Below are 72,089 nucleotides of genomic sequence, written 5' to 3'. Positions count from 1 at the left end.
AAACAATGAGGAATTTCGAAAAGAGAAAAAAAAAAAAATATTGTTTCGGCTGAAAAAAAAATTTTGCCGTGAGGTAAATTTTTTTTACCGTCTGTTTTTCTCGTTTTTTTTCTCTTATTGTTGATGATTTATTTCCATTTGATTCATACAAATTATTGTTTTAATCAGTTAAGATTATAATAAAATGAATTTGTAAATACCTTGATTTAATTCGGATTAAATTAAATTGTTAATGGAATAGTCATGTCGATGATACAAGAATTTGTTTTTGCTATATAATTTTAGCATATAAGATTAATCATGTTCATTAATTCATTTGCTAAATCATGTTCTAAATAGCAACTGTAAACATTTAATTCATTGTTTTTATTTTAGGGCAATTTTTGCCGCAAGAATTTTTGTGACGGCTGTTTTAATATTTTTTTTGCCGTTGAGTTTTTTTTTCCTGTTCGGTTACTGTTCACCGTGAACAGTGTTCATAAAAATAAAATCTAAAAAAAAAAGGTTTCGGTTTTTACAAGAAAAAACCCGAATTTAAAAGAAAACAAAACGGGTGGTTTTGTTTTGTTGTTTTGCCGAAAAAGAAAAAAAGGATGGGCTGTTTTTTTTTATTTCGGCCGTGAGCTGAAAAATTAAAAAAAAAAAAATTCTGTTTTTTTTTTGCCGAGACAAAATATAAAATTTGATTTTGTTTTTTTTGTTTTAGCTTATTAGTCATTGTGAAACGGTTCACAATTTAAAGATACCGAATTATTTTAAAGCAGTTTAAAATTTTGACGGATAGAATTCATATTACAAGTTTAATATGGATTAAGAATGAAATTAATGTGATTAATTGAGGAACTGTCACTTAATTTAATTTAAATAGGTGGTTTGGATAAATTAATCAACATAATTAAGGAATTGCGTCATGTATGTTTAATTTATTTTTAGTTGATGCTTTTTAATTTTGTTGAATGAATCGAATGAATGAATTTTATTTACGTATTTAATTTTGCAATCGGTTGTAAATTGTAATACTTAGTGTGGCCTTAGTCAAATTATGTTTTCGTAATGAAGGAAACATGATTTTTTTGTAATTATGAGATCTCGAATCTCCTTTATATTTAGTTTTGGGTTTTGAAATTAGATTATAATAAATAGGTTTATTATGTAATTTTAATTATTGTAATTTCAAAGAAGACTAAAGATGGAGATTGGAGCTCACTCCCGCTACATGGATCAAGATGGAACATCAAGACAAGCTTCTCGGGTCCAAGGATGGATTCCAAACTTGTATATATTGTTCATTTTGATAGAATAGGCCACACTAGGACTTTTACTGTTTTTTTTTACGTTTTCTTTCTTATTGCTTTTCATTCACATGTTAGTTTATGCATCATATTCCGCCTAAAACCAAACCACCTACTACTAAAATGCATGAAAATTGACTCATATAGGTTGTATGATAGTTTTCATGGACATACAGATGTCACAGACTTATTAAGCCATCACCTTAGTTTATTCATTCTCGCATGCTAGATATTAGTTCACTTAAAATGAATTAAAATAAAGATGATGGTATCTTCCTCTAAAACGGAAATTGAGATTAGTCTTTATAAGGGCAAACAACTATGAATCCCTTCTTTGTCGGTAGGCATAATATGACCCCTTCTACGTTGGGTAAGTAGTTGTGTTGACTTAGTTTACCTCAACATCATAGTCCGAAGATTTTCTCGTGATTATGATGGACTTAAGATAGAATTTACAGAAATTTATCGACCAAGAATTCTAACGGTAGAATTAGCTAAGAGGTTAGCTTATCAATTTATAGAGAATTGAGTCTTGGGGTCATTTATATAATTCTTGAGGGAGGTCAATTGTTTAAATGTTTTTAGTCTTCGCGTTATGACATTAATTCATTAGACTTAAAATAAAAACGATGCACATGCTTATTATTTTTATTCTTCTTTCGCAGTGTAGAACACGATTATTTTCGATAATACTGTTACAACAAATGGCTGGAAATAACGCAATCTCAATGCCTAGTGCCACACTAGATCGCTCGTCCTGGCTGAAAATATTCATGGACCAAATGAATCAGTCCACTCGATTGAAGAATGATGGGTCCAACTTTTCGGACTGGGAGGCGGCACTACGGAATGCTGCCATTGCTGACGGTAAGCTCAGGTACTTAACTGAGCCAATACCGGTCAACCCAGGCCCCAATGCAAGAGCCAACGAGTCACTCGCTTATAGTGATTTCGTTATGGAAGCGGGTGCGATAAAGAACGTACTCATCTTTGCAATGGAAACCAATTTGCAGAGACGCTTCATTGCCCAAGGTGCAAACAAGATTTTCACCACGCTCACTAACGAGTTCTCAAAGGCACCGAGAATCGTTACATATGAGCATACCTGTCGCTTCTTTTGATGCGAAACTCGAATGGGCCAACCGGTTAGCCCACACATTCTTCACATGATTGAGAATGTCGAGAAGCTGGAGGCACTGAATTGTAAAATCAGTGAGAGCATTGTCATTGACCGAATACTTCATTCTCTTCACGATGGTTTTGCCCTTTTCAGGGCGAACTACTACATGAATGACTTGAAAAAGAGTCCTCATGAGCTACACTCCCTTCTCGTACAGACCGAGAAGGATATGAAATTGATTGGGGGCATGAAGTAGGATGTTCTCACGATTTACAACAAAGGTAAAGGTAAGGGCAAGGCTCATGGCGACCTAGCTGTAGGTAAGTCAAAGTTTAAGAAGCCAGGAAACAGTAAGAGTGGGCCTGGTGAGACTAGTGGCTCACAGGGCAAGGCAAAGAGCAAGGGCGGTGACATAGAGTGCCACCATTGTCACAAGACTGGACATTGGAGGAGGAACTGTCCCGTCTACCGTGAGGACATCAAAGATGGCCGCGTCGCTCCTGTTGGTATGTCATCTTATATTCATATGATTGAGATTAACCATGCAAGTTTCGGAACTTGGGTACTTGATACTGGTTGTGGTTCTCATCTGTGTAATCATTTGCAGGGCCTAAAGAACATCATACCTCTCGAAAAAGGTGATGTGGACCTGCGAGTCGGGAATGGAGCAAGAGTTGCTGCTACCTCGAAGGGAACATATGTAATCCAACTACCTAGTGGTTTTGAGTTATTTTTAAATAATTGTTACTATGTACCCAGTTTGTCAAAGAACATTATTTCTTTTTCCGTACTTGCTAAAGACGGTTTTGCATTTTCAATAAAGGATAATAGCTGTATTTTCTCTTTTAATGAAATGATTTATGGCAAAGCAGTTTCCATGAATGGAATTTATATCTTAGACCAAACCACGGAAGTATTACACGTGAATAATAAGAAATTAAAGGTTGGTGACAAAGATCAAACCTATCTATGGCATTGTCGAATGGGACACATAAATGAGAAACGCGTGAAGAAACTCGTCGATAATGGGATTATTCCCGCATTCGATTTTTCTACATATGGCACGTGTGAATCATGTCTCATTGGCAAGATGACTCGAATTTCCTTCAAAGGTGTTGGAATGCGCGGTAGTGACCTATTAGGACTCATACATACGGACGTATGTGGACCTATGTCAATTACCGCTAGAGATGGCTATAGATATTTTATCACTTTCACGGACGATTTGAGTAGATACGGATATGTCTACTTAATGAATTATAAAAGTGAATCCTTTGAGAAATTCAAGGAATACCAGAACAGGGTACAGAACAAACTGGGTAGAAAGGTTAAAGCACTCCGTTCAGATCGGGGTGGCGAATATCTTTCAAATGAGTTTGATCAACACCTTAAAGACTGTGGAATCGCTCTACAATTAACTCCACCTGGAACACCTCAATTAAATGGTGTGTTCGAACGGAGAAATCGAACCTTACTTGATATGGTTCGATCCATGATGAGTCACACAGTAGTGCCTGATTCATTATGGGGTTATGCGCTTTTGTCAGCCACTCTTATACTTAACCGAAGTCCGACTAAAGCTGTCGACAAGACTCCATATGAAATGTGGAAGGGAACGGTCCCTAACTTGTCCTTTATTCGAGTTTGGGGCTGCGAGGCTTATGTCAAGTGGAGACACGAGGATAAGCTCGGCCCGCGATCGGTCAAGACATACTTTATAGGTTATCCAAAAGGAACATTTGGTCATTACTTCTATTCGCCTACCGAACATCGAGTTTTTGTTACGGCTAGTGCGACGTTCTTAGAGAAAGAATTTCTCGAGAACAAGACGAGTAATAGAACCTTCGAGCTATCGGAGATTCTAGAACCAACAACCGAGGAATGGAGAGGAAGTTGTTCCTCCAACTGATGATACGGTTAATATTCCTGAGGAACCTACGAGGTCGGGTAGAGTCTCTCATCCTCCGGACAGATACATTGGTAAGGTCGAGGAGAATGACGTTTTACTCCTAGAGAGTAATGAACCCGCTACCTATAAAGGTGCCATGACCTGTTCCGACTCAAAGCTATGGCTCGAAGCCATGCAATCCGAGATGGACTCCATGTATGAGAATAACGTATGGGATCTAGTTGATTTACCTAATAAGGTAAAACCTCTACAGTGCAAATGGCTTTACAAAATAAAGCATTCTGTAGACGCGCAACCAGATACCTTTAAGGCACGACTTGTGGCAAAAGGTTTCACTCAAGTGCAAGGATTGCATTATGGTGAGATTTTTGCACCTGTAGTCATGCTACGTTCCATTCGGATAATCTTAGCGATTATCGCATTTCATGATTATGAAATTTGGCAAATGGATGTGAAAACCGCCTTCTTAAACGGTTATTTGGAGGAAGAGTTGTACATGGTTCAACCCGAAGGTTTCATAGATCCTGAGCATCCTAAGAAAGTATGCAAGATTAAGCGTTCCATCTATGGACTTAAGCAAGCTTCTCGGAGTTAGAATCATCGTTTCGAGCAAGTGATAAAAGATTATGGTTTCACTCGATCGGTCGAAGAACCATGCTTATATATCAAGTCGAGTGGGAGCAAAATTTTATTCTTGATATTGTATGTCGATGACATACTCTTGATTGGGAATGACATTCTTCTCCTATCTTCGGTTAAAGAATGGTTGAAGAACCATTTCCAGATGAAAGACCTGGGTGAGGCACAGCGTATTTTGGGAATCTGCATCTACCGAGATAGATCACGACGGACGTTATCACTTAGTCAGGAGTCTTATTTGGATAAGGTTCTTGAGAGGTTCAGCATGACCAACTCCAAGAAGAGGAACCTTCCTATGACGACTGGGATGCAGCTGAGCAAGTCTCAGTCACCCACGACGCCTGAACGGATTGATCGCATGAGTCGTGTTCCTTATGCATCTGCAATAGGATCGATCATGTACGCCATGATATGCACACGTCCAGACGTGGCATATGCATTGAGTATGACGAGTCGGTACCAAAAGACTCCAGGTGAAACACACTGGATGGTTCTTAAAAACATCCTCAAGTACCTACGGAGGACTAAGGATTGGGTATTGACTTATGGAGGCGATACTAAGCTATGCGCAAACGGTTACGCAGATGCTAGCTTCCAAACGGATCGAGATGATTCAAAATCTCAGTCCGGGTTCGTCTTCACTCTTAATGGTGCTGCGGTCAGCTGGAAGAGTTCCAAACAGAGTGTTGTAGCAGATTCTACTACTGAATCCGAGTACTATGCCGCTTCGGAGGCAGAAAAGGAAGCGATATGGATGCGTCAATTCTTACAAGGACTTTCGGTAGTTCCTAGTTCGAATGACCCGATCACCATCTATTGTGACAATAGAGGTGCCATCTTCCAGGCTAAGGAGCCAAAGTCTAGCAACAAATCTAGACATGTACATCGGAAAGCTCACCTGATCCGTGATTACATGGAGCAAGAAGAGATAGTGATTGACAAGCTTGCGACGGATGATAACATCGCGGATCCTCTCACTAAACCGTTAAATTATTATAAGCATGTAGGGCACGTTATTTCCATGGGAATTAAACGTGTTCCTGAGTTGTAGTACTTGATTATGGATTTGATACATTATCTTTTTCATATACTATTTATAACTTCATCGTTTTATATATAATATTTTGTTTTTCATGTGGTTTGTACTGACAACATTGTACGCCACAAAGTGAACTGAATTACATTATATTTGTTTTGGTCCGTAATCGCCAATGTGAGCTGATAACTCCGGCTATTATATTGTGCAGTCGATTGATGGTGGGTTCAACGAGCCATAAGTCAAAACAGTTGACTGATCGATCACAGATGCGAGATTATGACGATACCTCGTAGGACAACTTTTTGTGACAACGTAATGGAGTCCTAAATGTTTAATAACATTCGGTGTCAGGTCGTGGATAGGACATCCATTGTGTTCCTAGAGTCGATTCTTTTGACTATCAACTGTCTCTTCAGATTAAGGCAGTTTTTGGGTGACTTTGGTTTCTTTCGCACGGTCTGCCGTAAATGGAGGCTAAGTAGATTTTTTCTGGGTCATTTCATATTGTGCTTACATCTGAAGGATTCGAGTTGAGGAAAATATCCAACCCTTATCAGGTATAGTTATTTCTCAGGGCCACTCGAGGAGTTGTAACTAAAATGCATGGCCATGCTCGAATGTTGATTCGTTTATCAGTTAAGTTACTCTCTAGTCGGGGAAACCACTCTTGATATTGATCGCTTGTAAAATACGACCTTTGTGAATACGGATTTGCAAATTGTTTTACATTGAGTGGGAGAATATTTAGGATATGAGAATCGGTTATCGCACATACACTTGTGAGGACAAGTGGGAGTTTGTTGGAGCTTGTGTCCTCCACAAATTAGTGTGATAACATTTGTAAATCTCTTACAGGTTCACAAGGGTATACTTCGTATATTTAATCAGTTGATTAACGTTTACCTAATAACGGTTGGCTTGCTAGAAAGTTTGACGTTATTATCATACGAGATGGCGGTGATGTTGGTCCCTAAAGGTCACACCTATAGGATGTGTTTGAGAAATGTGGTTATAGAAATATAATCACATTGATGCCTAATATGACTAAACAGTTAGTCAATGTGTTGATGAGACTATTATTTAATGAAGATTAAATAATATTAGTTGAGACGAATTAATTGTAAATTCGTAAATTGAATATAATAAGTTATATTTAATTAAATGTATGTAATGTTAGCTTTGACGAATTAATCTGTTAATTCGTAATTAAATGTAATCAGTTATATTTAATATCAACAAGATGAATGTGTCATAGTGGTAATAGTGAGGGTACACAAACCAAGAGGTCATGGGTTCGATCCTCACTAGATGACAATTTAACACATTTTATACATTTTTGGAATAACCAAAAATAAGGAGATTACACTCCTTATTTCGGTTATATGGGCCGAAATTAGGAAAGATTATATCTTCCTAATTGACTCCCATATTTCGGTCAGTATAAGAAGGAAAGGGAGATGATTATTCTACCCTAATTCTTTTTAACCTGGCCTCCTCTCTCATCAAGAAAAAACACAAAACAAATAAATTTTACAGAAAATTTTAGATCGATTCTAGCATAATCAATAGGGCATATCTCATATCGTCTTGGGTGCAACTGATAGGCGAATATCTATTTTGATATTGTTCTTAGGCCGTTTTTGCTAGGACCGAAGGTTATTTCTGAATACTTTTCTTTTGTTTATGTATTTTATTTTATGACTAGTGATCGTCATCATTAAATTCGTTTTAATCCTTTAATATTAAGGGAAGTATACAGATTATTTCTCACACAAAATTCACGGACTGGGACCGGACCGGATAAAAAAAATTCTTGTCTGGGACCGGACCGGAAAAATTCCGTTCCAAGACCGGACCAGACCGGTTGGACCGGAATTACCCACTTTTTTCAAATTCCGGTCGAACAATTCCGGTCCATTGGACCGGATCGGACCGGTTGGACTGGATTGGACCGGAATAAAAATACAATTTTAAGAAAAAAATTAATATAACCATAATTTCGGGCATTCCGGTCCAAACCGTCCCGGACCGAACGAGACCAGAAATCGGAATCTTGAAAAATGGTGGACCGGAGACCGGACGGGAATTTTTAATTTCGGTTATGGTCCACTCGATTCCGGTCCGGACCGGATTATGCCCACCCCTAACTGTAAGTGGCCTTAGAGATAGGTCATGTACCAGGCTTCAACTCCACACTAAAATTAAGATCCCTTTTTGGTGGCAAACCCTGAATCTCCTCAAGCAACACATCTGTGAACTCATTCACCACTGCTATATCGGTTGCACTTGGTGTCTCGACACTTGTGTCCGATACATGACATATAATCATTGGACAACCCTTCCTCAAACAGGATTTCTAGGTGGTCGTTGAGATAAGCTTCACTTTTGGCTTAACTAAGAAACCCTTATAAGATACTCTGACTCCCTTAGGTCCATTTAAAGACACTTTCTTTTGATAAAAATTGATGTGGGCTCTATATCTACTCAACCAAGCCATCCAAGTATTATTTCAAATCCCCTCAAAAGAAAATCTACAAGGTTCGCAGAAAACATAACCTCCCCAATTCAAATTGAAATATCTTTCTACATTTTATGACAATTAACTGACTCTCCTGATGGTATTATAACATCATCCTTGATCACCTCATATTCAGTCTATAATACCCGTCATTTCAAGGTTATAAGACCCTTTATTCGTCTAAGTAGTAAGTCTTCTAAGTAGTAAGTTGGAAAGATGCTCGGTCGCATAAGAGTAAACTTCAAACTACTATATCTAGAGTTGTAGAGCTCCGATGGATGTGATTCGAATTGGAGGTGAAAGCTTATTGTCTTAGCTTTCCAACGCTTGGTCACAAACTTCTTTCGATAAGTAATAAAGAAATGGCGGCCGTTTGAAATTAAGCGCACGAAGCTGAGTTCCGCTGGGTGTTTAAGTCGATCGACTACTAAGCCCTGTCGATCGACCAAATCTCAATCAAGGGTTTTTCCACGTGTTTAAGTTCCTAATCACATAATTCTAGCCTAGACCTATATATACTACCCATCCCACATCATTATACACTTTTACAAACATAATTCTAAACCTAAAAAATAGAGGAGAGAGGGGAGAACACGAGAGGAACAAGGGGCACGAGATTCGAGAGTTTAGGACGGGATCTGGCATTCAATTCTTCTTGTCCATTTTAAGTTGCTAATCCTATCATTAATTGAATTCATCAATTAGTGTTGTCGCTTAATAGTAGTTATGCCTTAGATTTTATTTGACCAAACCCTAGACCAAATTGACGAGATTTGGGGATTTGTTAAATTATATCGGAATTGTTAATTGTGAATGTTGTGAATCCTTGCTTTGTGACGGAATAGATTATCTGTAATTGGGATATTGTAATATATAGGTGGTGAATTCGTAGAGGAGCAGTTCTAATCCGCCTTATTGCTAGTGGCGGAATCGCTACAGGTAGAAACATCCTACTCAAATGTATTTGTATGTTTATTATCGATCAATGTCATTGAACAACATGTATTAAACTCGTTATGCAGGGCTGTTATAGCTGATGGTCGATCGACCTTTTTTTCATGTCGACCGACTTGGGCAGAGCGTGCGCAAGCTTGGTGTTGCTACTGTGTTGTTGTTGTTAATAGCTGTCATCATTGTTTTATTTATATTGCTAATGAGCTATGGTTAGTATTATTATGAGTGTTATGTAAGTTTAATTATATTGTTATTGAGGCACGTTGTTTAGGGAGTTATGTTAGTGTATGATGAAATGGTACGGTGTTAAGGGAGTTGTATCTTATTCTGATTTGCACGGTATTAAGAGAGTTGTGCTATGTTTTGGTATGTGCACGGTGTTAAGGGAGTTGTGTCATACTTGTTGATAGGAGTGGCGGTTGGCTTGTGAGACTCAGGAGACCGGCGACTCAGTTTTGATTGAATTAAGGTTATTACAGTATTATATTTGTAATCCCATTATCGTAGTTATTCTTTGTATATTTTTTTTAACCCTAATCAATTAGTGGTTGACGTGTTTATGTCTTGTGTCAAATTGTCACCTATTTTCAGGGTGGCCTATGTTGATCCATTCAATGATTTTTGCTTGAATGGGAAGCAATCAATTTAGATGGTACAAGTTAGTAGCTGATGTGATGCGTGGCTGGGATGCTTGGGACGAGTGACACGGAGCTTATGGAGTGTAGCTACACGAGTCATAATTAGTAGTCGGACATGACCGTTTCATTATGTCAGTTGTAAACTCAGTTTTTGTTAGTTGGTTTTAATAATTTAATTTATACAGTTGAGCCCATTTCAGTAATGATGTAATATTTTAATAAAGTACCTTTGCATTATTTTAATTTGATTATCATTGCCTCGGATACCGATATGGTAACATCTCTATTTAATCGGGAATATCTTGCTAAGGGCTCCTGCTTAAATGAGGGTGTTACAAGTGGTATCAGAGGGAACAATCCTAAGGCCTGAACGAATGAATCAAATAAACTTAGGAAGAGTCTAAATAAAATGAACCCCGAGAAGGAATTGGTTAGGAGCCTCCTAAAAGATAAAGGAGACGTCCTTGGTCTGGCCCTTCTAATTTTGAACCGGTCACTGCGATAAAGGGGTTAAAGGATGGGTAGATAGCATGTATGCTTACGTGATGTTTTGCCATAGATGATGCATGATTTATAAAGTATGTTACATGGATGCTAGAATTTCGTATTTTCTATGAAACCAATTGTGCTAAAAGCTAGATATGATAAGTATAAAATGTAATGGTGGAAGATTTATGAGAATGAGTTCGTACGAGTAAGGATGTGAAACAGAAGTGAATTTTATGAATCGTGGTTATGTTAGTATATACATATATAAAATGACTAATATGATCTGGTCGCTCCTATTGGGGTATGATAGCGTTATATTGAGTTAATAACCTTGAGTATAAGGGATAACTGCATTAACACATAGCTTCGTATGAGTATACATTGAATACGTGGCTGATTCCTCATATTTTGCTCTTAATTGTTTTGCCTTCCATTTTTCACGTGCTTAATATATAGGAACAAATTTTTAGCATATGATAACCCTAAGAGTAAGCATTCATTTGCCGTTGGTTTCATATTTAAACGATTTACGGTTTAAGAGAACTACATATTTTAGTGAGCAGTGGTCAGGATGTCACTCTGCAGTAACGGATTCGACCTATCTTCCAGTAAAATTTGCTATTAAATGTGTATTTATGATTTATAATTTATTCCAACTCCATTTTCCAGTAGACTCATAGACGTTTCCATGTTGATAAGTGTAGATACCCAGTATCTGCTGAGACTCCAACAAACACCCGATGATTATCGGACTACAACATGCTTTGGAATCGCGGCGTTTGATCGACAGTTTGTGTACAACTTTACGTCGGAAAACTTAAAACGATTTCGAAAATAAAATATTTCAAAACTTTTCAAAAGTACCTGCAATGTTTAATGCATGACGATGGGGTCGCAATGACACTAACTAGAGTCAAAACCGACTCAAAATTAAAATCCCGACTCCAACAACGAGTCAAACCGAGTTAAACACAAAAAAACAAACCATTCAAATGCTTCGATGTTAAGATTTCCCGGGATCATGAATGGTCAAGTACCAAACATGTGCATACAAATCCTAGGATAGAACAAATCATGATTGCATTTGTGTGAAAGCGACAAGACACCTCGAAGACGTGCGACGTGGCTCGCGCCTCTTTGAGCAGCCCAGGTGGCCACGTCGTTCAAAACTCACACAACTACTCATTCTCCTATAAATACCCCTCAAATGCCACCATTTGAGAACTTACGCGAGTGTCTGCCCCCTCTTTTGTCCCTTAAAATTCTCGACTCGACTTCCTAAGTCACAATCCGACACGTGTTTACGACCTACCGATCGTAAACACGAGCCTTACACATTGTTTGGTACCGTCATCGTGCATTAAATCACTTGACCGACCATTTCGACCACTACACCATCACTAAACTTAACAAAACACTCTTTTTACTTACTAAAACGGTTTTAAACCGAGTCTTTTCCGACCAAACGAGTTGATACACTTACATCGGTTTCTCGTCATAAGCCAAGCATGTAAGTATGAGGGTGTAAAAATCTTCTTTATCATGTTTTCACTTGTTTCATGACTATAACATGCTAAATTATGCATAACATGGTCCAAAACGTGGGAAGAATGAGCCAAAACCAGACTTTTTGGTTGAGGCAGAGGCTACTTATGTAGCACATAGGCTCGCGCCTAAAGTACCCTGCCCAGCATTAAGTCCAATCCGTGTTTGCTCTCTTCTTTTCCTCTATTTTTCATTTTTATATTTGTAAACGGTTTTTACCATTTCAAATATTTTCAAATCCTTTTTATTTTTACAAGTTTTTAACCATAAAACATTTTTCACCTTTGGTTCTTAATACCATGATGGTTTAATCCGTGTTTCGGTGATAATATTTGGTTAATTACATTTAAAAGGTATTTTAAAGCCTTTTATTTCATTTCTTTACATTTTGGAAGGTATTTTAAAGCCTTTCATCATTTCTTTACATTTTAAAAATAAATGTATTAGTCACCAACATAAAGTCATCCTTGGTTCTACATACCATGTCGGATTTTAATCCGAGTACGATGATAAGTATCGACTAATTATATTCAAATGAACTTAAAACAATTAGTTCATAATCATTTTCAAAATTATTCATGTCAAGTTTGCAACGTCGAACCCGACATCGAATATCGTCAAAACAATGACGATTACTCAAGTCTCGTTCTTCAAATCAACACAAAAACGGCCTAAACGGCTTTTTCAAACCAAAACGGGTCAAATACCCATTTTTTAACACGTTTTATAAACGTTTTTCAATAGTCACAACACGTCATATACCGTTGACTGACCCGCGCCTAAACAGGCCATTTCTTTTTCTATTTTCAAACCAGGGGAAACCCCCTTACATCGCCAATAGGCTCGCGCCTACTCTGGCTGTCTGGTGTAGGGTCTGTTCCCCTTCCAGCATTGGTCTAGGACGATCCCAACTCCGGCTAACCCAAATATAGGACGGATCAGACGACTAATTTGCTCATTCAAAAACCGTGTTTTCAAAATGCCTTACTAAGACAAATGGATCATGTTATGCATCATAAACCTAATTTGGTAAATGGATGTTTAATTTCCGTGTTGCATGCAAATCAACCATAAATCCAACTCGACATCTTATACTTGATATTTGGATTAAATCAACCGACTTAGAAAGCTCTCACATATTAGGATTAAACTATTGGATGCGCATTCATGCATTTAAACCGTTTTATAAACTTTTGCATTCATCCAACCAAGATCGATCAGTAGAGGCCGCTACCGCGGGCGGGATTGAGTGTCTGATTAAAGGGCTTCCCAATACGTACCTTCACCTCTTACTCAGAACCTTTGGATAGTGGATGGCCTTATCCATGGCGTACGACAGTCATTCTAGAGATAGGATGCTAAAGAGGGACGATTCCTTATCTTTAGTACCTATGTCAAACACTGCTTTGTGCTTCGTTTGACCAAGGTATAAAGTGGATTCGAACGGGTTCCAAGCATCCCACAAATGCTTGGTGGCGACTCCGAACATCTCTAATCGTTTCGAGACCCTTGCCGAAACAAAACCGACCGATCTAAAATGATCCGGTCGAAAGCATTTTTACGCCGCCGAGCGTGGCTTTCAAAAGACCGCTATACGTCCACATATTGGCTTGGCGTATAGGTGGCCATGTCCACAGATTGGCGACTCCACTGGGGAAAACTAGGACACTTACTTCTTTGTGATCCCTAGATGGTGAGACTCGAACGAGGTCTTGGTTGGAATGCATTAATTGATATTACGGTCACGGTCGGGTTCCTTGTCCGGGCCCACAACCTAACCCTTTTCGACCAATTGGCTCGTCTCGTCGGCGTGAGTTTTCTCATCCCCGCGTTTCGAATCTCGATTGAGTCAAGCATACCATTGACGATACACATTTCTGTTTCGTCAAAGAGCTTTCATTACCTTCGAGCACGGGGCTAGGGTACCCTCCTTACACATTTTGTTTGGTTTGGTATCCCTCTCGCAAATCGGGGTTGGATTGCTTGGTGTGTAACCCACCCTCTAAGCCAAAACCCGTGTCAGCATTATGCATAAAATAATGAATCTGTGAGTGCTTATATACTATATGATCATAAGTCCTTCCGTGTCACTTCGAACTTTCAAAAACAACTTTTTGCGCCATTATAATGGCCATTTCAAACCTGGGTCTATCGCCGACCGTTGCTTTTCAACACGCCTTTCTAGGCCGTCGTAATGATGATTTTCAAACCTGGTTTTTACAACCATTTCAACACGCCTTTCTAGGCCGTCGTAATGACAATTTTCAAACCCGGTTTTTTCAACCATTTCAACACGACTTTCTAGGCCGTCATAATGACGATTTTCAAAACCCAGTTTTTATAACTATTTCGACACGCCTTCCTAGGCCGTCATAATGACGATTTTCAAACTCGGTTTTCTATAAACATTTCAAAACACCTTTTTACACCGTTATAATCGCCGCGTCTAGACGCGGATTTTAACCCGTTTCGCGCCGACAATGGCTCATTCAAAACCCGAGAAAAGCACACACCCTTTTATCAAGACACTTTCGATATCCCGAGGACCATACACCGTCCCCGAGAACCTTTCAAACATTTCAAACCTGATTTTCAAAACATACATTTGAATTTCAAAAACCGTATTGAGAAACAATACATTGTTTTCCGAACCAACTCAAACTCAAAACCGTCTTTTGCAAACAAACTTAAGACAACCTTTCCAACTAACCGACTTACGGAGATCCCTATCTTCGGAAGCCGTCCAAAAGTGACAAACGAATCTTTTTGAAAATTTCTATTTTCGAAAACTTCAGTCCACCATTCCAATTCCGCCTCTTGTCTATCGAGTCGAAGCAAACGTACTTATGGGTCTTTACTTATGAGTCGTCTCACCACAAGACTCGTCTAATGGCGTCACGCCGCTACGTTGGACGCGTGCCTAAAGTTCGGTCAACACCGTCACGTCATAAATCGAGTCAGCACTGAGGTACCACACACAATCATCCTCGTCTTGTTGAGTTTGATCTTTGTTCCGTCCTTTGCGTTGTCTGCATTCAGTCTTTAAACCGTGTCAGATTGAGTAGTAATGTGAGCCGTTTTTCTGCCTCAGAACCATGGCCCCGTCTTCAGCTTCGTCTAACAACAACAACGACAACAGAGATGTCACAACTGCTCAGCTAGCCAGCCTACTCACTGCTCTTATGGTCACTCTGGACCGTGTCGAGACCCCTATCGACACCCTAGAATATAAGGAAACTGGAGAGCACAACACTCCGCCTTTGACTGAAACTGAGAAAAGGCTCAAGCTCTTAGAAGAACAACTCCTAGCCAGGGGTAACAATATCCATCTTGAGAACAACCGAAGGTTTGAACCTGTAGGTTTGAACCTATTGGGGATCAACTACCTGACAACTTTACCTTGACCGATGTGCCCAAATTCAAGGGAGTGGAGGACCCTCTGAATCATATTCGAGCCTTCAAAGACTATATGGCCATTAAAGGGGTTAAACAGGAACTTTTCACCCGGATCTTTCCATCATCCTTGGAGCTGATCCCTCGCCAATGGTACTACTCCCTTGACCCGAAGAACCTCACTACCTAGGATAAGGTTGCAGTTGAATTTGCTAAGCAATATGCCAACAATGTCGGAATCCAAGCCAATACCCGTACTCTTGAGGTCCTAACCCAAAACGACAAGGAGGGATTCACCGAGTTCTTAACCCGTTGGAGGAGGGTAAGCACTCAGTTGGTCAGCAAACCGAGTGAGTCAACCTTGGTGGAAAAGTTTGTTAACAATCTCCGCCCGGTATATGCCAACTTATTGAGGTACCAAAACATCAAGACGTTCCAGGAACTACAAATCCTTGGGACACGCATTGAAGACGACCTCTGCAAGGATGTCCTAGCCAAAACCACCGGTAGAGGCTACCAGGGATCCACATTAACCGAAACTCGCCCCTATGGTCAAACGAACAAGATTGATGAGGTCAACCTCCTTGAACCAACCGCCAAGAGAGCTGAGCGCCCCCAAAGAGTGTTCACCAATATAGGGTCAACTTATGCAAGCGCCTTGAAAAGGCTTATGGACCAAGGGAAGTTACAATCGATCGGACCCACCCCGGATCCGTCTGATGCTAAGAAATCCCGCTTCTGGAACCCTAATGCCTACTGTCAGTACCACCAATGGAAAGGTCATGACACAGAAACCTGCTTCAAGCTCAAACACATCATCCAAGACATGATCGAGAAAGGGGAATTTCCTTTGCCTCCACCGACTAAAGCGAACAACAAAACAAACCCTTTGGGAATCCATGCTATCTCCAATGATGAGCCGACCTTGGACTGCTCACACCTCATCCTGCTAATTGATGACGATGTGAATGCCTTAGAGAGGGATGCCTCGGACGGGGTGTTTGTGTTCAGTGCCGCAACCATGCTTGCCATGTTCCAACAAGTTGAGGAAGCTATAGTCAGTCTCTCCGAAAGGATTACCCGACTTTACGATGCTTACCACCGTTTGATTTTCAATTCTCCAACACCGCACCCAAGAAAAGGTCCCCCAGGCACCCAAAACTACCGTCACCAGTATGGATTGCTTCTACGACTATTCTGGCATGCACCTCACGATAATCACCCTCACAATAATCACCCCCACAATAATCAACCTCACAAAAACTACCCTCACAAAAACTGCCCACCGAGGAATACCCCTCCAAGTTACCCTCGAGATCCTGAAATCAATGGCATCTGAAGAGATGATGTTGAAGATGTCTATATTATCCGAGGGAAAGAGAAACAGGTGAAAGAGATCGGTCATCTTACCCGGTCGGGATGCCCCTATCAAAACCCAACAGTCGTTCTAACAACGAGTGACGAGGTTGTCCCGGACGTGGACACTCAACCCAAGGCTCCCGAGAATTCGATCCTCAAACAGCTGCAGAAGGCAAAAGCCGAAATTTCAATTTGGCAACTGATTGCCACGTCCTTCGAGCATCGACAAGCTCTACTACAAGCCTTGGGAAAACTGACCGTGCCCTCTACCTCCTCCCCGGAAGAAGTGGTAGCACGACAAGGGATGTCCCTGATCTGAGCAACCCGCTCATCTTCTCTGACGAAGATATCCCTCCCTTCGGAGCCAACCACAACCTGGCCCTGTACATCACAGTACAATGCCTCAAAAAGAATGTGCATATGGTCCTTGTGGATGACGGATCCGCGGTGAATGTCTTTCCTCTCAAAACGGCTCACAAACTAGGTATTATGGAAGCTGATTTGCTCCCAACCAATCAAGGAGTGCGCGCTTATGACGGCACTCGTCGTAAGGTCGCAGGGCTTATCACTCTAGCCGTCGCAACCGGACCACTGGAAAGGCAAACTAGTTTTCAGGTAGTCGACATTGATGCCTCCTTCAATATGCTTCTGGGACGTCCCTGGATTCACGCCGTCAAGGCAGTTACTTCTACCCTTCATCAGAAAATCAGGGTCCCTTTCAACGGGAAAACGATCACGATTCCTGCTTCCCCGATCAAAGCCGTCATAAAAAAGGGAATAGCCTCCCAAGCCATTGAGGAGGACGACAACGAGATGTGGGGATTCCAAGCTGTGAATGTCATAACTGACGAATCAGCACCCTTTGATTGTGACCCTTTTGCCAACCTCACAGTCAACCGCATTCTGATGCGCCAGAGTTATTTCCCGGGTTTACCCCTCAATCCGCTGAAGAGCGCCTTACTTCCCTTGAAACAAGATAAGGTCCCCAACATCCCCTTTGGCTATGAACCTACCAGTGAGGATATCCAGGAGATGAACCTCTTAGTTCGGAAGCACAAGAAGCACGGAGTTATCTTCCATCCCTATCGTTTGACCCTCAATGGATACTTTGTCCCCGAGGGAGAGTCTGAGCTTTACCATGGCTTTCCTGAGCCGATCTATGACTCTGTGGCCAAGGTCAGACACCCGGGTGTGGAAGTCTTCCAGGACTGCTACTTCAACCCCAACAGCACTGAAGCTGCATCAACCGAGTCTAAGTCGTCCCCATGCCTCGACGGACAAGCGGTCACTCTTCTCTTTGGAGAGGATAACATCAAGCACCTCGACTATGAGGACATCATAAACATCGCCCTGAAGGACAACCAATTTGACCCGACCGCCTTAATCTCTGATACTGACCCGGAGAAACACTACAAAAAATTGTCACTTGCGCCACGAATTATGCCACGGGAATTTATAATTCGTGGCTAAATTCTGCTTAGCCACGGGAAATATTTATTCATTATTTTGGAAAAAAATTTATGCCACGGGATAACTTTTCCCGTGGTGAAAAGACACTTGCGCCACGAATTAGGCTACACCCGTGGCAAATAATCAATTTAGCCGCGAACTATGTCACACCCGTGGCGAAATTTTATTTAGCCACGAATTGTTCTGTGGCAAAAAGTATTTTAGCCACGAACTAACAAACACCCATGGCGGGTATCTTTTCCGACTTAGATTAATATATTTTCATGTTAAGGCAAACCTAAAAATTGCTTGCTTAAAAAAAATACAAAATTTGAATGAAATTTAATCAAATATAAATAATATGAAAAAACATTTAAATATCAAATTTTACAAACACTTTGATTAATTTAATTAATATTTTTTTTATTGTTGTATTTACTTTAATAAGAAATTTTAAAATTTTATAAACTTATATTCAAGCAAAGAAAAGTTTATCGTCTAATTTTTTTTATTTTTTTTATAAATCACGATTATGTTTTCCAGGTTTTTCAAAACAATGCTAATTTAAGAGATTTGTTTTCATATATAATTTTATTTATTAAAGTCTTGAATCTCTTTTAATTTTTTAAATAAAATATTATAATCTTCAATAATTATTTTAAATTATCGTATCGCATTTAAAGACATAACATATAAAATTAAATAAGTAAGTTATTTATCATCTATCTTAGATAAATCTAAAATTAACATATTGTCAAATTGTTTCATTCAAAATTTGATTTATAACTTTATTTGTAAGATATTTATAGAAAAATTTGAATATGATATAAAATTTAACTTGGGGGAAAAAAGTTTGGGAAATTTTTTTTAGGAGTGGAAATGAAACGACAATTATATTATAAAATTAATTAAATAAAATAAATGCACTGAGAAATGTAAGTAAAAAAAATTGATATCCCACAAATCAATTAAGAAAAAAATATTGGAAAAATTATCAATATAAAAAATTCAAGGGTTAATTGATAAACAATACTAATATAAGGACCCTTTTCATAATCAGTACCAACATAATCAATAATTAGTAATCAATACTAAAATATTAAGTTTTTTCGACTACAAGTACTAAGTAGCCTGAAAATCTAATCTCAACCTACTTGAAAAGTCCAAAAAGCCATCATTTAAGTATAAATCTCCACTCATCCATTTCAAAAATCCCTCTCTTTGGTAAAACCACCTTTAAAGTAGGAAAAATATTAGAATAAGAAGGCAACTTGGTACCTATCGTAGAAAAAAGTTAATATTTTTGTACTGATTACTAATTATTGATTATGTTAGTATTGATTATGAAAAAGATGACTAAAGTTGGTAGTGTTTATCAATTTACCTAAAATTCAATATGGAGAAATTTGTTTAATTGAAAGTGAGCGAATCACAGGGAAAATATAGAAATTATAATAATTTAAAGTCACATATGCAAATAATGTGAAAATTTTGAAAAAAGAAACGATAAATCATAACAAAGAGAAATTACTTTAAGAAAATAAGTGATTCTGTTGTACGACAGTGTTTTTCGTGTTTTTGTATAAAAAATGACTACGTTTTTGTTAATAGTGACCACTTTGGGGAAAAAAAAGACCTTTAGTTATAAAAGTGGTCATTATTTTTACCAAAAAATGGTTACATTTTTCATATCGTAGGTACGACGGTCATATAATAGAATTTGCGTAATAAAACATACGAAAAAAATGTGTACTAGTGAAATGAAAATAAGATTTTCGATAAACTACAGAAATAAAAAAATGTTAGGAAAACACGATTAAATTTTCTTTTTAGAAAAAAATGGTTTTGCTAACTTGGGGAAAAAAACGACGTCAAAATCATTAATCGGGAGGGTAACATAAAAAATTTGATTGTTTTTGCCAATAATGTTTTTCCCACAAAATTCGTAAATCATGTAACATTTTTGTAATTAAATAGTACTAAAGATAATTTTAAAAGGAAAAAAAATAAACTTAATAGGATTCAAAGTGCTGATTATATCAACTAAGTTAACTTTCAAATTCGGTAGCACATCAAAAGAACTCTACAGTTAAGCGTGCTTAGGTGAGAGTAGTGTTGGGATGGGTGACCTTCTGGGAAGCCTCTATAATGTGCGCGAATGCATCGCTGGTGAAACCAAATAACGTTCTGTTCCGGGTGTGATTACGGAGCAGATTTGTTACCACGTAAGCTTGTAGAATGATGACTTTGCTTGACTCTTCCTTTCGGCCTCTCCTGAAACAATGAACAAACTGAGGGCTCGGCTTGGTACCGAGCGAACTCACTCCGACGCTCAAGTCAGTAAACTTAAAGGGATTAAGTTGTGTGTTACTTGGCACAAAGTATATTGTAGAGAGGTAAGGGAGTTTATACCAGATTAGTATGTTTAATTGATTATTTGCGGATCCTTTTCTCGTTGAGAGAAGTGGAGTATTTATAGACTTTCACCTTTTGTCACGTAGTGGCCAAGTGGCCAAGTGGCTAGCGAGGTGGAAAGAGCGTTTCTACCCTCAAATGGGGACCCATGGCAGGCCGGCGGGTCTGTTGACTCCATGCCGAGGGGTCTTGGATGTGAGTACGCGGATGTGTATCCCGGTTGGCTAGTTGCCTAGCCGAGACCCAGTAATGACAGCCGACAGCTGCGTCGGTTGTTAGGGTTTGTCCAAGGTGTTGACTTGCTGTGGATATCTTTGACCTTGCTTAATATGTTGACTCGGTCAGCGGGTGCAGAATATGCCCCATCAATTTGCCCCCAGCGTAGTCTATGCCGTGGTATGGACCTTCGATGAGTGTTGAGCGTATTCTGCGCAAGTTGAAATATCTTCCCCGGCTTCTTCTACCTCGGCTTGGTTCTGCATAGGCCGTACCGTGTCCCCCCTCCACATGGATGTGTAAAGGGCATCAAATGTGGAAAAGAAAATGGCGCTGGCCGAGACCGAGGTTGTGAGTGCCGTGTGTTTTTTATTGCCCCCAGCCGGTGCTGCCAAGCTTGGTTGAGTCAGCGGGCCGTTTGGCAAGTAGATACCAAGGAGCGTGTTTGAAGAAGATAAGTCGATTGGCATTCTGTCAAGGAGCGTGTTGAAGAAGTTTTGTAACTGTTTGTCGATTGACATTCCATGGCTGCATGCTTGACACGTGGCTCGGCGTTGATTGGTTGACACCTCATGGGCTTTGCTCTGATTGGTCGGATTGAGTGGGCTTTGCTCTATAAATAGGGCAGTTATCCCCTCATTTTAGCCTTCCGCATTTTATTTTCAAAAATAAAAAAATTTCTCTTGTTAAGCTTTTCTTTCGCAGAGTTCCTTTCTCTTTCTAATTTCTCGAAGCGTTACTCGGTGTAACATTTCCTTCCAAGGTAATCAAACAAATTCTTCAATCTTTTTTCTTGTAAAATATTCGTTGTCATGTCTTCGCACGATGCCGGACCTAGTAATCTGCGCCGGGGTTCCCCGCGCCCGATGAAAGAGGAGGCACGCCGCCATCCCGATAAGGTCCGGGGCCCTAGGTCTCCTTCTCCTGAGGTTGATGATCAGTATTTGGAGGATTTCTCGGATGATGATGATGGTGATGATGACGGTGATGATGTTTATGATGATGGTGATGATGAGGAAAGGACTCATTCCGATGAGGAGAGGCCGCATCTCCTGGATCACGGCGACGCCTGTAAGATCGGCCCTGATCGTGCTTGGACCAACAAGTTCGCCAGTTGTTCTGGTGCTGAACTTTTCGAACATCATTTCTTCTTCGGCAGGGAGTATAGGATTGTTATTCCTAAAGAGGGTCAGGCCGTCTGTTGCCCTCCCCCGGGTTGTATCGGCGTATACATGAGACACCTGGAGTATGGGCTCTGGTTTCCTCTCAATGCATACGTTCTTTGCCATATTTAAAGCAATGAACGTCGGCGGGCACACCGCATCCGTTGGCCATCGGGACGATTGTTGGCTTTGTGTGGCTATGCCGATTCAAGGGGGAGGCCCCAACGGTGAACCTATTCCTCCGGCTTCATCACCTTCGATCGAATGTCCAAGGTGGCAAGGGGTGGTATAGCATGACCGAGCGAGGTTATATCACCGTCTCTAAGCTTACTTCTGCAAGGACCTGGAAGGCACGGTGGGTATATGTTGAGGTTCCAGGGGATTATCCACTGCCCCGGTCCTTCCAAAGCCGCGTCAATTTGCGGTGTGAGAGTCGGGGGGAGCGTGAGAAATATGTCTCCCGGAGTAAACTTAAGATGGATGCCTTTAGGGTCCATCTCAATGAGGACGAAAGGCGGGCGATGAAGCTGTTTGAGGCTGAGAAGGATGGGACGCCGAAGGGATGGATGCCCCCGACGCAGATCATTCTTCAGGATGAGCTGCTCTGCCACGTCGGCCTCATACCGGCCCTCGAACAGGGTGAGTGGGGTCGGTGTGAGGCCCATCTCTGCTTTTAATGTTTCTGTTTTTGAACTTTGATTTATTTCTTTTACTTAACTCTTGCTTCGTTTCCTTTGCAGACCGTTTTGGCCCGGATCTGTCTGAGGAAATCCTCAAGAGGATGGGACTTGACAAGGACAAGAAAGTTGTTGAGTTGCATCCGAAGGCCGATACACGTGATCGTAGACCGGCGCCAAACGACCTCATGGATCAGCAGTTGAAGGCCCTAGATGTGACGGCGGCCTAGGCGAAGGTTGCCGGTAACGTGCCGCGCCGAAAGCGAAAAGCAACGTCTTCGGCGGCGATGGCGTCAACTTCAGTTCCACCTCCAATCCCTGCAGTCCAAAAGGAGACGGTGGTGGTCGTCGATATTACCGATGAGGAGGTCACCGTGGCAGAGGAATCTCCTCTCTTACGTAAGAGAAAAGAGATTGATGCTGCCGCTGCTACTGCTACCGAGGCCAGCAATGAAATGGGTCCTCCGGCCAAGAAGGCGAAGCCTGGTACAGATCTAACCTGTGGTTCAGATTTAGCTGCTTCATTAGGCGTTCCTGATGACAGGCTCTCTGGCATGTCAATGAACGTTGACATGGATGCTTTGTCCGAATTTTTTGTAGATCAACCGCCGCCGTCTACCGGTCCGACTGAACGGCGTATTGAGAAGCGACCTGCGCAGACGGGTGATAAAGATGCCGTAGTCGTCTCCTCCTCCCCGAAGCCTTCCCCCGCCCATATTAGAAAGATGCTTGCGAAGTGGGCTGATATGGCCGGTGCTCATATTATGGAGCAAGAAAAGGTCATGGCCGAGGCTGCCCCTCAGCTTGAGCGGCTCAGGCTTGAGCTCGCTGCTGCGAAGAAGGAGGCTGAGAGGGCCAAGGTTGAGGCTGAAAAGGCGGTCCTTGCTGAGCGAAAACTTAGGGAGGACGCTGAAAAGGCGGTTCTCGCTGAGAGAGCCAAGGTTGAGGCTGCGGAGGCTGATGCCGCTAAGCTGCTGGAGGAGCGTGACAACCTTCAGGCTGCCTTCGACTTCACTGTTAAGAAGAGGGAAGAATGGAAGTCTATGTATCGGCTTCAGTCGAAGTCACACAGGAATACAAAGGCTATCCTCGCCCAGAGGGAGGAAAACATTGAGACGCTCCAAAGCGTCGTCCTCCCTAACATGTGTGCCCAATACCGGGACCTGGCCAAAGAAGCCGCCAGGGAAGTGATCGGAGAGCTCTTTCCTGAAGGCTCCTTCTCGTGGCAAAAATTTGACGAGCTGTTTGATGATAAGCTCGATGCTAAGGCGAAGGCCGCGGAGGCGAAGGCTGCGGAGGAGGCAGACGTGAAGAAGGAGAAAGAGGAGGCTGCGGAGAAGGCGGCCCATGCTGAAAAGGCGAAGGCGGCCAAGGAGGAAGCTGAGAGGGCAAAGGTAGTGGCCGAAGCCGCCAAGTCGCCTACGGGTCGCCCACCAAAGATGATGTTGCTGATGTCACCGGTGGCGAGCAGCAACAGGCATAGGGAGACGGGCGGTCGTCACCAGGTTCACCCGGCATCTCGGATAGCTTCAGCAGTTCGGGGGCCAACTATTAAGCCTTTCCTCCCTGCCATCTTTTGGCACTTCATGTCTTATGTCTGTACCTTTTTGCTTTCTTTTTGTAAACTTTGGTAGGTAGTGTTTAGGCTATCCCTATGGGGACGGCCGTCGACTTCTTCCTTGTATTACCTGTAAACATTTTTTAATAAGAGTTTGCTTATTTTGCCTCTGGCTTGGCCGAGGTCTTTTTCTCATTTTTGTCTGAGTTGTCTTCCTTCGTTATTAATTGAGCGCTTAATCTTTCGTTTCTACCTTCGGCTTTGGCCGAGGCAGTTAGAATGCGTATCTCAACTGTACTTAACGTTTTTTAAACATGTTGGCGTGTCGGTCGCTTCCTCCACCGCCCGAGGCAGTCAGATTTGCGTTTCCCAACCGCCGTTGTGAACATGTTAGCGTATCGGTCGTTGTGTCCCCATCACTCTCGGTGCCGGCCGAGGCAATCGGGTTCTGCGCGGCGGCGTCGTATCAGTAGACGTGTTGATCGCTTCCTCTTTCACTCTCGGTCTAGCCGAGGCGTCCGATTTGCGTTTCTCAACCGTACTTATACGTTCCTTAGCATGTTGGTCGTTGTGGCGAGTAACAACTGCTGTGGGGCAAGTCGCGTTTCCCCCGTCACCCCCGGCTTTGGCAGAGGTGATCGAGTTTACGTTTTGACTGCTGTTGTAAATATCTTGGTCTATGGGAGGGACACTTCACTTTGATATAAAACATGGAACATTCCTCATTAGATATAATCAAGCGTTGGGGTTCCCACAACGGTCTCGGACACCTCTGCCGCTATACGAAGTATTTTCTAAGATTGTCGGTGTTCCAGTGGCTCATCAGAGGCATTCCCTCCATGTCTGTCAGCCGGTATGTACCCGGCCTCATTTCCTCAACCACTTTGTAGGGTCCTTCCCAGTTGGCCGTCATTTTGCCATGGATGTTTCCTTTGTTGGTGGCGGCCGACTTTCTTAGGACTAGATCTCCTACTCTTAGGTCCCTTTTGTGGACCCTTCGGTTGTAGGCTCTTCTCATTCTGTTTTGGTAAACGGCCAAGTTGAGCCGTGCCGTGTCTCGACTTTCTTCGACCAGGTCTAGGGAGGCTTTCAGGCCTTCCTCATTTTCGACTGGGTTAAAGGTTTGCGTTCTGAACGTCGGCACCGATGCTTCAATTGGTAGGACGGCTTCAGACCCATAGACAAGGTGGAATGGACTGTATCCCGTTGCTTCTTTCTCCGTGGTTCTAAGGGACCATAGGACGCCGGGTAGTTCATCAGCCCACCTCCCCTTTAGATCTTCAACCTTCCTTTTTAGCCCGTTTAGGATTGTTTTATTAGCTGCCTCCGCCTGCCCATTGCTCTGAGGGTGGCAGACGGAGGAGTATGCAAACTTGATACCGAGCTCTTCCAGCCAGTTCATTACCGTGTCACTCCAAAACTCTCGGCCGTGGTCGAACACCATGACTTGGGGTAACCCAAATCGAGTTATGACGTTCTCCCAGATTACCTTTATTACGGCCGCCGTGGTTTTGGCAGGTACCGCGACTACCTCGACCCATTTGGTGAAGTAGTCAACGGCGACAATCAGGTACTTTCTTCCTCCGGAGGCCGTTGGAAATGGCCCTAATAAATCCATCCCCCACTGTGCAAAAGGAAGGGGACTAAGCACCGGTTGCAGGTCTCGGGACGGCGCCAAATGTTCCGGGTGTGATTACGGAGCAGATTTATTACCACGTAAGCTTGTAGAATGATGACTTTGCTTGACTCTTCCTTTCGGCCTCTCCTGAAACAATGAACAAACTGAGGGCTCGGCTTGGTACCGAGCGAACTCACTCCGACGCTCAAGTCAGTAAACTTAAAGGGATTAAGTTGTGTGTTACTTGGCACAAAGTATATTGTAGAGAGATAAGGGAGTTTATACCAGATTAGTATGTTTAATTGATTATTTGCGGATCCTTTTCTCGTTGAGAGAAGTGGAGTATTTATAGACTTTCACCTTTTGTCACGTAGTGGCCAAGCGGCCAAGTGGCTAGCAGGTGGAAAGACTGTTCTACCCTCGGCCGGGGGACCCATGGCAGGCCGGCGGGCCCTGTTGACTCCATGCCGAGGGGTCTTGGATGTGAGTACGCGGATGTGTATCCCGGCTGGCTAGTTGCCTAGCCGAGACCCAAGTGACAGGCCGACAGGCTGCGTCGGTTAGGCTGTCCAAGGTGTTGACTTGCTGTGGATATCTTTGACCTTGCTCAATATGTTGACTCGGTCAGCGGGTGCAGAATATGCCCCATCACGTTCAAATGAATCGAGTTAACTAGTGAAACCAGTACCTAGATTGACACGGTTCCATATATGATAAAATATCGATCGTTAAAAAAATATTTTACTTTTTATTTATTTAATTTTCATATATATTGTTTGCCACGGGAATTATTTTTTCCCCACGGGAATTTTTTTTTTGCCACGGGAGTTATTAGCCACGAGAGAATCTGTGGCCAAAAATTTAATAATAGCCACGTTCTTGTTTTTCCCATGGCTATCTCTTTGCCACGACCACTTGCGCCACGAAAGGTATTCCCGTGGCCAAATGATTTAGCCACGGAAATTTAACACTTGCACCACGAATTTAGCCGTGGCCCAAGTGCTCATTTGTAGTAGTGAAAGCTACACAAGGCTGGAGGAAGACCGTCAAGTAGACCGATCACCAAGGCCGCATTCTTCAGATGACAACTGGAGAAGGCCCTATGTTCAAAGAGGGAACTGAAGAACAATCTGAGTCTGAGTCGGAGTCTGAGTCTGTCATAGCTCCTAACACTCTTGATGCCCCAGTCAAGGTCCCATTCCCGTTGTTTTATTACAAGCTTGTGGCTGTTTCAGTGGCTGAGTCTACTAGGGTCATCCCCACTCCCATGGAAGGTGGCAACCTGGAGCCTGTTCCAGGGGCCACCTCCTCTGTTGTGTCGCCTCTGACTGACCATGAGATGTCTGTCCACTCCGAGCTTTTCGCTCGTGTCAACTTAATGAACGCTAAGTTTGCTTATGACTCGTCTCAATTTAACTGCAATGCAATTCTGAATGACTATGAGGAATTTGACTTGAGTGAATACCCACCTCACCTAGCCAAAGAACTTGACAAACGAGAAACCAGGACCTCCATCATTGAGGAGACCGAACCTATTAACGTAGGAACCGACAACACACCTCAAGAATTTAGGATAGGGACAACCCTTGACCCCTCGGAAAGACAACAATTCATTGACCTCCTCCACGAATACAAGGACATATTCGCCTGGTCCTACAAAGATATGCCTGGGATTGACAGGGAAATCGCAGAGCACCGGATACCCATTAAACCAAGAGCTAAACCCGTGAAGCAAAAGCTGCGCCGGATGCGTCCTGAATGAGCCTTGAAAATCAAAGAAAAAGTGGATAAACAGTTCAAGGCCAGGTTCAACAAAGTGTCTGAGTACTCTAACTGGGTGGCCAACATTGTTCCTGTACCCAAAAAAGACGGGAGGATTCGGGTTTGCGTCGACTTCAGGGATCTGAACAAGGCGAGTCCAAAGGACGACTTCTCTTTGCCACATGTTGACATTCTGGTGAATAATACCGCCGAGCATGCTCTCCTATTGTAGATACCCATATCTGTCGATATTGGAATTTATAGAAAACCCGACAAACACCCGATGATGATAGGACACATGTATTCTTTAGTTGTCATTGTCATTATTTGGGCTCGTTTTACGATGTGGAATGAGCGTTGTCGACGGAGTATTTTATTAATTTAAATGATATTTAAATTAAAGCTTTTTTAAAGTGAATTCATTTTATATAAATGCTGTCGATGATGGAGAGGAAAGCGAAGCCGAACCTTGGTATGCATCCATTGTGAGATTCAAAGAAGCAGGAGAATACCCTGCAGACCTCGATACACGTGGAAAGCGTGCATTGCGAATGTTATCCGCCCAATTCGTTAAAACTAACGATGGACAATTGTATAAGAAGACGACACGGGGTGTCCTGTTGCGATGCGTCGACAAGACAACGTTAGAAAAGGTCATGGAAGAAGTCCACGACGGGAATGTGGGCCGCATATGAACTCCCACATGCTAGTTCGGAAGATCATGAGGTTAGGATACTATTGGACAACAATGGAAGCAGTTATTGTCGCAGAGATATGTCCGGCATTGTCACAATTGCCAAATATTTGCGAATATTCAACATGTACCACCTTCTATGCTATACACCATGACGTCACCTTGGCCTTTCTCGACCTGGGGAATCGACATCATCGGAAAAGTAAACCCTTCTGGAATAGGAGGGCATTGTTATATCCTAGTCGCTATTGATTACTTTACCAAGTGGGTAGAGGCCACGTCTTACAAAGTGCTAAATGCGAAGCAAGTAGCCAAGTTTATTCAGAATGACATCATCGCCAGACGGAGTGCCGCACGAGTTCATCGTGATCATGGAACTCACTTTCAAGTCGAGAGACAGTAGTTATACTTGAAAAGTATAGAATCAAGCATCATAAGTCATCCCCATATCGACCTCAGACAAGTGGAGCAGTGGAGGCCGCTAACAAAACGGTGGCTACTATATTGAGAAAGATGTCTAACAATTACAAGGAGTGGCCGGAGAAGATACCCTTCGCGTTGTGGGGATATAGAACATCCATCGAAACGACCTACAGGGCAACCCCGTACTATCTAGTTAACGGGATGGAAGCAGTACAACCAGTCGAACTGGAAGTACCCTCCCTACGCATCTTGCTCGAAAACCAGGTCCCGAAAGCGGATTGGGTCCAAGCCAGATATGATTCGTTGGTGTTGCTTGATGAGCGTCGTTTGAATGCGTTGTATCATGTTCAGCTCTATCAGAAAAGGATAGAGCGGGCTTTTAACAAGAAGGTGAAGCCCAGGGGAATTAATGAAGGCGACTTAGTTCTCAAATCAGTAAGGGCTCTATTACCGGTCAATCCAAGAGGGAAGTTTAAGCCTAATTGGGCCTGTCCTTATCTCGTGAAGAAGATACTCACAGAGGCGCGGACGTTTGATGATTTGGATGGAAATGATTTTCTAATCCAACGAACTGGATCAGTTGAAGAAATACTATCCTTAAGACCTCACTCTCAAAGTTATGAAATAACACTTGAATTGTGATGTATTTGAATAAGTTTTAAGTTTGGCATTTGTTGCCACTGCCTGAAATGTTTTATGAGAGAACTACGACCTCGGTTTGATTCTGTTGAAAAGCAGATACGTAGGCAACCCTTGAAAAGGGTACAACCACAATAAAAATGAAATATTCAATGCAGAAACTGAGGATTTCTAATAACTAATACGTGTCTTTTATTTTGATAAATCCGGGTGACGCCCATTACAAATCAAACTAACAGGAAAGCAAATAAAAGCATAATAGTAATACTAAATAATAGAGCCGTAACTACCGCCTATCTTTAGTTGGGTCGCGTGTCCCGTCACTACGAGACGATGTCTCACCCATCATCATTCTTGCCCGTTTCTTCGGGGGGACCACACTGTCTTCTCGCGGGCCCAATCTCTCTTTTACGCTTGGTCGAGGGCCAAGTCTCTCTGCAAGTATCGGAATGTCACCACTTGTAGTACCCAGTCGGTCCCACACGCTAGGAGCACCAGGTTTAGCCCTAGGGTTCTCGTCAGGCCTAGTCTCGGTCTCAGTCGGGCCCGGAATCGGCCCAGTAAAGAATTGTCGATTTTTTAACCCCCTGTCACGCTTCTCCCGATCAATGGCATCATCTTTCTGTAGTTTCTTCCTGTTCGTGGTCAAAAAGACCTTCCTGCTGTATCCCGTGCTTTAAGGCCCGGTTCTGTAGTCCATTTGAGATATGAAGGGGAAACCCAAGTAGACTCGCGTGGCTCGGGAATGCGCTACACGGTCCTTCGGCGCCACGCATGGAGCCAAGTATGACATCTACCCTGAGAAATAACAAAAGCAGGACCTCGCGAAGCCTCCGTTTCAGGGACAATTTGTTGACGACCGAATTGGCGAAGCACTCGGTCCGGGTAAAAATAGACAGGGTGATCCAAGCCCAACAAAGTGACATACCGTGTATGATCAGTATCTGCGAGCCCGGTAAGTGAGCTCAAATGAAGCCATGGTAAGGACCAGCGAATGTGAGACCCTGTTCCGCTAATCAGCATATTTCGCCAGTAATCGGATCCTTGCTCAGAACTGTAGCGCCGTCGCCGATTAGTGAGACTTCTGACATGATAATCTTCTGGTTTCAACGGCGGATCAATCAAACCAAGACGCTCGCTGAGCCACACCTGTTAGACAGCCAGAAAAAGGCAGGTCAAAAAAAAAACGAAAAAAAGAGACGAAAAAAAAAAAGAAAAAGAGACGAAGAAAAAAAAGAAAAGGACGAAAAAAAAGAAAAAAAGAGACGAAAAAAAAGAAAAAAGAGACGAAGAAAAGAGAAAAGAGGAAAAAAGAGAAGAAAGACAAACTTGCAGTAGACGGGTTGATCCCATGAATACAGCATCCGGATTGGCTTTTTGTGCATCCAAGCTTTTAATAGTCTCAGCTAGTATAATCCATGCAGGATTAGCACCATTCTCCATTTGCTCCACGACTCGGATTAGTCTAGCTTGGCCGCGATAAGATGGAATTTCTATCGCCCCCTCGAAACAATAAAGATGCAATAGAATGAGGCCAAAGGCGCAGCGTCGATAAATGATCGGTATATCTGGGTCATTCGCACGCCGAAATTTATGCACTAGCGCAAGCAGGTCCACCTTTCCACCATCGACGATGGTACGGGCTTCATCACGCGACAAGTTTAGATATTCGCGGTATTTTTGGGTCCAGTTGGACACAAAGTCGGGAACCACAGGCTCTTGCGTGGTCCTCCATCCTCCCAAGACGGTAAATTCTTCAGGAAGGGGACAGATTTCTCCCTCCGGAAAAGCAAAGACATGATGCTCGGGATCTCACACTCTCAGGCACTCTTTAAGAAATGCGGGTTGAATCATGACTTGCCTCAGGAAAATAATTTGTTGAATTCCCGCCGCATTCAGATTTTGGATTTCTAAACCCCGATTCTCGTCGCCCATCCCTTCATGGTCCCAAACAGGAATTCATGACTAGTTTTTTTTTCTCTAAGAAAGATATTCTTTTAAGCGAGAGAGATTTTGTTTGAGAAATTGTGAGAAATCTCAACCCTTAGCCCTTCCTTATATATGAAAAGAGATGAGGAATTTTGGAAGTATAATTCCTTTAGGTTTTGGAAACCTAAATCTTCTAGGAAATTTGGAAACTTGGAAGCCTGCTAGCTTTAGGAAATTTGGTAGTTTTTTGAAATAAGAAGGCAAGTCCCATACCTTCTCTATTTCGGCCGTGTAAGGCCTGTGTGGCGCGCCAGTGGGCCCCATCCGTCCCGGGTTTGGTTCGCTCATTTCTCTTGCGGAATTTGTCATAGTTCGTGCACCGAAGTGACTAATTTACAATTTCACCCCCTGCGCGTCCCGTGTTGAATTAACATCCCGTACACACTTACGGATTTTATTGGGTTACGCCCACATTAGTTACGGGTCAGAAAGTCCGAGTCTTTTCGTCAAAAGATCGTGTCTACCCGTCGCTTTCACTCCGGATATTTGAAATAAACTTCTGCGATTATTTTTTTGAAAATAAAATTGTGTTTTGATTTGAAAAATCATTTAACTCCAGAAATTTGAAATAATTTTTCGCAATTAATTTTATTGAAAATAAAATTATGTGTTGATTCGAAAAATCATTTGGATCCAGAAAACTGAAATAAATTATCGCCTCAAAGAGGCCAATCATTTTCGAGATATTCAAAGTTCGGGTCAATGACCCACCTTTTCTAAGCAATGTTCATGTCTGGGGGTCGATAACCCTTTTTCCTTTTCTTTCAACTGGGGGCTCTGTCGCCGTCGGCTCCAGAGACCCATCAAAATTCGGTCGATGACCATTTCAAGTATCAAAATGTCGCTACGTGAATCGCGTGCTATATATTATGATTAAATTTGCAGAATATGCTCCAACTGGGGGCTCTGTCGCCGTCGGCTCCAGAGACCACCACAAAACAGACAGGATGGCATCCTCATAACAAAGATCAACAGCAGAATGCTACGGAAATGACATTTCCCCAACAGAAACGTCAGTTTCAGTGAATCGTTCTCCCTAGCAGAACAGCGAAATTGATAAGCAAAGCGCAAGTTTTGTCTTTACTCACATGAACAATGGGATATTGGCATCCGAGCCGGAAAACGTAAAGCTACGAGGCCATCGAGCGTAACTACGACGCGGGTTTGATTCCGTCGAAACGGATACGAGGCGCCGAGGATAAGGCTCAACCCACCATATATGCAATTTATGGGTCGATGACTAACGATGATAATTTGACGGAACAGAAGCAAGAGTTAATCCCCGACGAAGTTTCAGGTATGATCTCTTCTTATGGCTTGCGAGCTTGTATACGCAAGTCTAATGGACTATAAACGACCCGCGGAAGCCTCAGGTTGAGAGGGACCTGGGGTATACTTTGACTTTCGCCCTGTCCAAGCCTCAGTCAAAGTGGGGGCTCTGTAGATACCCATATCTGTCGATATTGGAATTTATAGAAAACCCGACAAACACCCGATGATGATAGGACACATGTATTCTTTAGTTGTCATTGTCATTATTTGGGCTCGTTTTACGATGTGGAAAGAGCGTTGTCGACGGAGTATTTTATTAATTTAAATGATATTTAAATTAAAGTTTTTTTTAAGTGAATTCATTTTATTGTTTTAATTTGAATTTATTTCCTTAAATTTATTTTATTGAAAATAAAATATATTTTTTTGATTTGAAAAATCATTCATTTTAAATGTGCTATTTGATTTGAAAAATCGAATTTGAAAATTTAAAACTCGTTTCAACCACGCGTTTTGGAGCTCGATTTTAGCTCGGTTTTGGGCCCGTTTTCTTTACGAGTTGGCACGAATCTCGAGTACACTAACCAACCTAGGCCTCTACCCATTCAACCCCAGTTCGAACCCCCATATCCACACCCAAATCTCGTCCTAAACACTCCCCAACACAGCCCAATTCCTTCCTTTACCCGTGTTTGTATAGCCCATCGAAAGCCCTTCTAAACCGACTCAAACTTGGTCCAAACCTGCAACCCATCACCACCAACCCGTGCTCCACATTACCCACAACAACCCAGCATCTAGAACACCACAAAACTCATCCAATTCCCGTCCCAAATACTCCACAAACAGCCCGCAACACAAGCAGCCCCCCCTGTTTTGCGTGCTCAATCCCGAGCCCAAAACCCGCTCCAAACAGCTACCAAACCCGTGCCCATTAACCCTACACCATACCCTAGTATCCTACCCATATTTCCTTAGCTTAACCACCAAGAAAACCCCCCATGCAAACCCTAAAAACCTCACGAATTAGCTGATGGACAGCAGCTATGCAAAACAGGCCCGACTGCTTGTTGCCCTACTTCTACCCTTCGAAACTCCTTATAAATACCTCCTCTCCACCATACATTCATTCCTCTAAGTTCTCCCCACAACATACTGCAAATAACAACCATCAATCGTCCAAAAAAACCCTAAACTAAAGCCGTGACAGCCGCTTGAAAACAGGGACACAAATCTTGTTTTCGAGTTTCTATCGTGGTCTTTGGCCTTGATTCTCGTGCACAAATCCTATTAAAACTTATGGTTTGTTTCCATATTCACAAAATTCAGTCTTTCTAGTTTCCAAAACATCTTTCGGTTTGAAAAATCGTTGAGAAACGAAGTCGTGGTGAGCGATTGAAAATCGCTGCTCAAGTCTGCCTTTTGAACGTGTTTGTTTCGTGATTTCAAAATTCAATTTCAATTGTCTTCGTCGACGACGGCCCCTCCAGATAAAATCTACGATCGATTACGACCCAAGACGGTGTCAACGATACATGTAGGTTGAGGGTGCATTAAAACTCCCTTCTCTCCTTTTTATTTCGTTTTTTTATTGTTTATTTACTAACCATTGTCTAACATCGTCTAACTAATATCGAAACTAGAATAGTTTGAGTATGAGTTAAAGTACCATTCCGGCACCCGCGTTGACTTGAGATGGGAAAGAAATCTGCCATATCGGTCGGTCGTACACCCCGTCTCATTTACATATCCTCGTGTTGGAATAGGGCAATTTAATAAATCGAGTTTACTTAATTTACGTGTATTTATTTTTAACCATATAAAAATTGATTTTTAATGATTTTCCAGACCTATAATTTGTAATTTTAATTTAGGTAGATTTTCGTAATTTATTGCATTGATTTAGTATTTATTTCGTAATTAGCAATGTATTAATTCAAAACCCGCGCAGTGCACGGGTCAATTCTGACATATTTCGAAAATTCCAGATCCGTGCAGTGCACGGGTTTGTCCAGGTTTTGTGTTTTAATTTGCTTCCTTGTTTGACTTTGTTTGATTAATCCTTAGTTTAATTAGTTTATGTTTTAAATTTTAATTTACTTTATTTATAATTTATATTGTATGTATGAGCTAACCACTAATGTTTGTTAATACATCTTATGCTATGTAACACCCCGGCCCAAACCGGGTCGGGAGCGGTTACTTATGATAGCTCTCCAGGCTGTGTACATGGCCCACAGATCAACACGGGTCCTTTATAGCGCATTTTGTCCTCACTCATACGCATCCCGGGAACCTTCCCAGGAGGTCACCCATCCTAAGACTACTCTCAGTCAAGCACGCTTAACTTTGGAGTTCTTTCGCATGGATGACCATAAAAGAAAGTGCACTTTGTTGATATGAGTAGTACTTCCAATCCCTTTAAGCACTAGTCATTTAAGCCTATCACTGGACCTCTTCAATTACCGTGGGGTGTTACATGCTAAGCGTAAGCCTTCCTATCCCTCTCTTTGGATGTGTTTTCTAGTTTAATCAATGAACCTCACATGCTAAACCACTTCGACGAAGTTAAATGCATTTTAAACGACTTAGAATGAAATTCGCATGATAGGATTTAAATTCAATGGTTGCATACGCATGTGATATCTTTCCGAAATAGCCATCTTTCACCTAGTAGAGACCGTTATTGCAACGGGCGGGGTTGGGTGTTGTTTTAATGAAATTAAATTAACTTCCTAACACGTAAAGTCACACGAATTCAAATCTCTAAAATTGGTTTCTAAATTCCATTTAAAAATTTAGTGGCGACTCTTTTAAAATTAAAAATGTTTTGAAAAAGCATTTGAGTGGAGCGTTTTTCCATGGTCCACACCTTTCATTCATGGACGGGTATGCTGGGTACAACCAGATCGAAATGGCTGAGGAAAACATGCACAAGACTGCATTCACTACACAGTGGGGTACATACTGCTACACGGTCATGCCCTTTGGCCTCATCAATGCCGGGGCAACCTATCAAAGAACCGCTACCACTCTCTTACATGATATGATGCACAAGGAGGTAGAGGTATATGTCGATGACATGATCGTCAAATCAAGAGAACAGGACGACCACATCAGCGCCCTCCGGAAATTCTTCGCTCGTCTGCGGAAGTATAACATGAGACTAAATCCTCAGAAATGTGCATTCGGGGTCACCTCTGGAAAACTCCTGGGACACGTCGTTAGCAAGAGAGGCATTGAGATTGATCCAACCAAAATCAAAGCCCTTCAGCAAATGCCTCGGCCTAAAAACGAGAAGGAGATTTGGGGATTTCTCGGTCAGGTTCAATACATTAGCCGCTTCATAGCCAAGATCACCATGATTTGTGAACCAATCTTCAAGAAGCAGCTTCGCACCTCCGATCACACCGATTGGGACGACGACTGTCAGAAGGCCTTCGACGGGATAAAGGAAATCATATCCAAACCTCCTATCCTCATGCCACCTCAACAAGGGATTCTCTTATCCCTATACCTGACTGTCACAGACACAACCATGGGAGCAATGCTAGCATAAACAATCGACGGTAAAGAATGTGCCATCTACTACATCAGCAAAAAGTTCATCGATTATGAGACGAGGTACACCCAACTGGAAAAAACATGCCTTGCCCTAATATGGTCAACAAAGAAGTTGCGGCATTACATGCTCAGCTATACGGTCCACATCTATTCCAAGATGGACCCGGTTAAATACATCTTCGAGAAACCCGTACTAAACGGAAGGCTGTCTAGGTGGACACTCATGTTGTCCGAATTTGATCTCAAGTTTGTACCCCTCAAGGTTATCAAGGGAAGGGCAGTCGCCGATTTCCTGGCAGAAAATCTCGTCAACGAGGATCAAGCGACCGACACATGGTCACTTCCTGACGAAGACTTCCTTTGTGCCGACTCCGATGCATGGGACCTATATTTCGATGGCGCATCTAATCTGAGAGGCTTCGGGGAAGGAATCCTTCTAATATTGCCAGAAGGAGAACATGTTCCGATCTCGGTCAAGCTAGACTTCGCCGTCACCAACAATGCCGCTGAATATGAAGCATGCCTCATCGGCCTACAAGCAGCCATAACACATGGCATCAAAAGACTGAGGGTCCACGGCGATTCCTTACTCATCATCAATCAGGTGTCCGGATCATGGAAGATCCGAAGTGACAACTTAGCTCCCTACCAAGCAAAAATCAATCAAGAGGCCGAGTTCTTCGACCAAGTCGACTACTTCAACTTGCCACGAGAGGAAAATCAATTTGCTGATGCCCTGGCAAAACTTGTCGCGCTCGTCAACATACCTGACGACATAACATTGATGCCTCTATGTGTCGAGAGAAGGAGCGAGCCAACTCACATCTGTGCCATCAACAGTGACGAGGAGAACCATGATGAACCTTGGTACCAAGCCATCCCCAACTACAAAACATAAAACGAATTCCCTCCTAACTCTGATCCAAGAGGACAAAGAGCCGTCCGTTTACTTGCATCATAATTGATAAACCAAGATCAACTATACAAAAGAACACCCCAGAGGATTCTTCTCCTTTGCATTGACCATCACAAAGCCAAAAAAGTCATGGAAGAGGTCCACGATGGAGAATGTGGCCCTCACATGAGCGCAATGATGCTTACCCGAAAAATCATGCGGTTAGGTTACTATTGGACCACCATGGAAGCCGATTGCCACAACTACGTCAAACATTGCCACAACTGCCAAATCTTCGTCAACATAAAACACATACCACCATCCCTTTTATACACCATGACATCACCCTGACCTTTCTCAACCTGGGGCATCGACATCATCGGGAAAGTCAACCCGATAGGCACTAAGGGGCATTACTTCGTACTCGTCGCCATCGACTATTTCACCAAATGGGTGGAAGCACAGTCATATGCAGTCTTGACCGCTAAACAAATAGCCAAGTTCATCTAAAACAACATCATCTGCCGATATGGGGTACCCCATGAAATCATCAGCTATCAAGGCTCTCACTTCTGGGCAGAAACTCAGGCCTTGCTAGACAAATACAAGATCAAACGACATCGATCATCCCTCCACCATCAACAAACCAACGGAGCGGTGGAGGTAGCTAACAAAACTCTTGTCACCATTATCAAGAAAATGCAAGACAACTACCGCGATTGGCCGAGAAAGCTCCCATTCGCACTCTGGGGATATCGAACCTCCATCCGAACACTGACAGGCGCCACACCCTTCTACCTAGCATACGGTATGGAGGCGGTTCAACCGGTAGAGTTAGAGGTCCCTTCTCTATGCATCATACTGGAGAGTCAGGTCCCCGAGGCAGAATGGACCTGTCGAAGGTACGAACAACTCACTCTTCTAGACGAGCGGCGGCTCAACGCCTTGCACAACGTCCAGCTATACCAACGACGTATACAACAAGCATTATGAATGAAGGTCAAACTCAGGAACATCAAGGAGGGCGACTTGGTCCTCAAGTCAGTTCGAGCACCATTACCCGTCGATCCGAGGGGAAAGTTCAAACCTAACTGGGCCGGGCCATACCAGGTCAAGAAAATACTTTCGGGGGACGCAGTGAGACTGAGTGACCTAGACGGGGAGGATTTTACAAACCCGACCAACCTATACCAACTCAACAAATACTACCCTAAAACCATAGCAACCAACAACTTAACCCTAGTTTTACAACTAGCGACCACCTTAACCCTCTTCAAGTCAAGTTTCTCAACGTGTTCTGATTTGAAATTGCATGTTTTATCGAGTCTAAGTGGCGGCACCTTGCCCGTTTCAAATGTCCTTTGATCTGTCAAAGGCAACATCCATTTGCACTCAAACAAAACCCCCTGAACTATGAGCATGGTTTGATTTCACCTCTTCAGGTGGATACGTAGGCAGTCCTTCTTATACATGAGGGATACAACCACAAAACCCAATTATAAATTACAAGACATTTTGAACTACGATCATGGTTTGATTTCACCTCTTCAGGTGGATACGTAGGCAGTTCTTTCTTACACAAGAAGTATACAACCATCCTCATAATAAAAAAAACATCCCCATAATAAAAAAAACATCACCCATATCATCCCCATCAAAAAAAAGAGGGAATGAACATTCCATTTCCCACAAAATACAAAAAAGAAGCCTTTCTCCCTTCCTACAAAAATCTCACCTTCCTGAGTGCAAATGTTTAGGACGATTCAAACCGAATTGCCTTTACAAAATGGATGGAAGAAACAAGCATTCACATTTTTGACACGAGCAATCCTCTTATTTAGTCAATGATGGGAGGAACTACAATTTTAACGACAAATAAAGCTCGACGAGTCTACAACTTGTCAAAGCTAAGGTGTCGACTAAAACACCTCACATAGTAAAACTAGCACAAAACACACAAAACATAGCTAATAAGACATAATAAAAACTCACAACAATAATACAACATAATAATAAAATGGGTAATGGAGGTCTTCACTCTTCCATTCTACCCTTGCCTTTTCCCTCGGGGTACATCTTCCCCTTGTTCTTCTTGTTGGCCCGCCTAGCTTGAACTTCCTCTTCGGAACGAATCCTCAACAGATCTACAACGGCGACGACCTCCGGTATATTGCAAGACCCCATGTTCGGTCCAAAACGAGCCCATGCACGGCCCACTACATTTTTGGGACCCGAGCTTCTCCTCTTTGGTGGCCTCATCACATCCGGGGTAACTCCATCAACATAATCCTCAAAGAAGGCACGGTTGGCCTTGCCAACCTCTCGATACTTCCAAGTCGACAACCTCGTCCTTACGGTATTTGGGCCTCTCTTCCAAGGACGAAGCTCTTGACCACTTGACATAATCGGGAGTCACCCATGTCATGGCAACGGGGTTTGGCACCTCCCAAAGCGGCCGAGCGGATTTGGACCTTTCATCATTTCTTTACATTTTAAAAATAAATTTATTAGTCACCAACACAAAGTCATCCTTGGTTCTACATACCATGTCGGATTTTAATACGAGTACGATGATAAGTATCGACTAATTATATTCAAATGAACTTAAAACAATTAGTTCATAATCATTTTCAAAATTATTCATGTCAAGTTTACAAAGTCGAACCCGACATCGAATATCGTCAAAACAATGACGATTATTCAAGTCTCGTTCTTCAAATCAACACAAAAGCGGCCTAAACGGCCTTTTCAAACCAAAACGGGTCAAATACCCATTTTTTAACACGTTTTGTAAACGTTTTTCAATAGTCAGAACACGTCATATACCGTTGACTGACCTGCGCCTAAACAGGCCATTTCTTTTTCTATTTTCAAACCAAGGGAGACCCCCTTACATCGCCAATAGGCTCGCGCCTATTCTCGCCGTCAGTGTGGTCTGTTCCCCTTCCAGCATTGGTCTAAGACGATCCCGACTCCGGCTAACCCGGATATAGGACGGATCAGACGACTAATTTGCTCATTCAAAAACCGTGTTTGCAAAATGCCTTAATAAGACAAATGGATCACGTTATGCACCACAAACCTAATTTGGTAAATGGATGTTTAATTTCCGTCTTGCATGCAAATCAACCATAAATCCAACTCGACATCTTATACTTGATATTTGGATTAAATCAACCGACTTAGAAAGCTCTCACATGTTAGGTTTAAACTATTGGATGCGCATTCATGCATTTAAACCGTTTTATCAACTTTTGCATTCAACCAACCAAGATCGATCAGTAGAGGCCGCTACCGCGGGCGAGATTGGGTGTCTGATTAAAGGGCTTCCCAATACGTATCTTCACCTCTTACTCAGAAACTTTGAATAGTGGACGGCCTTATCCAGGACGTACGAGAGTCATTCTAGAGATAGGATGCTAAAGAGGGACGATTCCTTATCTCTAGTACCTATGTCAAACACTGCTTTGTGCTTCATTTGACCGAGGTATAAAGTGGATTCGAACAGGTTCCAAGCATCCCAAAAATGCTTGGTGGCGACTCCGAACATCTCTAATCGTTTCGAGACCCTTGCCGAGACGAAACCGACCAATCTAAAACGATCCGGTCGAAAGCATACTTTTACGCCGCCGAGCGTGGCTTTCTAGACCGTTGCATGTCCACTGATTGGCTTGGCGTGCAGGTGGCACGTGACTACGGGCTGGTATGTGGCCCAAATCCACAGACCGGCTCGTGGCGCATGTCCACAATAAGTCTCATTAAATCTCGTTGTGTTGTTATTTAATTACGATTTTGGCAAGTTAACATGGATTCACTACAAAATGTTGTTAGAAATCTGCCTGGACCAGTTGACATGTAAAAAATTCTTATAAATTAGTTATTAGTGCTTTGGACCTAATTCCAACTCTCACACTTCGATAACTCTCTGTATTTTCTAAAAAAGTATAATAACTAAGAAATCGGTTAAGTGGTTATTTATTGGTGATTTTTGGAAGCTACAACATATTTTCTAATACTTGAACATGTCTATTTTGATGACAAGAAATTTGTACAAATGCTTCACAGTTCCATAGTCTCTGTTGTTATTGTTGGCATGATTGATTTCAGAATTGGATGACGATAAACATGTACAAGGTTTCTAAACTAGTAATAACATGAATACGAATTGCGTAGTATATATGGAGATTGTATGAGTTATTGTTGCATGTAGCCTTGAATCCGCTATAATCGTTGCATACATTGTCTGACCCTGCTGCCAACGAGAGAAAAGTCGATCGACCAAAATTTTCAGTCGATCGTCTAAATCGTATTTGGGGAAAATTCATCGACTGACCTATTTGTCGATCGACTAATGACCCTCATCGATCGACTTAATTGACAGACAGAAGCTTTTACGGGCATGACTGGCGTTTAGATTTGCGTGGCTAGCGATATGAGGATGTGTTTAGCCTTGTTTATAAGCATAAATTACGTGCTAACAATGAGATATTACCTAGTTTTGTCGTGATGTATGAATTACTATAACAATAGCTCTTGGTATAGACGGGTGGGGCGAATAGACGGATAAAGACCTCTAATAAAATGGATAGGGGGGACAAGGTGGGACACCCCCCATGTGCTTCCCACTTTATGGCAAATGGGTATTTTGTGAGGGAAAATGGTATCCGTCTATACGAATAGACGGATAGTGTCCGTCTATAATGAGAATTTGTGTTACTATAATATTCTAGAATCTATTACTTTAAGCGTGTGTTTGACCTAGTTTGCAAAAGTGTTTTTGGACTCAAAAAAACTTTTTGGCCAAACACATAATTTTCTAAAAGTTAAACAAAAATTCTCAAAAGCTAAAAATCCATATTTTTCCCATAGAAATAGAAGCAGCTATTTGTTATTTCTGCTTTTGAAAAACACTTTTGAAAAATTAAGCTTGAAAAACAAAAACTCATTTTTGATAATCGAGGCCAAACATGCTCTAACTGTGCTTGTGATTAATAACCCTTGTTATGGTCATAACTTTACTCGTAATGATAGAGAGTGTCGGACTTGAACATATTTGACAACTAGTAAAATTTTATTGGGAGTCGTAATAAAGAGGTATATAAGAGAACTAAAATGTGAGCTACGAGTCAAGTAATTCCTTTGTATGCTAACTCGGTGATGCACTATATTTTGGATTACATTCGTGAGTATAATGAGATACTATAATATGTGTATGTTGAAGTTACTAACATGCGATGAAATTTCATTCTTAATTGTCTTTTGCGTTCTTTATTTAGTCATTCTTATTAATAATGATTGTTTGACTATGTACTGTCATTCTAATCTAATGACCATGTATAATAGCCATCCTAATTTAATATCTATAAGTTCAACCAAATTTCATAATATAACACTGACAGTAAAGTGCTTGTAAAATTTACTTGAAAATGAGAGCATGTAATTTGAGCTGTTACTAGAGTTTTTGTGTTATAATAATTAATCTAGAATAATAATTTGACCTTTAGGTATGTTGTGAAATTTAGAATTTGATTCAGAATCGTGGGTAATTGCCTTTACTTTAAAATTTGAATCATATGCTTGATAAAATGTTATTAAGAGATGTGTTGCTGTCTAAACTGTCTTTAAAACAATGTTATGGTCGTGTTAACTATAATTGAATTTGATTGTGTAAAGGATATAAGAATGAAGCAATGTGATAATTCTAGTTGTCTAGGGAGGAGCCCTGATGTTAGAGTAATTATCATTTGATTGTGTAAAGGATATAAGAATGAAGGAAGTTGACATATTGCAGAATATGAGATGAGACTTTAACTTCCATATTGTTTGATTTGAATTGAGTTAAATTAAATTTGTAATAATTTGTGACCTGGATTTTTATGTGTAATTATGTTTTAAGATTTGTGTTAAAGTATATAACATCAGTTTTAGTATGATATTACGAGTTATTGGTATGATAATTTATTATAAGCGGTTTATAATGTGGACGACGATTAATAACCAAGTGTCTTAACGGTATGGCTTCACAACATTCATAGGGTTAGATAAACTAAAACGGTGTTCTAAAGAATTGTGTCATGAATTATGGGTTAATATGTTCTTGTCATGCTAGGTTACAGTTATAAGGTCAAGTGATTATATGGTAAGACCGATATACGATAAGCTGGTGTAAGTTATTAACACACTAAGACCTGACTGAGTCGAATTATATGTGAACGTTGAGAACTGATAATGTAATTTACTGACTAGCGTAAGTTTTATACCAACATGGTTATCTGAAATGTCAGATAGTGTCTTGTAAATTTATTACAAGGCTTGAATAGTGTTTAATGACATTCCCGCAGTTAAGACTACCCTTATCATCAATTAGGTAATGTTTGTCTGTGTTATAATATGTACACACATATATGTACATATATATTTATAACTATATGTATATATATACATATATACATATATATAAAGGAAATATTTAGATTCGACATAGAATATTATGGCTAGATAAAATATTTCTTGGTCCAAAAAGTATAAATTATTGACGAAAACCGAGACGAGAAATATTTTATTAATTTTCATGCACCTACTCTTCATTTTCATGTATCTAACAATTTTCATGCACCTAGAACTCGTTTTCGTTCACCTAGAGCTTGAGTTTTTCATGAACCTAGTAATCATTTTCGTGCATATAACAATTTTCATGCACCTAGTATTCGTTTTCGTGTATATATAGCCATTTTAATATACCCAATTGTATTTTTGTACATTAAGTTTATATTTTGTTAATAAAATCAATAAATTTTGTTTAGCTATACTAAAAATATGTTTGAATAAACTTATCTAAGGGTCCATCAAAATTTTCGGAGTAAGATTTGATGAAGATTTAGTAAGGGTTCTCACGGTTCTCATTATGTTAATGGTTCTCACTAGATCCTGGCCTTATATATATATATATATATATATATATATATATATATATATATATATATATATATATATATATATATATATATATATATATATATATATATATATATATATATATAGGCGGGATCTCGTGAGTTGAGTTCTTACGGTGAGTTGTGAGTTTGGAAAATCTGGACCATTAGATTAAAGGAAAACAAGGACTAAGATGAAATAAAAAAAATCAAAGCCCGACAAAAACTCGTTCGTCCTCTTTCCATTCCAGCCAGAAAAAATACATTAGACAACCGTAGAATTTGGGGAAAATAAAGTAGCAGCTTCTCAATTTCTACAATTAACAATTAATAATCAATTCATCATTCTTCCTAATCCATGAAAATTCTCTCTTCAAACCGTCTTTGAATCAGATTCACGTCAAATTACAACTCACAAACATCCTGTTCAAGATCAGTCGCTAATTGTGAAGATAATTTGATTGCGAATCCATCTATTTGATTCAGATCTCCTATTCTTTTGTTGAAATTCTATGTAAATTTCGTTCTTTCTGATGATTTTTAATTGATTAGTGTTTGCTTTAGTAATTAATTCATTATCTAGTTTTAATTTGTGGTTATTGTGTATGACTTCGACAGTGATGAACACGGTCAATCTTCAGAAGGCAGCTGTTTAGGCGACAGAGATAAGCAGGGGAGCGACTAAGTGGTGCCATCATGGTACTCAGCAAGCGGTGAGCGTGACAGTGTATATGAGTTATGAACGGTGGTGGTTGGTGATTGTGGTCGGGCTCGGGCTCGGGTTATGAACGGTGGTGGTTGGTGATTGCTCAAGGATCCGAGAAGATGGTTATTGTCAGGCTCGATTATGAATGGTCGGCTGGTGGATTTTGTTGTTGTTTTAGCACGGATTCGCAAGTGTGTGAATGAGGGACGAAGGTGAACCGTTGTGGTTGATTGATGACGAAATTGAGTAGTGGTAGCTGCTCTTGATCGATGTTGCTCGCAGGTCGAAATTGAACCATGAAATGACAGCCATGGTTGTCGAAACATGGTGTTTAATGCGGCGTCGAGGTGAGAAAATGAAGCTAGATATGGTGCTCGTTTTCTGGGCTGCTCGTGGCGGTGCGATTCAAGGAGTTCCGTTGTCTTATTAACAACGGTCGTCCCATCAGAAAAGGGAAATCAGTCAGCGTCAAGTATTGCTTTTTACAGCGTACCGATGTGATCCCTCAGAAATCTAAGATTTCCTGCTGGTACATGCCCTTCTTGTTTTTCTTTTTAATATTTTTAAGAGTCTGGTTTTCAGAGAAGTCTGGAAATTATAAGGAGGGGTTTATATGGGTGTTTATGATTGAGATGCAGCAAGCGGATATGCTGGAAAAAGCGTCATTGATTCAGATGCTTGTGACTGTGTTTTGACGAATGGAGGCAGATTCTTCAACTCCTCCGATACAGCTAATTGTGGTGGCGGAGCTTATGGCTGCTCCGGATGAAGGAGGCATCGGTGGCGGAGGTACTGATGGTGTGACGCGGCAGGTGCGTGGGTTTATTACTAGGATAATGCAGGATATTGATGGCGTGTTGAATACCGTGGTTGGAGGTGGCGAGAAAGGGAATGTTAAGTTGTTGAAGTTCTGAGCTCAAATGTTAAATTGTTCACTTTTTTTGTCTTTGTATATTGTCTTGCTTGTTTTAGATTAATACTCCTGAAACGACTCTGGATTATGACTATAATTGATGTTTGTGGTTCTCAAAAATTCATATACATACTGTGTTTTCGATGTGTTGGGCTATGTTTGCATTATAACACGTGGAATAACATCACAATAACATGCGGTAAAAAAAAGATTAAAAAAAATCAAAGTAGTAACAAAAAATCAAAGTTACACCGGAATAACATTACAATAACAGCACAATAACATGCGATAAAAAAGAGTAAAAAAATCAAAGTAGTAAAAAAATCAAAGTGACAACGGAATAACATCACAATAACAGCACAATAACATGCGGTAAAAAAAGATTAAAAAAATCAAAGTAGTAAAAAAATCAAAGTGACACCGGAATAACATCACAATAACAGCAGAATAACAGTAGAATAACAGCACAATGACACGTGGTAAATAAAAAGGGAAAAAAATCAAAGACGTAAAAAAAATCAAAGTGGCACCGGAATAACATCACAATAATACCAGAATAACAGCACAATAACATGCGGTAAAAAAAGAGTAAAAAAATCAAAGTGACACTGCAATAACATCACAATAACAGCAGAATAACAGTAGAATAACATCACAATAACACGTGGTAAAAAATGAAAAAAAAAATCATAGTCGTAAAAAAAATCAAAGTAACAGCAGAATAACATCACAATAACAGCGGAATGACAATAACAGCACAATAACATGTGGTAAAAAAAAGAGAATAAAAAATCAAAGTCGTTAAAAAATCAAGTTAAAAAAAGCACAATAACAGCATAATAACACGAGGTAAAAAAAATTAGAGTGAAAAAAATTCAAGCAAAAAAAAATTTGGTACAAAAAGAAAAATAAAAAAAGGTAACATAATGAGAAAATTAGAGAAAAACATAAGAGAAAAAAAAAATAAAAGTTGTAAAAAAAAGCATAATAACACGAGGTAAAAGAAAATGAGAGAAAAAAAATTAAATTAAAAAAAAAAAAAGAGTAGCACTAGAAAAAAGAGATAAAAAAACTAAATAACAATGTTTTTATATGATAACTAAGATTAATCTTGGCCACTCATCTCTAATTTAATCTAATGGTTGAGATTCCCCCAACTCACAACTCTTCATAAGAACCAAAATCACCAAATCCAATCTCTCTCTCTCTCTCTCTATATATATATATATATATATATATGTATGATATATATATATATATATATATATATATATATATATATATATATATATATATATATATATATATATAATATATATATATATATATATATATATATATATATATATATAGAGAGAGAGAGAGAGAGAGAGAGAGAGAGAGAGAGAGAGAGAGAAGGGTTCTTCTAAGGCCACTACATCTAATAAGTCCCTAAGTCCTTATAAGGACCTTAGAATGGAAGGGATGGAGGGATGAGATTTCATCTTGATGGAGGGCCACAAATCTCCCTCACTAATCTCCCTCACTAATCTTGTACAACTCCATCCTAATTTGTATAACTCTATCCTCATTCTAATTCTCCCAACTCACTCACTCATTATTCACTCTCTCACACTTCTCTCATCCTTCTTTCTCTCTCATTTTCCTCTCATTCTCTCAAAACAAAAAAAAAACCAAATAAAACACAAACTAAAAAAAACCAAAACACAAACAAAAAAATAAAAAATATACACAAATCCTCTCCTCTCCTTCTCGGTAACCACCAGCCCTCCGCCCTCCACTCGCCGCAGCCACCTCCACTCGCGCCCACCGCCACTGCCTCCACCACTACAACAACAACAACAACCACCACCGCAACCACAACAACAACAACAACAACAACAACAACCTTTTGCCACCCTCCTTTCCGTCTTCGTCCACCCACATTTGTCACCCTCCTCTCGATTTCATTGTTACTATTGTTTTTCTTTTTTTTTTGTTTTGTTTTTGTGTTGGTAATTTGGTTTTTATGGTTTATGCTATAAGATCCTTTCGTCGTTTTCACGTCGGTAAACAATGAAAAAAATATCTGTTTTGTGTTTGTGTTGGTTAATTTGGTAATTTGGTTTTTATGCTATACGATCCGTTTTATGGTTTTCGTCCTCCCTTTCTTTTTCTTTTTCTTTTTTCAGATTTCATGGTTTTTTGGTTTTCATTGTCTGGTAAACAATGAAACTTTAGTCCTTTTAAATCGTTTTCATTGTGCGGTAAATAATGAAAGTTTGGTTTTTTTTTTTTTTTTTTTTTTTTTTTTTCGGATCTACTTGTTGGTTTAATTATTAATTCTTATATTTTACGTGTTCGTTGAATCGTCTCACATGTAGTATTGTTTAATTATTAATTGTTGGTTTTACGGTGTAGGACGTAGGTAGTGTCATGGCTCATTCCTTTTTTCTCGTTTGTTTTTTTGTCATTTTTTCAGATTCATTTTTTTTGTTATTGTCATGGCTCATTCATACTATTAACCTCTAAAGTTATAAATTGTATAAATTGGAGTTATACATCTTGTCTATTAAAGTTATACACTGCGTGCATTAGAGTTATACACACGATATTTAAATTTGGTTTTTTTTATTGTTATTTGGTTTATTTCAGATTTCGGGTTGGGTTGGGTTGTTGGTTTTTTGGTTTTATTATTGTTATTTGGTTTTTTGTTTTTGTTATTATGAGTTTTTTTGGTTTTTGTTATTATTTAATTTTTTTTCAGATTTAATATTTGTTGATTAATTACGATTTTTCATATTTATTTGGTTTTTATAAAAGTTATACTATTTACGACTAAAGTTATACACTTAAAACATTAAAGTTATACACTGGGTGCATTAAAGTTATACATCTTGTCTATTAAAGTTATACACTGCGTGCATTAAAGTTATACAATTTTGGACTGAAGTTGTACTCTTATGGAATAAAGTTATACAATTTTGGACTAAAATTACACAAATTTGGACTGAAGTTATACAAATAAGGACTAAAGTTATACAAATAAGGACTAAAGTTATACAATTTTGGACTAAAGTTATACAAATTTAGACTACAATTATACAAAAAATGATTGAAGTTATACAAATAAGGACAAAAGTTATTCAAATAAGGACTAAAGTTATACAAAAATGGACTAAAGTTATACAAAAAGGATTTGAAGTTATACAAAAATAGACCAAAGTTATACAAAAAAAGACTAAAGTTATACAAAAATTGGACTAAAGTCATACAACAATGGACTAAAGTTATACAAAAATGAACCAAAGTTATACAAAAATGAACCAAAGTTATACAAAAATAGACCAGAGTTATACAAAAATGCACCAAAGTTATACAAAAAATGGACTAAAGTTATACAAAAAATTGGACTAAAGTTATACAAAAATTGGACTAAAGTTATACAAAAATGAACCAAAGTTATACAAAAATGAACCAAAGTTATACAAAAATTGACTAAAGTTAGTCCATATTTGTATAACTTTATTCCATATTTTGTATAACTTTAGTCCATTTTTGTATAACTTTGGTTCATTTTTGTATAACTTTGGTTCATTTTTGTATAACTTTAGTCCAATTTTTTGTATAACTTTAGTCCAATTTTTGTATAACTTTAGTCTTTTTTTGTATAACTTTGGTTTATTTTTGTATAACTTTGGTTCATGTTTGTATAACTTTAGTCCATTTTTGTATAACTTTGGTCCATTTTTGTATAACTTTAGTCCTTATTTGTATAACTTTAGCCCATATTTGTATAACTTTAATCTATTTCTGTATAACTTTGGTTCATTTTTGTATAACTTTGGTTCATTTTTGTATAACTTTGGTTCATTTTTGTATAACTTTCGTCCTTATTTGTATAACTTTAGCCCATATTTGTATAACTTTAATCCATATTTGTATAACTTTAGTCCATTTTTGTATAACTTTGGTTCATTTTTGTATAACTTTGGTTCATTTTTGTATAACTTTAGTCCAAATTTTGTATAACTTTAGTCTTTTTTTGTATAACTTTGGTCTATTTTTGTATAACTTTGGTTCATTTTTGTATAACTTTAGTCCATTTTTGTCTTAGATGAAAAAAAAGTATCTCACAAAAAAAAACGAGATTTATAACACGAAATCTTAAAAAAAACGTATAACAAGAAGGGATTTAAGAAAATGAATAAAAAATGAGAACTAACAAAATAAAAGACAACTAAAATAAAATAAAAGACAAAAAAATAATGAATGGAAAAAACAACTCAAAACATACAAATTAACACAAAACGGAAAAAAAAAAAAAAAAAAGTCAGCGGCGGTGGGGTGGCGGCGGCGGGTTGGTGGGTGGTTAGTTGGTGTCGGGTGGGGTGGTGGTGGGTGGTGGTGAATGAGGAAGAGAGGAATGAATGATTTATTTGAGTTTTTTGATTTATTTGGAATTTTTGGGTTTTTTATTTATTTGGATTTTTGGGTTTTTTTTATTTATTTGGGTTTTTTTTTTAGAGTTTGAGAGAAGAGAGAAAATGAAATGTGTAAGATGAAAGAGAAATGGATGAGTGGAAAACAAATATATAGTAAATTAGTGATTAATTAGAGTGGATTAGTGAATGAGGAGAGAGATGGTGAGATTAGCTTATAAACACACTTTTTTGGGGTTGATCTCATCCCTCCATCTCCCTCCATCCAATGGCTCATAATAGAACTTATGGACTTAATATATCTAAGGACCTTAGTTGATCTCTTCTCTCTCTCTCTCTCTCTCTCTCTCTATATATATATATATATATATATATATATATATATATATATATATATATATATAGTATTAGGATCATGTAAGTCCTCCTCTTACATGTGATTCCATAAGTCTCATTGTGAGCCTTTGGATCATGAAGATGAAGGGTGGAGATTAAACACCCAAAATGGTCATTAATAAGCTAATATACCACTCTCTCACTACCTATACTAATTAAACACCCAAATGTTTGTTTTTATTATTATTATTATTATTATTATGAACTAGATTTTTTTTTTGAATTTTTTTAGATCTTGTTTATATTTTTTTTTTGTCGGTAATGTTGGTGTTGTTGTTGGATGTCGGTGGTGGTACGGGTGTTGTGGGCGAACTCCTTTTTTCAGATCTCGTTTCATTTTTTTTTTATGTATTTTTTTTTTGTTTTTCAATTTTGGTGGTGTTATTATAAATTATATTTTGATTTTAATATTAAATCTACTAAATATGAAATATTTTGTTTATATTTTTTTTCTTAGTTCTTATTTTTATTTTGTGAGATATTTTTATTTTAGTTTTAGATCTACTAAATAGATCTAAGATTATTTGTTGATTTTAGTCTTAGATATATTTAAAATATAGTCTTATTTTTAAGGTATTACACTTTTTCCATTAAAATTACACTTTTTTTTAATTAAAATTGCACTTTTTTCTATTAAAGTTACATTTTTCTCTATTATTAAAGTTACACTTTTCTTTATTAAAATTACACTTTTTTCTATTAAAATTACACTTTTTCCATTAAAATTACACTTTTTTTTATTAAAATTACACTTTTTTCTATTAAAGTTACACTCTTTCTATTAAAGTTATATTTTTCTCTATTATTAAAGTTACACTTTTCTTTATTAAAATTACACTTTTTTCTATTAAAATTACACTTTTTTCTGTTAAAATTACACTTTTTTCTGTTAAAATTACACTTTTTTCTGTTAAAATTACACTTTTCTCCATTACAATTACACTTTTTCTTCTTAAAATTACACTTTTTGTTGTTGTTAGAATTACACTTTTTTCTGTTAAAATTACACTTTTCTCCATTAAAATTACACTTTTTTCTATTAAAGTTACACTCTTTCTATTAAAGTTATATTTTTCTCTATTATTAAAGTTACACTTTTCTTTATTAAAATTACACTTTTTTCCTATTAAAATTACACTTTTTTTTGTTAAAATTACACTTTTTTCTGTTAAAATTACACTTTTCTCCATTACAATTATACTTTTTCTTCTTAAAATTACACTTTTTGTTGTTGTTAGGATTACACTTTTTTCTGTTAAAATTACACTTTTCTCCATTAAAATTACACTTTTTTCTGTTAAAATTATATTTTTTTCTGCTAGAATAACTCTTTTTTTGGCTAAAATTACACTTTTTCTGCTAGAATTACACTTACTTCTATTGGACTAATGTTACACTCTCAATTGACCTAGTCATATTCTCATATTCTCATTGGAATAATGTTACACTTTCAATGGACTAAAATTACATTCTCAGTGGACTGAAATTATACTTTTCTGGACTAAAATTACACTTTTCTGAACTAAAATTACATTCTCCTTGACTAAAATAACAATCTCATTGGACTAAAATTACACTTACCTGGACTAAAATAACACTTTTTGTCGTTAAAATAACACTCGTAAAATGCTAAATTACAAAAACTTGTGATAAAATTAAAAAAAATTCAAAATATTATTCGTTAAAATCACTCGAAAAAGACTGAAGTTAAACTTGTAAAACGTAAAATTCTCGTAAACATTCCTTAAAATTACACTTTTTGCTGTTAGAATTACACACGCAAAATCCTAAAATGTCGAAAACTTGTATCGAAAAAAAAAAACGAAAAAAACCGAAAGAGGAAAAATGTTAACAAAATTTTCATAAACTTTGAAGTATAAGACAAAAGGTGGTGTTTTTTTTTTTTTTTTTTTTGAAAGGAAACCCGAAGGTATTCTATAATAACGATAAATCAAAGATTACAGCACTATTCGCATTCGGAGGGAGTAGACCTTCCCAGACCGACCGACCCAAAACACGAGGAACTAAATGAGCTAAAGAATGAGCAACGCTATTGCTCGTGCGACAAGTATGAGACCAAGAAACAGAAATAAAGTTGGAACAAAACGATAAAATGTCATCAATAATAAGCGAAAACATGCTTCTGCCAATCTCCTTCCGGCGTAGCGCCTCCACGACTTGAAGGCAATCGCTCTCCACCTCCACCTGTTGATGTCCTCTACGCCTAGCTTCCTCCAAACCGTCCATTACCGCCACAGCTTCAGCGACATGAACCTCCCAAAAAACACCATGATTGTGCAAGAGACCCCATAGAACCTGACCTCCCTCATCCCAGCACACCACACCCGTTCTTACCTCCTCACCCTCCTTCACCCCCGCATCCACATTGATTTTAACAAAACCCCTCTTAGCCGGTTTCCAACCCTCCTGCCCCCCTCCTTCGTCAACACCCCTCCTTCCACGCCTCTTCACCTTTCCCACACATACATCCCCTCCCGCACCTTCAGCTAGCACATCACTTGCCCTCCTCACGATAACTCTCGGGTCAACCGGTAAACCATCAAAAATCACCTTGTTGCGATGTTCCCAGATTGCCCAGCACCCCACCATAACTTTTCCATATTCCATGACACCTAAATCGCTCCAAACCGCCTCAATCCATTCCTTAATATCAAGAGAGTCTCGTCCAACCTCCACCGCTAAGTCCAAACCCTCCTACACACAACCCGCCACACTGCAATCCTGAAACAAGTGGATACTAGATTCAGCACAAGAAAGACAAAAAGGGCATAAAAGAGACTCACCTCCTACTCGAGCGGCAATGTTTGCTTTAGTAGCTAGAGCTTCTCGACAAAGTTGCTAGAAGAAGAGCTTTACGCGTGGCCAAACCGGAGCTTTCCAGAGCTTGTTCCAAAGCGACTTCTCCCGCTCCCAACTCGACCCCTCTGCCATATCACAAGCCACTCCCAACATCATCCTATAAGCAGAACGGACCGTATAAAACCCATCATGCTCAAAGCCCCAATACCAATCATCCTTTGGTCTATTCAGACTAAGGCGAATACTAAGCACCTGCTCCACCTCGAATGGCAAAAGCACCTCAGCAAGACGCCCCCTATTCCAGCCACCCCCATTCGGATCCAACAACTCCGCCACACACATATTCTCACCCCCTCCACGCAGGGTGAAATGACCCGTCCCGTTTGAGTGCCCGGGATCCAAGCATGACCCCAAACTTTCGTTTCCAACCCATCGCCAATTCGCCTCCGCAAACCCTTCTCAACCATGGCCCTCGCCTCCATAATACCACGCCATGTATAGCTCGGTGCATGACCCATCGAAGCAGTCATGAAGTTGCCATTCGGATAGTACTTAGCCTTCATAAGACGGACCCATAAACAATCGGTATCAATCGCAAGCCTCCAGGCTTGTTTTCCTAAGAGGGCAAGATTAAAGTTTTCAAAATCACGAAAACCCAAACCTCCCATTGCCTTCGGTCTGCCCATTGCTTTCCACGAAACCCACGCCATACCCCGCTTCCCTTCCTCATGACCCCACCAAAACCGCGAAACCATCGATCGAAACTAATTGCAAAAGTTGACGGGAATTTTAAAAACACTCATCACATAGGTAGGGAGTGAATTGACAACTGCCTTTATAAGAACCTCCTTACCAGCCCTCGACAACAATTTCCCACGCCATCCTTGTAGCCTTTTGCACAGCTTATCTCGAATAATATCCGTCAGTTAATTGTGTATGATAATGAATTAGTGAATGTGGCTCACAGAATTAAAGCGGGATGGTTGAAATGGAAGAGTGCTTGAGGGTTTCTATGCGATAAAGATATGCCTCAAAGATTAAAGGAAAAATTTTATCGCACGGCAATTAGGCCTGCCTTTGTTTACGGCTCCGAGTGTTGGGCCGTGAAGCATTGTCACATTCAAAAGATGAGTGTGGCGGAGATGCGCATGTTGAGGTGGATGTGCGGACATACAAGGAAAGATCGGTTAAGGAATGAGGTGATTAGGGAAAAGGTAAAAGTGGCGCCAATAGAGGACAAGATGATGGAAAACCGACTAAGATGGTTTGGCCATGTGAGAAGGAGACCTATGGACGCACCAGTGAGGAGGTTGGAGACTTGGAGAATAGAAAAGGTCCCTAGAGGTAGAGGAAGACCGAGATAGACATGGTTGAGAGTGATAGAGCACGATATGAGAGTTCTGTGGCTTGAGGAGAGTATGGTGACGGAGAGGGCACAATGGAGGGAAATGATACATGTGGATTTTTAGTATTTGATGTTTTTTGACAGATTTAGTGTTTTTTTTTTTAATTTAAAGAAATTAATTTATTTATTTTTCTCTCCTTTATTACACTTTTTCACCAACCACTTTCTTATAGATTTTACCTGGTTCATTCCGGATCCTTAACTCTATTTCGGTTTTTAAAAATCGTTTTAATCTTTTATCTCGAATTAAATTTAGTTTTTATAAAAGAAAGACGGAATTCGATTTTAAAACCCCTAAGTTCACCTTGACTTTCCATTACATTTTCGTTTTTCCTTTTTGTTTTTCATCTTCTCTTTTTTATTCGCATTTTGAGGCGTGCGTTCACCCATGGACGGTTCGAAAAGATGATTCATGTCAGCCGACCCCAAATCATTTTGGGATTAAGGCTCTGATGTTGTTGTTGTTGTAATGAATTAGTGAATGTATTACTAAAGCTAGAGAGAGAAGTGAATTAATTAGTGTTATGTGTGTTTCTTGCTTTCAATCTCAACCTTCCACCATGCATGATCCAAGGGTTGTGGAAAGGACTCATGGACTCAAAGCATATGAAGGGACTCATTTGAACTTTACACTATATATATATATATATATATATATATATATATATATATATATAGAGAGAGAGAGAGAGAGAGAGAGAGAAGAGATCAACTAAGGCCATGTATATGTATTGAGTCCATAAGTTCTATTAAGGGCCATTAGATGGTGAAAATGGATGGCCAAGATCAACCCCAAAAAAGTGTGTTTAATAGCTAATCTCACCATCTCTCTCCTCCTTCACTAATCCACTCTAATTAATCACTAATTTACTATATATTTGTTTTCCACTCATCCATTTCTCTCTCATCTTACACATTTCATTTCTCTCTTCTCTCAAACTCTAAAAAAAACCCAAATAAATAAAAAAAACCCAAAAATCCAAATAAATAAATAAAACTCAAAAAATCCAAATAAATAAAAAAACCCAAAAAATCCAAATAAATCAAAAAACCCAAATAAATCATTCATTCATCTCTTCCTCATTCACCACTACCCACCACTATCCCACCCGACACCACCCACCGCCCACCTCCACCGCCACCCACCACCAACCTCCACCACCGTCGTCGGTAAATTCTATAAAATCGTTTTTTTTTTTCAGATTTTGGTGATATACTTTTTTTCATCTAAGATCTACTAAAATATTTTTCATAAAAGTTGTTATTTTAATCTTAACTATATAAAAATTCTTATAATTTGTTGATTTTTAATCTTATATTTCACATTTTTATATAAAAATGATATAATGACTAAAGTATACACAGTTATGGACAAAAGTTATACAAATAAGGACTAAAGTTATACAAAAATTGACTAAAGTTATACAAATATGGACTAAAGTTATACAAATAAGGACTAAAGTTATACAAGAATTGGTCAAAGTTATACAAATATGGACTAAAGTTATACAAATAAGGACTAAAGTTATACAAATAAGGACTAAAGAAACACTAAAGTTATACAAATATGGACTAAAGTTATACAAATAAGGACTAAAGTTATACAAAAACGGACTAAAGTTATACAAATAAGGACTAAAGTTATACAAATAAGGACTAAAGTTATACAAAAATAGACTAAAGTTATACAAATAAGGACTAAAGTTATACCGTCGCCTTGATCATTAAAGAAGGGTCGGTACCTACTAATAGATGACCAATTTGAATAGTTGTTGTGTAGGTTAAGAGTTAACATGAGATAGTTGGTAGAAGAATTACAGTACTTTGTAAAGAATTATCTGAAACATTATATTTTTGCATAATGTATGTCAGTATTTTTGTTTACCTGCGTCCGTGTACACGCTTTTCTGCTCTAAGATGGTCATATCGGTATTATTTCATTTAAACGATTTTGAGATGAATCTGGAAAATAGTAACACAATCACGATATAAAGAAATGTGGTAAATGTCGAATGATGCATCGTTGCTTCTTTTAGAATGAAATCTGTTTCTATGCATCCGCGTGAACCGACTTGGTTACACTAGAAAAAAATACAGTTGTCAAGCTATTTGGGAGGTGAAATTATTATTATAATTGTCAAGAAACCATCTCAACCAAAAGCTTAAGCTGATGATTGAAGTTCCTTGATTCGTTTTATATTCTAACACTCCCCCTCACACGAAGGCCCTTTTTTTTTGGGCTTGAAGTGTGGGTGCGGCAGATTCTAGCTAACATTCGATTATCCACTTTAGAATAGAGGGGGTGAGATTCGAACCCGTGACCTTTTGGTCACCAGGCTCTGATATCATGTCAAGAAACCATCTCAACCAAAAGCTTAAGCTTAACCTTTTGGTCACCAGGGGGAGTGTTAGAATATAAAACGAATCAAGGAACTTCAATCATCAGCTTAAGCTTTTGGTTGAGATGGTTTCTTGACATGGTATTAGAGCCTGGTGACCAAAAGGTCACGGGTTCGAATCCCACCCCCTCTATTCTAAAGTGGATAATCATAACAGGCCAGGGAATCCCGCCTACACCCACACTTCAAGCCCAAAAAAGAAAAAAAAAAAGGCCTTCGTGTGAGGGGGAGTGTGAGAATATAAAAACGAATCAAGGAACTTCAACTATCAGCTTAAGCATTTGGTTGAGATGGTTTCTTGACAATAATAGATTGATGAGATAATATAAGAGTTGAGTTTTACTAAGTATCCTTAGTTTAATAATGGTGACGTATTAATATCGGGCTTTGTTAGCTGGGTTGTGTAACTTATGTGACATATGAATACAGTAATTTAATTGACCCAATCACGAATAGCTTATTGTCGACTGATAAGAGTCTAAAGAGTATTATATGGTTAATTGCATATTTTGGATGCATCATAATATGAATTGTGGTTACTAGCTTATTGCGCCATGGGAGTGGTAAATGTGATACGATGTGTTGTTGTAAGCTGACTCATGGGTGATTAAGTTGGAGCGACCATTTGTTAAAGCTAGAAATGAGTTATCATTGTTCCAATGTAGTTTGGTAGTCATAAGATGGTTGCTTATATTGAGAAAGGTTGAAATCAGTTTGGATTGGAATGAAAGTATGGTTCGGATGCGTCACCAGCTTACCCATCCCTTGTTTGAGACTTATAATTATGACAAGCATTCCGAACAGAGCAATAAATAGGACTATTTAATCAGGCATATTTGGTGTATCATGTGTTGTGGATCATAAATGATGAGATTTAACGAGTACGGCATAATATTAGAATTGTTCTAAATTGTGTTGGAATGTGTAAAACAGGTTGCATTCATAATTAATAAGAGAATGCTTGACCTTACTATTGGTGTTTACTGGATGATTGGATAGTTGTATGGACATTTTGTTCACTTAGCAATGGGCTGGTCTATGAGATTACGGGGACGTAACCTTATTTTAGGGAGGTAGGATGTATTACTACCACATTTTGCTACATGTTGTGACCCTGTTTACCTTATTTGAAGGTTTCTTAACATTGAAGGTTCATCTAGTTCGTTCACCTCGTTATTTTTCTATATTGTGTATACGGGGGTTATATTTGTGTCATGGTTGGCTCGTGGTGTTGTAACGGTTTTGGCTTTGTAATTGTGATATAGTGGTACTTGCGATATCCTCACTTATTTGTTTAAGTATGTGTTAGGTTATGGGACGTAACCTTATTTTTAGAGGGGTGGATTGTGATAGTACTACCATCTTGGACCCAATTATGTTGATAACTGGTTTGTGCGATAATTAGTTTGTGCATGTTGAGTCTAGATGGGTTTGTGTGTTCAGTTAGAATGACAATGATATGCCTAATATTTGGACGGGAGTATAGTGGCCTGTATCTTATGTGTGCAAACATCGGGACAAGGTTCTTTTTATGGGGAGAAGATTGTAATACCCGTCATTTCAAGGTTATAAGACCCTTTTCTGCGTCTAAGTAGTGAGTCGTCTAAGTAGTAAGTTGGAAAGATGGTCGCTCGCTTAAGGGTCAACTTCAAACTGTTATATCTAGATTTGTAAATCTCTGATGGTGGTGATTAGAATTGGAGGTGAAAACTTATTGTCTTAGCTATCCAACACATGGTCACAAGCTTCATTCCGATAACTAATGAAGGAACGATGGACTTTAGAAATTAACCACGCGAAGCTGAGTTGCGCTGGGTGTTTTAGTCGATCGACTACTAAGCCCCGTCGATCGACCAAATCTCAGTCAGGGATTTTTCCGCGTGTTTAAGTTCCTAATCGCCTAATTCTATCCTAGACCTATATATATACTACCCATCCATATTATTATACACTATTACAAACATAATTCTAAACCTAAACAAGAGAAGATAGAGGGGATAACTCGAGAGGAACAAGGGGCGCGAGATTCGAGAGTTTGGGACGGGATCTGCCATTCAATTCTTCTCGTCCATTATAAGTTGATAATCCTATCATTCAATCAATAATCAATTAGTGTTGTCACTTAATAGTAGTTATGCCTTAGATTGTATTTGACCAAACACATGACCAAGTAGACGAGATTTGGGGATTTATTAAATTACATCGGAATTGTCAATTGTGAATGCTGTAGACAATATAATGCATCCCTAGGACTGATCATGAACTAGGGCAGAGTGAGGGTCTCATTAAGGGAGTTATGCCACCGTATGATGAAATGGTACGGTGTTAAGAGAGTTGTACACTTGTACCTTATTGTGATGATCACGGTGTTAGGGGAGTTGTGCTATGTTTTGGTATGTGCACGATGTTAAGGGAGTTGTGCCATACTTGCTGATAGGGGTGGCGGTTGGCCTGTGAGAGATAGGAGACCGGCCACTCAGTTTTGATTGAATTAAGGTTAGTACAATATTATGTTTATGACCCCATTATAGTAGTTATTCTTTGTATGTTTTTTTATCCCTACTCAACCAGTGGTTGACGTGTTTGTGTCTTGTGTCAAATTGTTGCCTATTCCTGGGGTGGCTTGTATTGATCCATTCAATGATTTTCGCTTGAATGTGGAGTAGTCAATTTAGCAGGTACAAGTTAGTAGCTGATGTGATGCGTTGCTGGGGTGCTTGGGAAAAGTGACACGGAGCTTATGGAGTCTAGCTACACGAGTCTTAATTAGTAGTCGGACATCACCGTTTCATTATATCAGTTGTAAACTTTCAGTTTTTGTTAGTAAATTTTAATATTGTAATTTATACAGTATTGATGTAATATTTTAATAAAGTACATTTGCATTGTTTCAATTTTATTATCATTACCTCGGGTTGCCGAGATGGTAACATCTTTATTTAATCGGGAATGTCTTGCTAAAGGCTCCTGCTTAAATGGGGATGTTACACAGTCAACTGGAGGGTCCTAGCATGTTCGCTAGATATGAAAGAATGGGTCGCCCACGAGTCAAATAAAACAAAACAAAACATGGTATAGATTTTATTATAAATACACCCGTGACGACATGAGCATCATTCTCCGCAGTTTCTTTTCCCATAATGAACAGCTTCCCACTTGACTTGCATGTTTTGAACGATGCTAGCTGAAGTAGTTGGCTTAGCATTGCTAGCCTTATCTCCACCACTGTTCGGCTTCTGGTACGATCAACCGTTGAAATTTTGGTTATTGTTGTAACGATTCTGGTTATAGTTGTTGCTACCATAATCCCTCTAATTTTTACACTGTTTCAAGAACCTATTACTCCTATAACTTTGCGGTGGTGTATGATATCCACCCTGAACTCCATTCCCTTTTCCATTTCTTGGCGCAGTCCTACACTCAAAAGCTCGGTGTCCCATTTTTTTACAGTTATAGCACTTCCAAAACTTCTTCGTCCCCTGATCTTGGCTCCCACCACCACTTTAGTGGCTGCTACCCCCTCTTGCATAGTTACCTCATCCAACAGAATATGTTCTCATCTGGTTGTAGTGAGGCCTTTTACTAGTTGCACCACCCTCACTTATCGTCTCAGCCCTTCTCTTTTCCCCGTTTTCTTTCTTCTCCTCTTTAAACATATATGACATCCCGTAAATTGCCTTCAGTATCCCAAAGGAGATTGCCCCAGCTGTCGGCCAGTAGGGGATACTCTTGGCTAATACAAATAAAAAAACATATCTGATATCCTCTCAGCGTGACCGGCTCTCGGGTAAACTTCCTCCACAGTGGTGGGCTCTCCAGCTAAGAGCCACTTCTTAGTTTTTGTCGATAGCCCTCTCTCAAATCTCACAACCAAAATCTCAAGTCCCATGTTCAGGTCACTCACGTACTCAGATAGTTCCATAAAACGATTATGGTACTCCTCAACTGTCATTTTCTCAGTCAGCTTAAATGAATCAAACACCGCCCTCTTTCTGCTACGATTGTGTTCTGGCATGATTGTGTTTCTTAGCAGCATCTTGAAATTCAGCCAAGGAATATAAGCCTCTCCCATCTCCTTCTAATCGTCTCGGATCGTTTCCTTATTCTGGCTCCACTATAACCCTACATTTCCCTTCAGATAAAAGGCCGCCTGATTAACTTGCAGCTGAGATCGAAATTTTAACAACTCAAACAGGTTGTCAAACTCCCACCACCAATCCCCCAATAGTGATGGCTCACCTAGCCCATCATACTTGGTAGGAAGATGACGAGCTATCAGTGAGTTCATCTTTTATGCATCCACTTTATAAACTCAAAAACCCCAATAATTGTGACATTAACTTATCTTAGAATAGATAAACTTAGAACCTAAAACACACTGTCCCGTTGATCGACCTCGACTAAACCAGTTACTATTTATTTGCTGACATTATAAATGTGTTTGACTGAGTGAACCATGACTCGCTTGCTCATCACCCATATGACTTGAAATATCATATAAATCACCACGGATTTTGAATACATTAAGTTAAGTCTCAATAATATGAGTGCACACTATACAATACGAATGCAAGATAAGAAATGCAATGATGACATACAAGAGTGAAGTGTAAGAGTCACAAACCATCTCCAATCGCTACTCCACCTCCGACTCAACCCAGTGACGACATCACAACACCGCTACCAACAACCAGACCGCGGTCCAATAAAAAATACCCTGGACACACACACAAATTACCGAACCTGGGCGCTAACCGGATCCCTACTAGATTAAGGACGCACCTGAATCCCTTCGTACTCAAGCCATTAACGTGCACGTCCTCCTTGGAGTTGGAGACTCCAAGGAGCGACCCAAGTGTAAGACGATCTCCCGAACCACCTTACGTCTCCTCAACAACCACACAACACAATCACAACTCAACCAATCTCCATCAACAACTCCACATCCTCAAGTACCCAATATGCATCACAATGTATATCAAGTATGTCTCCTTCACATTAATATGAACCACCAAAATGCCATTAATACAGGTACCCTCAATCATAACGACTCTTTAAGTCACAATTTCTCATTATAATGTTATATTGTAACTCCAACAACATTATGAGACTAACAATAATTACCAATTATCATGTTATAATGCAATTCCAATGATAATATGAGACCAAAACTAATTATCCATTATCATGCCACAATTAATCCCAGCAATAATATGAAACCACAACAATTACCCAATAATCATGTTATAAAGCAACTATAGAAATTATTATGAAATTCATGGCAATAAACACATGTGTAAACAATCAAATTATCAAGAGCGAGTAGGGAAACCCTACCTTTTAGCAATATCCAACAACAAGCAAGCACACACTAGAAGTCCTCCTCTATGAAGTCTCCTCCTACAATTAATAAAGGAATTTCCTTTCATAAACATATTCTACCACAATAATATATACATAATCCCTTATTACAACTATATAATTACTCAATTACCCAATTAAAATACCTAAAAGATAAAACCTCCAATTTCTGTTAGAGTAGTGTCCTCCTCAATAGTGCGTCTACTCAATAAATCTCATAAAAGGAATATTCGGGATATATGTTTTATATACTTTTCACCTGGTCAACGTTAATCGGTAATGCTTGGCTGACTAAAGTTTGACATTATTGTCGTATGACGGCGATGATCAGCTGATCCCTTTAGGTCACACCTACTGGATGATGCCCAAATGTATATATTGACTTTTATTAAGTCAAGTGAATTTATTTTTTGATGACGAGTTATGAACTCAGGCCAAAGGAATTTATTATTCAACTATGTGATAATTGATTAATAAATAGACGGAATTTAGTAACTAATAGTTAATTAACTAAATTATTACGATATGTATGTATATTGTGAGACGGAGGTAATTAGCTAATAATATTTACAAGAGGTTGTGAAATTAACCACTTAATTATTATAAGACACATTTTATATTGATAAAATGGTAAAATATCACTTAATAGTTAAGTGTACATTAATATTTAATTAGTATTATTTAAGTGTTAAATAATATATTTAATTATATAAGATAATTAAATATAAGTCTTATAAGCATTGTGGGACAAATGTCGGAAATCGAAATGGACCGAATAACACATGTGGGTTGACACTTGCATGTGATAAGTGTTATTACATGTGGCATAACCCACTAAGAAATGTTTAACTCATTTCTTTACATTTCCTTCCCTATAAAAAACTCATTATTTACACTCATTTAACTGGAAAATTTTAGACCAAAGATTGTCTAAGCAAAGGCCCTTTGGCCGGCCACTTAAGAGAAGAAAAGAAAAAAAAAAACAACACTCTCCTTATCTTCATCTTCTTCATCTTAAATTTGGTCAAATTAGTTGATCAAAACCTCATAAAAAATAATAACAAAATAATATATATATCAAATAATATTATTAGTGTAATAATATTACATATATACAAGACTTATTTCTAATTTTATCTAGTTAGTAAGATTAGGAATTTTTGGGCTAATCTTGGGTGCCACCAAGAGGAGGTTTCCTACCATAGAAACTTGAAGATTGGAGGATCATCCATTGTTATTTTAGCTGAAGAACAAAACAAGGAAGGAATCCTTATGTTGTGCCCATATTTTCCTAAAATAATGTAAGGAAAATTCTTTTTATCATTTTTAAGCTATCTTATAATCATGCATGCAACTAGATCCAGTTAAACTAAATTAACAAGTTATTTTATTAATAATTAGAAATGTCAAATTAGGGGTCTATCACCTACAAGTGGTATCAGAGCTTTATTGTTGCATGCATGTCGATTTTCGACTATTTTATCAAGTTATAAGCTGATTTTATAAAATCGGAATTTTTCTGTAAAAGTGGTTTGGCACGAAAGTTTTTGGTTGAATGTATACATTCTGACCTAAAAATTGTTTTGGTCAAATTTGGTTAATTATGAAATTTTATTGCTAATTAATTGATTTTTTCGTCTTAAAACTGTCTTAATATGCATCAAATTGGTTTATAGTTAACTAAAAATAGTTGCATGTTAATTCTGGCTATGAAATTTTAGTATATTCACATGATACGTGCCTAATGTATAGTCTTTTTAGCCTATTTCAGCACGTATTTCTATGCATTTTTATACTATTTTTATAGTATTTTGCCCAGAATTGGCTACTTTGGTTCGTTTTGTCATTTTGTAGAAATGAACGCGAAAGTAGTGGAATCGTACCCTTTTTCGTCCTTTTAGCATGCATTTAGAGGAGACGGGATTTTCCATAGAGAGATACTGCATTGGAGTGCGTCAAGGCACGGATTACGAGGCAGTCGGACGTGGACTTGAGCTGAATTGAAGACAGAAGACTCGATCGAGTAGTTTTACCACTCGATCGAGTGGTTTTCAGAGTCCGAGTTGGTCGATCGAGTGGTTACTATGCTCGATCGACAGGTGCTGAAAAGAGAGTTACTCGATCGAGTAACTATTCTACTCGATCGAATAGATTGTGCTAAGGTTTGCTCGATCGAGTGGTTTTATTCCACTCGATTGAGTGGTTTCTGGTGGCGTGGGCTTTAATTAGCCCGTGAGTTGTTTTATTTCACTAAACTAAGTTGTTTTTCTATTTAAGCACGCATTTACTAGGTTATTAGGTATCGAATCATTCATTATCTATCATTTTACTTAGCTTTTATCTATCAAACTTTACTGCGTTCTACATTCCTCTTCACTGTAACTTTACTTTGGGATTTACTTTGCTCGAATTTGATTGTTCTTTACGCCGGATTCGCACGATTGTAATTCCTTTCTCTTCTCTTAATAATAATCAATCGTTTGTTTGTTTTAATTCTTTGTTTACTTCATTTATTCCTTTGCCCTAATTCTCTTTTATGCATTTTATTATTTATTTCATTATGTTTATTGTTAATTCGTCATTTGTTATTAGTTTTGATATTGATAGCGATATGAGTAGCTAAATTTAATGCATGTTGGGATTAGGGGTTCTGCGGTAGGAATGTGACGATGTAGTAAATGAAATAGATGAATTAATTGTGAGATTCTGTCACCATAGCAATTTAATTGTATTTATCGACTTAGTTGAGTGCACGCTTCTGAGTCACCTCTTTAATCTGGCTAAAATTAATCCTAGATCGAAAGATTAGACTAAATAGGCCTACTATGAACAGTAGACTACCCTGGCGAGAATGAAAGTTAAGTTAGTGGTATTTTAGGATAGAAAGTGGACCGAAAGGACCGTTCCACATCAAATCTTGCATTAATTAAATGCCCGAGTTGTTTGGTGAGTCACTGGACTACCGTAGTGAACCGAATTCTCGACATGTCCCTTCTCTATCTGATAGTTTAATCCTATTTTCTTGCCTTACTGCTCTTGTCTCTACTTCTTTTCCTTTAAACTTTGTAGTTTAGAAAATAATTAAAACAACCCCCCCATTTGTGACCAAATAGACGGACTTCTACAAATATCTTGCCTCCCTGAGGAGATCGACCTGACTTCCCTAGCTATATAGTTAGTTTAGTTAGTTTATTTTTTATAGGTATACGCTAGACGTATCAAATTTTGGCGCCGTTGCTGGGGAGGCAATTGCCCTATCTGTCTTTGTTTCGTTTATTTTATCCGTCTCAGAGAATTTTTATTCCTTGAGGCAGTTCTTACTTATTTTCTTTCAGTGTTGTTTATGCCCGAGTCGAGACGGGTTTGAGTTAGTTTGGTGATTGAACCGGAGAGATTGTTGAGGCATAGACTCCGTCTGCAGAGAAAATCACGAAAGGAAGACTTGAGTACTTTCGAGCCAGAGCTAGATCATTCTCTTTTCGCAGAAGACATTCCTATTTCTGCCGATCAACAAGTAAAGATGCCAAAACTTTCTAGTCATTCGGTGCCTAAAGCAACCTGAATTCCAAAGGGTTTCAATCTCCAGACTGAGGATGGGAATAAATTCGACATCCGTCCTTCCTACATCAATCTGGTGGAGAGAAATCTTTATAGAGGTGTGGCAGGTGAAGACCCGAGGAAGCACATGGAGGTCTTTACAGACTATTGTTCTACTATCCCCGCCACTAAGGGGGTAACTCAAGACAAGATTAAGGATGTTCTGTTTCCTTTTTCTTTGACTAATTCAGCTAGGGAGTGGCTGACTGACTTGGACCGCACAGTTGCAGGAGTTACAGATTGGGAGTCTCTTGCTCTTGCCTTTTACAAGAGATATTTCCCTCCACAGCGCACCAATCTGCTGAGGGCCAAGATTACCAGTTTCAGGCAGACTCCCGATGAGACTTTATATGAGGCGTGGTCACGATTCAAGAAGTTGGTGAGGTCTATTCCTCACCATGGTTTTGACCCATGGTTTATAGCTAATCAGTTTTACAATGGGTGTATAGCGACCACGAGCCATACTTGATGCGGCATCTAATGGGAGATTCAGGAAAATACAGATGATGATAAGGGATGGGCCCTTATTGAAGAGATGGCGAATCACGGTCTTTGAGTATGGAAACCCGAGGGATAGTATAAGAACAGTTCATGCGGTCGATAAGCGAGGTTGTGGCTCGGTGGAAGCCATGAATGCTAGATTTGACAAGTTGGAGTTACATGTTTTGGGAGCCTCGGACGGTCCATGTTCTTACTAGAGGGGAGACCGTCACATGTGAGAGTTGTGGGAGCAATGATGGCCACACTGCTGTTGGCTGTCTTACGGAGAAGGAACAAGTCCTTGCCTTTCAACAATATAGGCAAGGAGGGGGTTCCTATTACAACAACAAAGGGGCAGTCAATCCCAATTTGAGGTGGACTAGTCAAAATGTACTCAATCCTACCCCTCCTCCGCACCAGCAGCAGCCGTATGTTCCTCCACATAAGAATCAACAAGGCTTTCAGAAGCCTCCTTCCTTCCCTCTTCCCAATCATGGTGCATCATCTTCCGGTGGGGTGAGTGAAATAGGTGAGCTAAAGTCTATGTTGCAGTCTTTTACAAAGCAGTGGCAGCTGAGTAATCAACAGAAAGATGCGTCCATTAAGGCACTTGAAACTCAAGTTGCCCAATTAGCCACGAATCAATCCACACGAAAACAAGGTCAATTACCGACTCAAAATGAGAAAAATCCACATGAGACGGTAAATTTGATAAATTTGAGAAGCGGTCGTTCATATGAGGGTCCGGAAATGCAAAAATCAGACCCCAAGGAAGGCTATAACTGCTGATGAACAGTGTTCTGGCGAAGGAAGTGAGTTGACGGCTAAGAAAGTGCTCGATCGACTGGTTTCTGGAGGTCGATCAAGCAGTTTTGATGGTCAAAGTACTCGATCGAGTGGATTTTCTACTCGATCGAGTGAACAGGAAAAGGCAACTGCTCGATCGAGTGAAAATTCAACTCGATCGAGTGATATTTTTGAGGAAACTACTCGATCAAATGGGAATTTTGTTCGATCGAGTAGTTTGGATGACGGACAGCTTAGCCGAGAGCCTGCTAGTGCTCGATTAAGCGATAAATCACCTGAAAGACCTCGTTCAAGAGGAAAGAAGCGTCCAAAGGATACAGAGCTTGCTCCGGCTGACACATTGGAAGAGAGAAACAAGGGACTCGAGATACCCATCACGGTTCCCTTCCCGAGGCGTCTACAGAATACTAAAGCTAACCAACAATTTGGCAAATTTGCCAAAATCTTGAGAAGCTTGCAGGTCACTGTACCATTCGCCGAACTACTGACACAGGTACCCTCTTACCTTAAGTTTATGAAAGAAATTTTAACACGTAAAAGGAATATTAGTGATAATAAGACAGTAGCTTTGACTGAGGTAGGGACGGCCCTAGATCAAAATAAGTTACCTTCAAAACAGTCAGATACGGGTAGTTTCTCAATTCCGTGTCATATCGGTACCCATTTGATTGATAACGCGCTATGCGATCTAGGCTCTAGCGTCAGTGTCTTACCGTTGTCTCTGGCTAAGAGACTTGGTTTGACAAAGTTTAATTGCACCAACATGACTGTCCTGATGGCCGATCGTAGTATATCACGGCCACTAGGTGTAATAGAAGACGTACCTGTTAAGATCGGGAGGTACTTTATTCCCGTTGACTTCGTTGTTTTAGACATCCCCGAAGATGCACACACCCCTATTATTTTAGGGAGACCATTTTTGTCTACTGCCCGTGCAGTAATAGACGTCGGGGGTAAGACGTTGACTTTTCAGGTAGGGGACGGGGAGCTGATATTCCATCAGTCTAAATTCTGTAGGGCTCCCATGCAAGCTCAGCCTTGAAATGCCCTCTCTTCTATTGACCCTATTATTGACACTCCAGATGAAAATTTGGAGTATTGTGCTGCTATTGTTACCCCTCCGCCTCAAGTTGAGAGCAAAAAGGAGGAAAGTTCGCCTATTTTCCTCGCTGCAGGTACAGATGAAAGCAATGAAGGAGCGGTCAAAGGGCATTGTGCAATTAAGGTCAATCAAATTGGGAATGACGATGCTAAAGCCGGTGATAAAGGAGCAAGGATGAGGAAAGTTCGTGCATATGTGGATGTGAACTATTCCCCTCCTAAAGAATTAAATGATTCAAATTCATGCTCATGGAAGCTGAAGAGGACATTCAATGTTGCTGAGATGAAGTCCTCCAGTCAGAAGCCCTCCAAGGGGCTACTGAATTGCATTGGGAAGTGAGCGGGGAAATGCCCCGTGTAACACCTTGTAAAAACCAATTTTTCAATTTTCCGTTGAATTTCTTTTATTGCTTTTAATTAGGACAATTAGATTTTTAGACATTTTTTTTAGCGTAGATTTAAGACTATAGACTGTTACTATGCGTATTTGGTATTTTGGGATATCTTTGCACATGTTTTTATGCAGGTTTGGGGAATTTTTACGCAAGTTCAAAGGAAGAAAGACGAAATTAAAGAGCTTACGCGAGAAAAGAGCTCGATCGAGTACTTTTTGTACTCGATCGAGTGAAAAGTGGACGATCGAGTGGTTCCTGTTCAGTCGATCGAGTAAAGCACTTATGGGGAATTCTCGATCGAGTAGATTTTTACTCGATCGAGTAAATGGATAATCAAAGTGCTCGATCGACCGGTTATAAACCACTCGATCATGTAGATTGGGAAAGGACGCAGGGAGTTTCTTCCTTAACTTTTTTGTTTTTTATTCTAATTTCATTTAACCCCAATTATTTCGTCCCTCTTCCCCTAATTGCGACAAAAAATCCCCAAACCCCCATTTTAGTTGCTCTAAATACCAAATCCGTCTCCTACATTCTCTTGCTTGCTAATTAATCTTTCAAAGCCCTCTATTTCCCCCTTGATTTGTGCTAGCTTACATGGTTTTATAGCGGGTTTAGGGTTTGCGTTTTTCGAACAAAAATCGCCATCTTTGCTTGTTATTGAAGATTAATTGCAATTTGTAGGTTTCTTCTCATCAAGTAAGTGATTTCTTTACCTCATTGCATTTCAATTTAATTAATTTTGCATTTTTATGAGGTAATTTGAAATTAGGGTTTCGAAATTCTCTGTTTAGTCGAATTTTTCGACTTTAATTGACATTGTTTGCCCTTACTTATCTTACTTGATGATCATTCCCGTTTCCTCGCTGTTTGTTGCATGTTTAATTCGGACTTTGCGCGAAATTCGCGATTAGGGTTGTTTCAGTCGAATTTTTCGACTATCATACTGGGTTTTCGACTGTTATACTGAGTCTTCATGATTTCATGCTTAATTCGCCTCAGTTGTTGTTTAATTGCTGATGTCAATACCTGCTATCCAGCCCCTATCGCCGTTTGCATGCTGCCATTCAAAAATTTTGAGGAATTTGGGAATTTTTTGGACTGAAGACGAAATTTTTCGACTATATGGGGACTGTCATGCTGTCACATGCTGGTTTTTCTTGCTGTTAGCTACTGTTATCATATCATGTCCCCTGCCCCCTTGTATACAGGATGGATTCTAGCTCACTACCTTCCACCAGCTCGTCTTCTAGTCCATCCTGTCATCGAGACGGTGGCCCTCTTTGTTGCCACTTTGCCTCCGCTTTAGTTAGTACCGCATGACTCGGTTTTCCTAGTTTCATTTCTGAGTGCCGTTTTCACCCTGACTAGCTCTGCTGCTAGCTCGGTTTTGGCTGCCACTTCCGTTATGGCCACCACCACTGCTAGCCTTTCTTCGTCAGTGGTGGCCACAGCAGCCACTACTACTACTCCAGCCGCCGTTTTCACAGCTGTGGCGGACTCGCCGGCAGTTGCAGCTGCCTTTAGAGTGGCCTTAGTCCCTCGCACCGTCACTAAGCGGGTTTCTACTTTGCGTTCTAGGGGGCGGGGCCGAGGTCGTGGACGTTACCGTTCTACATCAGCCCCTGCTACCTCTACTTCTGCTGTACCTTCTACTTCAGCTGCTCCTTCTACTTCTGGCATGGTCATTGCTCGAGTGGACACATCGACTCTCACCCAGACTATCCGCAAGTAATTTTTGTTAACGCCTTTCATCGTAAGAGGTTTTATCACCTCCTAGGCTGCGAGTTTGTACCTTCCCGGTTTTTAGATAAACCGGCACTTGAGAGACTCAGTTTTTACGAGTCGGTTTGTGATTTACTACGGGGCATGGGGATGACTGGCCTCAATACTATGAGCGGTCGTACCTTTCTGGAGCTGAGTCTTGAGTTCCTCAGCTCCTTCACCTTCTCCTCCAAGGAATACGATGCTGACCCCGCTAGTTCTTCAGTGTCTTTCCGGTTGTTTAACCGGACTTTTCAGATGACTTTAGAGGAGTTTGGTAGGAGACTTGGCCTCTTCTCTACGGGCGACACTACCGCCTCTAGGAGGGTCATTCGTCAGCTTTGGCGGACCCTGGCCCACACCACTTTTACCGAGCGAAAGCTCGCCCAGGTCCACCTTCCCCCTGCCCGTTATTCTCTTAGGTTGATGGCGAGCACTTTCTTCGGCCGAAAGGAGCCGAACAACATCACAAACACCGAGCTCTCCATCCTGAGCGGTTACCTGAACGTTGACTGTGAGGGTCCTTTTACCCTCAACATAGGTTACTTGACCGCCCAGTACTTTCAGGCTCAGGGGCTGAAGGAGACGAGATCTATTGCTTGCGATGGCATAGCCACCATTCTTGCCCGTTCCCTTTTCCCCGTCTGGCCTCGTGACTTGCAGTACCTCGAGGGATAGAGGTTACTGAGTCTGGATGCCATGCTTTCTCAGCATTGGCTGACCCCAGACTACCGGACATGGAAGATAGACGGTTCCTTGTCTGTGGACTTACCTTGTGACACTCTCCCCCGTCTAGACCCCTTGCCTACTGTTGCTAGGGGTGCCCGACTGCCACCTCCACCTGCTTTCCACCTTCCACTCCGACCACCTCCTACTGTACCCGCTGCCAAGAAGCGGCGTAGAGTTGAGACTGGAGAGGGGTCCACACCTTCAGGGAGTATCCAGCCTTCCACGGCTACTCCCATCCCGACCCCTACTCCTACTCCTACTCCCACTCCCACCGACCAGACACAGGCTCAGCCTGTTTTTCCGGCTACTTTCGTACCACCTCCACCCTTTGTGGCATCCGCGGTCATGGACCAAGGGCGCCGTGACGGTTTGTTGCTTGAGATTGCAGAGCGACATGCTCGTATGGAGAGGGACTTAGCTCTTACCTTACACCCTCTGTACGAGTACCACTTGAGGCGACACTGTCCGATCCCAGAGGGCTGGCCACATCCTTCCTTCTACCGGTACCCAGCTGAGGGGTACCCGGAGTCTGCTGAGGAGGAGGAGGACGAGGACCCAGAGGTGGCAGTGGAGAGAGCTCGAGCTGAGGAGCGGAGGAGGAGAGAGGAGGAGGCTGATCCGGAGTTCACGGTGGT

The 72,089-nt window shown here is 39.9% G+C and overlaps 1 protein-coding gene and 1 long non-coding RNA gene across 2 annotated transcripts; one reads left to right on the top strand and one right to left on the bottom strand.

Moving 5' to 3' along the window:
- Positions 1 to 44,355: 44,355 nt before the first annotated feature.
- On the top strand, positions 44,356 to 45,923 carry LOC141634210 (uncharacterized). Its single transcript, XR_012538964.1, has 2 exons — positions 44,356 to 45,395; positions 45,505 to 45,923. It is a non-coding gene; the product is annotated as an uncharacterized LOC141634210 (long non-coding RNA).
- Positions 45,924 to 52,531: 6,608 nt separating this feature from the next.
- Positions 52,532 to 53,758, bottom strand: LOC141631361 (uncharacterized). Its single transcript, XM_074444044.1, has 2 exons — positions 53,486 to 53,758; positions 52,532 to 53,311 (listed from the first exon to the last, which is right to left on the bottom strand). The coding sequence occupies exons 1-2, from the start codon at positions 53,756 to 53,758 to the stop codon at positions 52,532 to 52,534; spliced, it is 1,053 nt and encodes a 350-aa protein (XP_074300145.1).
- Positions 53,759 to 72,089: the final 18,331 nt, after the last annotated feature.

The sequence above is a fragment of the Silene latifolia genome, chromosome Y (assembly GCF_048544455.1).
Source record: "Silene latifolia isolate original U9 population chromosome Y, ASM4854445v1, whole genome shotgun sequence".
Classification (NCBI taxonomy): domain Eukaryota; kingdom Viridiplantae; phylum Streptophyta; class Magnoliopsida; order Caryophyllales; family Caryophyllaceae; genus Silene; species Silene latifolia.
The sequence above is the reverse complement of the archived record's forward strand: the minus strand, read 5'-3'. Positions and strand labels throughout refer to the sequence as shown.

Bases quoted from the DNA above. Each gene is read 5' to 3' on its own strand.
- LOC141631361 (XM_074444044.1), bottom strand. From the start codon at position 53,758: ATGTGTGTGGCGGAGTTGTTGGATCCGAATGGGGGTGGCTGGAATAGG. The intron at 53,312-53,485 runs GTTTGGCCACGC...GGTTGTGTGTAG, and splicing joins ACAAGCTCTGGAAAGCTCCG to GAGGGTTTGGACTTAGCGGT.